This window comes from Lolium rigidum, chromosome 7 (assembly GCF_022539505.1).
Source record: "Lolium rigidum isolate FL_2022 chromosome 7, APGP_CSIRO_Lrig_0.1, whole genome shotgun sequence".
NCBI classification, from domain to species: Eukaryota; Viridiplantae; Streptophyta; class Magnoliopsida; order Poales; family Poaceae; genus Lolium; species Lolium rigidum.
Window position 1 is genome coordinate 74943935 of NC_061514.1, and position 70380 is coordinate 75014314.

The 70380-nt window shown below is 45.6% G+C and overlaps 5 protein-coding genes across 5 annotated transcripts; 2 read left to right on the plus strand and 3 right to left on the minus strand.

Annotated features, from left to right (window-relative positions):
* Nucleotides 1-611: 611 nt before the first annotated feature.
* On the plus strand, nucleotides 612-4116 carry LOC124669393 (E3 ubiquitin-protein ligase RMA1H1-like). The gene is made up of 2 exons (XM_047206014.1): nucleotides 612-673; nucleotides 2888-4116. Exon 2 carries the CDS (start codon nucleotides 2941-2943, stop codon nucleotides 3730-3732), a length of 792 nt encoding a protein of 263 aa, XP_047061970.1. The 5' UTR covers nucleotides 612-673; nucleotides 2888-2940; the 3' UTR covers nucleotides 3733-4116.
* Nucleotides 4117-4502: 386 nt separating this feature from the next.
* LOC124669392 (syntaxin-81-like) lies at nucleotides 4503-10655 on the minus strand. Its single transcript, XM_047206012.1, has 7 exons — nucleotides 10505-10655; nucleotides 10274-10357; nucleotides 10039-10143; nucleotides 9188-9337; nucleotides 8424-8681; nucleotides 6103-6234; nucleotides 4503-4806 (listed from the first exon to the last, which is right to left on the minus strand). The coding sequence occupies exons 1-7, from the start codon at nucleotides 10580-10582 to the stop codon at nucleotides 4660-4662; spliced, it is 954 nt and encodes a 317-aa protein (XP_047061968.1). The 5' UTR covers nucleotides 10583-10655; the 3' UTR covers nucleotides 4503-4659.
* On the plus strand, nucleotides 10651-17605 carry LOC124671542 (vicilin-like seed storage protein At2g18540). Its single transcript, XM_047207906.1, has 9 exons — nucleotides 10651-10745; nucleotides 11097-11588; nucleotides 12750-12795; nucleotides 13696-13745; nucleotides 13834-13875; nucleotides 13966-14082; nucleotides 14382-14460; nucleotides 17011-17082; nucleotides 17162-17605. The coding sequence occupies exons 1-9, from the start codon at nucleotides 10651-10653 to the stop codon at nucleotides 17210-17212; spliced, it is 1044 nt and encodes a 347-aa protein (XP_047063862.1). The 3' UTR covers nucleotides 17213-17605.
* Nucleotides 17606-18067: 462 nt separating this feature from the next.
* Nucleotides 18068-18424, minus strand: LOC124676904. Its single transcript, XM_047212916.1, has one exon. The coding sequence runs from the start codon at nucleotides 18357-18359 to the stop codon at nucleotides 18231-18233; it is 129 nt and encodes a 42-aa protein (XP_047068872.1). The 5' UTR covers nucleotides 18360-18424; the 3' UTR covers nucleotides 18068-18230.
* A 12553-nt stretch (nucleotides 18425-30977) lies between these two features.
* LOC124677234 (sphingolipid delta(4)-desaturase DES1-like) lies at nucleotides 30978-33579 on the minus strand. Its single transcript, XM_047213230.1, has 2 exons — nucleotides 33412-33579; nucleotides 30978-32023 (listed from the first exon to the last, which is right to left on the minus strand). The coding sequence occupies exons 1-2, from the start codon at nucleotides 33577-33579 to the stop codon at nucleotides 31202-31204; spliced, it is 990 nt and encodes a 329-aa protein (XP_047069186.1). The 3' UTR covers nucleotides 30978-31201.
* Between the last annotated feature and the right edge of the window lie 36801 nt (nucleotides 33580-70380).

A 70380-nucleotide genomic window follows, 5' to 3' on the forward strand; every position in this document is an offset into this window, starting at 1 on the left:
ACCATATCGGTTATCGGTTTTCTCTACATCATCTGTACTGGAGTAGTAGTTACTAGATTTTGTTTCCCCGATAAATATCAGATATACTATGTTAATATAAGTGTCACCGACTCGTTTACATTGGAAGACTGTTTGAGGACACATCTTTGATGTCTCTTTCCTCAAAAAAATAAGTAAAGTCACTTGTAAATAAACTGGCTTCTAGAATCGCGGACCATATCCTTTTGCAGTAGCTCGCACCAATGCCGCCGTCCTGGCGCGCTCCTCTTATCCCGCATTGAAAAATCAACAGGAAGCTTCCAAGCACCGAAAGCAACACGGCGAAACCGCGGCGGCCGTCCGATCGAGCAAACCGACGGCGCCCGCCCGTCCAATCAAGACCGTCCGCGCGCGATCCAACGGCACGGGCCCGCGCTGCCACCCCGTTCTCCGGCTCTATATATTTTTATCCCGTCGCTGGCTGGCTAGCCCCCTCCGCAAGTGACGTCGTCGCCTAATCTCATCCCAACCTCCTTCCCTCCCTCTTCTTCTTCCTCCCCCCGCCGCAGCGGCAACAGCATCCCCGCAATCTCCCGATCGTTCCTCGCCCCCCCTCGCCGGATTCTCGGGATCCGGGAGAGCCAGCGGCGCGCGCCCGCGAGCGCTCCTACGGATTGGATTTCTGTCTCCCAAGGTCGGCTTAATAAACCTCATCTTTCCCCCCTTCTTCCTGTATTTTGTTCTTGTGAATGTTTTGTAGATTGCGTTTCTCTGTCTAGATTCTAGCGCCGTGTTATTTCATGGGATTGGTTCTCATGGCTGTTTCCATTGGCTTGGGTTAGCTCCGTAAGTTTTGTTTTGCTTCGCTGCCGCCACCGCTGCCCGTGGCATGGCACCAGCTGCTACTCGGCTTCCCCATGAACAGGACCTACCCTTGTAGGTGTTCCTTTCTTTCCTAATTTGTTCAATTCGACGCGGTAATGGCTTCTCCTCGCTACAGAAAGAGGCATCCTCTTCATTTCCTTCAAGAGTTCTGGGACCGCAACCCAACCGCATCCCATATCTGCTTCCCGGGGACGCGGGGCACCATATCTGCTCTTGCCAAATGTTCTTCATCACTTGATCAACTATACAATGTGCACAATGCCAGTTGAACCATCGAATTCGTTTGGCCGTAGGAAGATTTCGTTATGTGCTGTCAAATACTAGTAGTAATTCATGGCGTGCATAATTTTAGTGGCAGGCGGTACAATCAAAAGCAGCAGATCTGTGTGCGCCCCTGGATTACCAGCTTGTTTCTGAAGAACCAAATCAGTTTCAGTTGTTGGGTGGTCACATATTTTGCTATCGGTTCGTACTGTGTATTATGCCCTTGTGAGAACTCCTATTACCCTCGAAACTAAGCTTGCGTGTAGGGAACTGTTCTGTTTTGAGCCTCATATACGTTTGACTTGGTATAAGTAATTAAGGATGTGCGTTTTAACTTAGAAAAGATTTAACTGAACTCCACTTGCACAAAATATACGGATTGAGCTTGGGTGACTTTGTCAGGGTGACTTTGCCCTGACTTTGAGCCACTGACATGTGGCCCCTTCATTATTTAAGTTCCACTTGACCCTACTTGTAAGTGACTCAAAGTCACTGACTTTGGGAGGTGGCAAAGTCACTGAAGCACTGTCCAAAATATACTGGGGCCGTACTAGTGAAGATATTTCCACCAAGTGGTTGAGCCATTAATTCCTTGTTTCCCGATCCTAATACAGTATAATCTCTTGGTTTATTCTTCTTTTTTATGATCACTAGATGTGTTAAATGATGATCTTTTTGGTGTAGTTGTCTCCCATCGAATATGCCAAGACCATTAGCTGATCCATCATTGTTTGCGGTCCACATCACTATCCCCACCCACATTGTTGTTTTTCAGTGATTCGATTGTGATAGGAACTCCATAACCACATAAAAATATCGATGTGCCATGGGACCTTAGGTTGGGGATTAGGACGGGGCGTCTTAGCCTCTCCAACCACTTCTTGGTTTACTCAATTCGGCTACGTTCCCTGAATATTCAATTAGCTGGGATCCAGATTTAATCTACTTAGGACCTGCCTCCGAGTCCACCATGCACGCTGCGGCTACATATTATAGAATGCAAACTATCTTCCATGGATTTCTTCCCAATGTATCGACCTGCCAATCATGACTCCTGCCTTTCAACATGGGGTAGTCAAATACCGCGGCTTTACATAGTGAACAGTCGTGGTTTCATTTCTTAGGTCATTCATGTTTCCCATGTATACTTAGATAAGCCTTGGTGTGTCAGTACATCTAAAGTAGTTTAGGGATAAGAATAACAAAGAGGATAAAGACAGCCCCAGTCCCTAGTGTAATCACTAAAAGTATTCGAGCATCAGAGCTGTTTAATCGGCTTTTTGAGAAAGATGATGGGCTCTTCCATAGTGTGTCTATTGCTCACTAAAAGGGTAATTTGAGTGCTTAGTTATTCGCTGCCACATTGGCATGGAATTTAGGAACATCACCTAACATCCAGTCCACTTTTCTCACTTGTTGATGTAAAAGTGGATAGACTTCCCGGGACAGGATGATGTGGCGTGGTCCTTAATTCTGGCTGTTAGCTGAACCCCTTTGTTGTTTTCTGTGTCTGTATGCCCAACTTTAGGATATACATTAAGTACTGCATGAATACACCCGTGTTGTTTGCTCTGTTCCTTCCAATTATTCTTTCTTGGTATTAATCTAGTCCTTAGACACACATGTACATAATTCACACCTTATGAACATTTTAAACGCCTTTGACTGTTTCATTGTTAGTCCCACTTTTCGACTAATCCTTTCGTTTCATATACACCTCCCGTATGCTGACCTCTCTTCTACTTTTATTTGATTGCAGTGCCGTGAGTTCTTCAACAAGAACAGTTTGCAACAGATAGTATACTGATTGCCATGGAAGGTGGGAGAATGGATCAGGGTTGCATGGCTGCTATCACCAACAATCCAATAGTGTCTGATACTAAGCCGATGAAGAACATTAGTGGGGAGATGCCTGCAACTGCAACTGCTGGAAGTGGTTCCTTTGACTGCAACATCTGCCTGGACTTCGCTGCAGATCCAGTTGTTACCCTCTGTGGCCATCTCTACTGCTGGCCTTGCATCTACGAGTGGCTGCGCCCAACGGTGGGATCAGCTTCCACTGACAACAGGACTGCGGCCAGGCAGCAGTGTCCTGTGTGCAAGGCGGCACTATCTGCCGACAGCCTTGTGCCACTATATGGCCGTGGCGGTAGCTCCAAGAAATCGCTGGATGGCAAGGCCATTCCACGACGGCCAATGGTGCACCGGGAGAATGTCGAGCACCAGCATGCACAAAGCGCCGTCGACCACCGGCACCATCAGAACATGGTGGAGCCCATCCCTCCACTCCGGCCATTGCGGCATGCGCACCACCACCATTCCGGTGCCACCGAATTCGACTTTGTCTACCCTCATTCGCCAATGGGGCGAGGCCTGATCCACTCGACGGCTGGAGGGGTGCTCGGAGGGATGGCAGAGGCGGTGCTTCCATGGGCATTCCGAGGCCAGATGCCACCGAGCATGTACTACACAAGTCCTTACTCTGTCGCAGATAATACCTTGGGTCCCCGGCTGAGGCGGCAGCAGATGGAGGTGGAGAGGTCTCTGCACCAGATCTGGTTCTTCCTCTTCGTGTTCGTGGTGTTGTGTCTGCTCTTGTTCTGAAGCAAGAGGCTCTTGTGTTCTGAAGAGGCAGTATACAAGCTTGTGTATATAGTGAAAGGCGAGATACTGCTTCTGGAGGGGAACAAAAAGGAAAGGCAAGATACTAGATCTTATATAGTGAAGAGGGTGAGGTTTAATGCTGTTAACGGTTCTCGATCGATAAGCATGTGCCTTGAACCATGCTGATATAGAGTTTGTAATGTGACGAGATTTGGAGGTGAAATGCAGATTCCATTCTCGTCTTACCCAAAATGTACCAGGAAGGACTCCCATCACCTGAACGGTATGGCTTGTTTGGGTTTGCCTATATCTGTTACTGCCATGTAATGCATCAATGAGCACCGTTTTTGTAAAGAAAATCTGCATTGGTTGTGGTTTGGTGCTGACAGCGTCATTGAAGATACATTTTCAAATCTCGTGTTCGTTGTGTATGTGTACATATAACAAATAACATTAATCTCGTCTTTTTAGTCACTTTTTGAGCAAGCATCTTTGGCCAGATAACAAATTTGCTTCAGTGTGACCACCCATGGCCTGAAGCATAGTGCACATCACATAAAAAGATTCCTTTGAGATATTTAGCAATCAATAGTTGTACCTTTACTTCTTTTACTATTGTACAGTATATTAAATGAAAATGGTTTGTCGTACTGCACTTTCGTGGGCACGCATCGGCGCTCAAAGCCACGTGCGTCTTGCTTGTCATAAGGACATCAGTATTATAGTCACCCTTGGTCCTTCTCCATGTGCCCGGTGTGGTACTGATTATATTTGGCAAAATCTCAGAATTTACGTGTAACAGTAAACAATGTGCATAACACATAACACATGAAACAGCACGTAAGTTTGCTCAGCCTAAAAAGATGAGGCGGCGTCAACAGCTTGATCCATTTGCATGATCAAAAGAACAGATTACATGTGCTACATTTAGTTTTTGTACCAGTCGAGAAACAAAACAGAGAAAGTAAGAACAAAGAAGAAAAGCAGGAGGAAGGTTCTGCTGCTGCTGTTCCGCTGGATCGCCTGGGATAGCTCCTTGTTCCCACGCTCCACATTATTTGTAGCTTCCACTGCCTGAGTCAATGCACAAAATTTATAGTAAGAGCAGAAGTACATAGTGGATGCAAACCTATCACTAATCTTTTAGAGCTTCTGCAGGCAAAGATGATGACTTTCTGTGCCGTTGGACTGGCGGATTTATCAAAGAGATTTAGGGCTTCTTTGATTCGTAGGATAGGAAAATCATAGGATTGAAGTGTCGCATACTGGAATTCTATGGGAAGATGGAGTGTGTTTGATTGTAGAAAAGGAATTTTGCACTACAAGATTTCTATAGGTTATGGGCTACAATAAAATACCAAAGTTTTAAAACCGTGGTATTCCAAAAACTGAGGCCCCATTTGGCATCAAACTAATCTTGAAGTAGTCAGGGAATACTTCAGTTTCTAGAAATACTGAAGTATTAAATACTTTAAGGTGTTTGGATCCGATAAATATTGTGGTTTTAGAACTGAAGTATTCTCTAAAACTGTGGTTTTTTGAAATATTGAATAAAGAGGTGTGAGCCTCTTTTTTCTAAAACTGAGAAAGGAGAAAAACTGAAGTATTGCTCTGCCAGATACTAAAATACTATGGTATTGATATAGTTCAATTTTAGAAAAAACTTTGTTGCCAAACTAGGCCTGAGTTATTTTCACGCTATAATAGAAAGAGGTCTGGACCTCTTTTTTCCCCCCAAAACTGTGGTTTTGTGAGAACTGTAGTATGCCATGCCCAGGCGCTGGTATACCATGTTTTTTGGATACTTTGGTTTTGCAAAAACCAAGCTGCCAACCAGAGTGTATTGGATGGATCATGATGATGGTGTAGCTCTTGTCAAGCTTCATGCACTAGCCAACGTAACCAAAAGTCTGAACTGATGGAAAGAGCTAGTACAATTTACTTATACATTTCAACACCCTCACTCACGTGTGACGGGGAAGACAAGTCAACACATGTAAAGACTTAGAGGTATAGCTCAAGAGGCATATACGTGGACCGGTGACTCATAGGTATAGCTCAAGAGGCATATACGTGGACACCAAAGGGGTAACAACAATTTTAGGATAAATTACGAAAGCCATGACTCGAACTCGAGACCTTAGGCTGTGATAGAACTGATGGAGAGAGTTAGTACAATCTACTTATACACTTCACAACAAATGCTATTATTAGTTATCTGTCTATAGAATCTAGTTTGTCTCTGAATTTTTCATGGTACAACTGAGTGTTTTTCTATAAACATGATTTTTCAGGAAACTGCACAATTTTCAAAACTAGCATTACAGACAAAACAAGATATTGGCATAAGCTGTGGCACAGATCTCTTACCTGGTCGTATAAATACTGAATCTGTTGAGCTTGTTGTAGAACATGTGTTGACATAAGATGATTAAGCGCCGACATCTCAATCATCTTTGTCTCCGTTTCTTGGACAGTGTCAAGAAGATTGGTCAGCTCCACCTGAGACAAGAGTTACAGCCAAGTAAATAACCTGACTTATACTAACACATAATATATAGCAAAACTATGTGAGGCAACATTATTTTGTGCCAATTGCTTAGCAATACATGAACACCAATTCATTCGCCCCGTTACAAAAATTGGGTAAGTTGCCAGAACATATCAGACGGGAGGGAATACAGGTAAAAAGTCAATTTTGCCCTTTGGCTCAGGACATGGCCTAACCTCTTTCGCATTGCTCTGTGTATCCTTTTCTTTATTTTGCACCATGCACTATATTTAGCCATGTTCTAACTTATCTGTTTAACCATTTGTTTCAAATTCGTTATAAGAAAATTCACCAGCTCACGTCCTACACAGATCAGAAGCAGTCGAGCACACATATACCACAACCCATATCACCTACCTAGCTGGTGTAGTTTAAGATCATTTCACGGTCAAACTTATCGCAGGCACACTTATCACAAGCACACATTATCTTAATCGACCGAGACAGCTTGGTTCAATCAAGCAAGGAACAGAATTGACACTTTGAAATGTTCTATCCCCCTGTGGTCTTCGGCATCACAATTCTATGTATGTGGACGACGTGGTCACCTGGCTTCATCAAGCCGGGAATATTAGATATTCTCGGTTGCGCGGCCGTTGTGAAGGATTTTGGGAAGGTTTCGCGGCAGCTCAACTCCATCCCATGGTGGACGATGCAGTGAGCCGGTTGCAACTGTGGTGTGCCAAATTGCTCAACCGTGGCGGCCGGACGATCCTTGTACAGACCACCCTGTGCGCCATTCCTGTGCACATCATGATGTCTTTGGACATCCCACCCAAAACCATGCAGGCACTGTTGAAAATTTGCGGTGGCTTCATGTGGAAGGCTAGACATGATGTGAAGACGGGTCACAGCTTGGTTGCTTGGGACAAGGTGACCTCGCCTAAGTGCAATGGCAGCCTTGGGTTACCCAATCTACACCTCATGAACCTTGCGCTAAGATGCCGATGGGCATGGGCTGAATTTAACCTTCAACTTGCCCGTGAGTCACTTCCCTCATTCGAATATGCTACGGTGGTGGTGTTGGGCAATGGCAAACGTGCCCTCTTCTGGAAAGACTGGTGGCTCAATGGGGTGAGGGTGCTGGATTTGGCGCCTAATCTAGTGGCCAAGGTGGCGCCTCGGCGAGCTAATGCACGTACAGTAAAGGCTGGCCTGGCTGGTGAGTGGCTTAGGGACTGTGGGCCGGACCTGGGCTAGGCTGCGTGGCGGAATTCTTCCATCCATGGCACGTGCTAGCCGGTGTCCAGCTGATCCCCAGGCAAGAGGATGCCATTGTCTGGCGGTGGACCAACAATGGGGTGTTCTCGGCCAAGTCGGTGTACTCCGCCTTCTTTGCCGGGACAATGACGGAGCCAGCAGTTACCCAGATCTGGCACTCTTCGCGTGGTTAGTGACTACGAATCGATGTTGGACTGCCAACAGATTGCAGCGACGTGGCCTCCGACACCCTCTTTGCGACCAAGAGCCTGAGACGATTCAACATGTGCTTTTTGGTTGTGTGGTGGCCCGGAAGTTTGGACATGGGTTCTTGGGAGGTGGAAGAAGCCGATTTGGGGGCCGGCAGCAGACACGCACTTGATCCAGTGGTGGACGTCCAGGCCTTGCTCAAGGGTGCTACAGCGAGACCTTTGGACCTCGATCATCCTGGTCTTCTGGTGCTTGTGGTGGCACAGGAATGATGTGGTCTTCAACAGGGCCAGCCCGGTGGTGGGAGTAATGAAGACCGGGATCAAGGAGGAGTACGGGCGGTGGAGATTAGCTAGGTTGTTCCGGTCAGGTGAGTTTGGCTTTCTGGGGCAGGTGCTGTTGCAGTGACAAGTAGGAGAGTAGGCTTACAAAGTGGCGGGGAGCTGTCACCCTTTGTTAACAGTAGGATCTGCCTAACAGTGTTGTACAGATCTTCTGGCTCTTTTCTTCTACATGACTAATACAACTTCCAGGGTGTATTCTCGAAAAAAATGTTCTATCTCCACCTATCTCAAGAAATTTTATTTTAGTGATGACAGTGTGTTCTAGCATATTATCCTGTTTTTCTAATGGTACTAGGCATTAACGCTTTTGTAACATGTAGAAATTAACACAAGATGACGGTATCCCACGGCCAATTTTGCATAATATACATCCATCCAAACATTACCTGGAGAGCTCGCGTTTCATCATCCAAAAGTTGTTCTTGAACTCTTAAGGGTGCAGTAGATACTTCCTGATCTCCAGATTTTGAGACATCAGATTGTAATACAAGGTTTGACTTGGGTGTTTCAGCAAGCTTTGTTTCTGGTTTCTTCTTGAACTTCTTTCTTGGCATCGCCCTATTAATAGCTTCTTGAAAACGCATGGACCGAAGGCGATCAAATTGTGCAGTTACTGAGTGGAGACGCTCGCTCAAAATCAAAACCTGGTAAAATTATACAAAGGAAAAGGGGAGCTAAATTTGCTCGTCTGTAGAAGGAAATAATTTGCTCATCGTAAAAAAATTAGTATACCCCAGGATTTGTTTAGTCTAATCCATTAAAAATGCACGGAGATCAGCTCAACATTCATGTATAATGATTAGCTAAATTTCTAAACCTGGAAAGAGAAATAAGCAACGATATGCATAACTTCCCGAAAAACAGAAGGAAAAGGGGAGTAATAGCATTCTTCTGTATATTTTTGTGTAGTAGGAAAAATTGTCAACTTTACTTTAAAAGTATCTTTTTGTGATATTATAATATCTTAAATAGTAAATTAATCTGAAAGACAATAAAACATTCAAAATGGGTAAAATCATGGCAGTAAGACTTTGCTACTAGATTGTACCTACGAGGTTGCATACACTAAAATGGTAGTACCACAGAAATGCAGTGTTTCGCTGTTAATATTTCGCAGTAAACGACACAGTGGAAAACATAATAGGCATACCACACCATGCTGGTGAGCTATCAAGTCCAACCGGGAACTCTCATCGCTTGTGCCAAGCCATGTCTTTGCCCTTTTGTTCCTCTCATCTTCGTGGATCCTGTTCTTTAGGATATCTATCTGTTCCTTGCATGCTTTAACAAAAACACCAACCTGATATATTTCCAGTAATTAGATAGATAAGAAATGGAGAAAATATCTTGAGCAACAGCCTAAAATTTACAAGAATACACGTTCGTTAACCTGTGAATACATGTTGTCAACTCAATAGTCGAGGCAGTATACCAATGATATATGCACAAGCTAGCAAGCTGCATGTATTTACAGCTAGACAACAATGAGGATAATTTTTTTTTGCTTTTCTATGCTCTTCTAACAAATTTAATCCCGGATTTCTGTAGTTATCGCAGACAGGGATGGAGCTGCTTGAGAGGCGCTGGGTTCAGCTGACCCCAGTGAAAACAAGCAAAACCTTCACTATTTGACACCAGCTAAGCATTATTTGCAGAAGATGACACCAGTCAAATAGAGTAAATATGTGCATGACCCCAGTGACATTTTTTTCTAGCTTCGTCCCTGATCACAGAAGAATTGAGAAAGAAGTATAACAATGGAAAAGTAACACTTGGTGATACATACATCGTCAGAAATCATTCTGTTGCATACTACCATAAGAATTGCAAGGTAAAACAAACCCGAACCTCAAACATTCTAAAATATGCGTCATGCAGCAATCTACTGTCTTAACAAAGAAGTACCTAGCAAGTCGCTCAGTTTATAGAGTAAAAAACATCAATCCACATACAAGAAAAGGTAAGACACAAAGAGCGCAGAGTAGTAGGGTTGGAGCTCACTTCATGCTCAATGGTGTCCCTCTCTTGCTCCGTAGTGCGATGCATGTCCACATAGTCCTTCCTATGCTTCACTATGAACTTCTCGAGTTCCCTTATACTCTCAAGCTACACAGACAGAACCCAGCGATTAGACGAACACATACCCCACACATTCTGTCAGGACCCTAAGGCTTCGGCTATCGCTTCCGGTTCCAGCCAGCGTTCGAAACAGGATAGCCAAGGAACAGATTCCTACCGTCTTGACTGCAGCATTTGTGAACGGCGATCTGGGCGACGGTTTCCGGATGATGAATGACGACATGAGCGCTGCCAATTGCGACTGCAAAAAGGAATAGGTCAGTCGTTGGACCATACAGGGAGAGACTGCTCTTGAGGCGATAGCTCTGATGATAGGTTGCTGCAGTGCAGGGGGGGAAAGGCAGACGGGGGTGGGAGGTTGCCAAGCTTGGCTGGCATGTGAGCTCACCTCCGTGTAGCCGTGGGAGAGCGCGGCGACGCGGACGGAGTCCTTGTAGTCCTCCGTCCTGTCCCGGACCCTCGACATCGCGAAGGCAATGGCGCCCGCGGGCTCCTCCTATCAGATCCGCGTGCACTGATTCGGGAGCCGGCGAGATGTGCCGATCCTTCGCCCGCGAGCTGGTAGGGCGGGGTGGTCGGGCTTACGGGATCCGCCGTCACGAATCGGCGGCGCTCGAGAACAGCGGCAGGTCGCCGGCGCGTCGGATCGGGCGGCGCGGTGGGAGTTCGGTTGTCTGGAGAGGTAGACGGGCGCAAGGAGAGAGTCGCGAGTTTTTTTTTCTGAGACAAATACAGGAAGAAGTTAAGTGGCCCACCTGTCAGCGGCGCATCGGCCCACTGGGCCACTGGGCCCGGTGGGAAAAAAATAGGTGCTGTGCTATCTCGTTCTCACACTCGCCGATCCGCCACCTCGCTGCCGCTCTCGATTGCTCGCGAGACGGCGGAACCCTAGCCCGGCGGCGGCGAGGCATGGCCAAGGACCACAGCGGCTCGGCCCCAGATGGCGCCGGCAAGGAGGAGGGGGAGGTGGCGGCGCGCAGCCGCAGCCGCAGCCGCAGCAAATCCCTAGAGGACGAGGAGGAGCGTCCGAGGGACAGGGGCCACCGTGGCAAGTCGAGGAGGCGTGAGGAGGGGAGTGAGAGCTCCGGCGAGTACTCGGCCGAGAGGCGGAAGCGGCGGAGGAAGGAGAAGGAGCGGCGGCGGCGGCGGCGGAGCAGGAGGAGCCGCAGCGAGAGCTCGGGCTCGTCGGAATCGGAGTCCGAGTCGTCGTACTCGGGTTCCAGCGCCGAGTCGGAGAGCGAGCCGGACTCGGAGGAGGACAGGCGGAGGAGAAGGCGGCGGAGGAGGAAGGAGAAGGAAGAGGAGGAGAGGAGGCGGAGGAGGAAGGACAAGGAGAAGAGGAAGAGGAAGGAGAAGGAGAGGGAGAGGGAGAAGGGTAAGAAGAAGAAGAAGGAGAAGAAGGATTTGGGGAAGAAGACTGCGGTGACCAACTCGTGGGGCAAGTATGGCATCATCCGTGAGGTTGATATGTGGTGAGGATCTTGGCTTCTTTGATTGTTTTTATATCACTGTTCCTTAGTTGGCCTGTTGATTCACATACCTAGATGTAGAAAATTATGAACTTATATATTTGTGCGCTAGAATTGCCTGTTGATTATTGATGCATATGGAAGGAACACTCTACCTGATTATGTAGCAATACGAGTGGTAGACTGGTAGTTACTGATAAATGTTTGACACGGTAGGGGAAGCCGTGTTTGCTGCACTGCTCATCGAACATTTCTGTAGGCTATGCCGCAGCCTGCAGCCGCACCGTCTTTGCCACACCTTTGACCTACGTGAGCCAACGAAGAACACCTCTGTGCAGACTAATCCAAACCAGATTAACTCCTGACTGATTGTCTCCACAGCTGTAACTGACTGATGTGTACAGTGTAATGTCACCAGTTCATCAGTCATCAGAGGTGGTCACCTAGTTTGTTAACTGCCACACGTGCACATTGATATTGCAGGAATCAACAGTTCATCAAAACATAGAGTGCAGACTGTGTTAAACAGAAAGATGTTCACAACAACAATATGTATATCATGCATCTCACTATGCAGAAAATTAACAGTAACCAGTTCTTGTAGCAATATAAAGTCATAGAAATGCAAAGACATATGGGAATGGGGATGCAAAGACACAATAAGGAATGATGGGAATATGGGCTACCTCTACCGCTTGTGGGCTGTGCAGATATGCACACAAGAAGCCACCTAACATAATCAGCCCCAACAAACAACCTGTTGGCTTTCATATTTGGATGGGGCTCGCAGGCACGCCACCACCACTTTCATTCATACTTATTATTCAAATTATTCTGTAGGAGTGGCAATCACAGTTTAAAGGTAACAGTTCATTGGTGGGGGGGGGGGGAACGATAATGAAAGACGTTTCACCTTGTCAGTTGTTTTAGTAGTGTTAAATCTTAAATGTGAAATTGTGAATTTTAGTATGTAAATGGCCTCCCCTGACTAACGCAAATCGGAAGTGGAGATTAGATCATTCTGGAATCATTTATTTGGCGTGCTAAATGATTTAAGTGATGAATCCCTGTGGTTAAAATTGTGAGTTTAGACTTTAGACTACATACAATCATTTTCTATTCTACTGCATTCTGATGAACTATACCATGTAACGTGTTCTGTAGGAACAAGCGACCAGAGTTCACTGCATGGTTGTTAGAAGTCAAGCAGGTATATTTTCTTTCTTTCATTCTATTGATATCTTTTTCTTTATGAGATATGGTCAATTTATCTGCATGCAAAAAAAGAGTGAGATCAACAAGATGTCGCGGTGCATCTTACTGTATGCAGATAAAAACTGGCAAATTATATTGATGTTGCCTTCTTTAGGAAATATGGATAATTTATATGCATGCAAAAAAGGGTGAGATCAACAAGTTGTGAGGCGCATCTCATTTCTTCAGATAAAAACTAGCAATCGAATGTACCTTTTTAAAACTGTTTTTCTTAATCTAAGCTGTCTGAGATTTTTTTCTTGTCTATCTAAGTTGATGCCTTGTGACATCCGATGTCTCAGACTTAGGGTTGGGGGAAATCAAGATTAGATCAGAAGGCTAGACCCATTGACTTACAGATAAGAAAATCACAGTCAACTATTTGAGAATTCAGTTAGTACGAGTGGGGTACATACATTTATCTAGATGCTAGGATCACGTTTCTTTTCTCAGTACAAAATATAATATTTTGTATGTTGCTATTATTTGAGAATTAATACCTGAGCATATTAATATCTATTCAGCATAAGTTCTGTTTTCATAAAGTTAGTTGATTGTTGGAAGATCTCAATATTTGACTTAATTAGACCGGACCTAAAAAACAAAGGAAAAAAAACGGTATTTGTTCTGTCCTTTTCTTTCAATATTTCCAGTTCAGTGTTTCCGCCCAACTTTCTGTCCCCTATCAACTTGTATTTTGATTAAGGTCAAATTCGTTCTGGTTCTGCTATCAATAGAGTAGGATTGGTTTACTTCAGTATCAAGCTATCCATGTCATTTGCTCTCAGTCTTCTTTACTTTTTTTTAGTTTATGGTATCAATGTGCTAAGTTTTTTTTTTTGTGATGTGCCCACAGGTTAATTTGGAGGCATTGTCTAATTGGGAAGAGAAACAGATGTTTAAGGAGTATGTTACTGTAATACCATGAAATAATTATCAGTCTGGAATTATTTATATTCATGGGTATTTAACATACATTTTTCATGCATCTCAGATTCATGGAAGACCACAATACAGCCACATTTCCATCAAAAAAGTAATACGCATTTCTTTTCCTAGATAGTTATTGTATATATTCATATTTGCTAGTGGAACTTATGCTTTCTCTCCCTTGTTGTCTTATTAGATATTACGACTTAGATGCTTACCATCGCCGAATGATGGAGAAAGAGCAAAAGAATGGTTTAAAGAATGCTAGCGTGGTAGCAGTACGAACAGTATTTAATGATGAGGAACAACGACGGTATGTGGACATATGCATGATATTAGTTATTGTGTACCTGCAATAGCATAGTATGGGACACTATGAAATGTTTTAGTGTAGATTGCTGAAGTCTACTTGTAGACATTTGGTAATTAACATTTTTCCTATGTTCCACTCATTTTGGGTAATATCATTGTTTTTGGAACCCGTTGCTCTGTGACAGTCACTTTAATTTGTGACCCTGCTACGGAAATGTTATTTATTAACCGGGTTTAGGGTTTAGGTGGACATATGGACTGGCTGTTTTCTTACAGTTTTCTTTGAAAATTGTCATGCAGGCTAGAACTGTTAAAAGAACGTGAACGTCGAAAGGAGGAAGAAATCACAGCTCTAAAGTGCTCAATGCAAACTGGAATGGTTAGTCTACATTTTTTTTCAGCTCCTATTCTCATCCGTAATTAATATATTCTCTAATTTTGCATGGAATTTGAGACTGCTTATTGGCAGTGCCTTGTTTTCTCCAATTTTACACTAAATAGTTTGTTTGTCTTGTTTTCTCCAATTCCAGTATCTAACTAAATTTTGTGTTTGCCTTGTTTTCTCCAATATCTACATAAAATAGTCTACTGCTTTATTCCTTTTAAGATGTTGACCAGCATTAAGCAACTTTGGCATCTACTTATCTTTTAGTGCCATAAGCTGCACTCCCTCCAGTGCATATAAGCTCCAATCTGCCTTCAATAATGGCCCACTAAGGCAATATTGGCCGAGTAGGACCCATATGAAACTCTAGCCTGCCCAGCTCAATCAGAACCATCAATGTTCTATAATCTTCACCGTCCATTTACTCTCTTCAGTCACTTTCTCTTACCAGCTCCTTTCCAGGCACGCGCTGACAGTCAAAATGTCCTTGCTGCAACTCCTCTTCCATGGATTCTCTGCCTCTGTCCGTCCCTCCCCGCCTTGGGCCCTTCCTTCTCTGCTCCATTACCTTGACCAGATTCTAGCACAAGCACACTAGATCGCGCTTCCTCTCTCCCCTCTTGCGTAATTCAACGTTCATGCCAAAAACTAAGCTCAAGGCTGCCACTCAGTTCGCCTAGGTGTGCGCTTTTTTTAACCATGAGCTTTGGTCAAACTTGTAAACATCTGACCACCGACACTTCAAAATTATTTTGATCAAATGTGTGAAAATCATATGCTTAGATTTACCGTGAAAAGTACGTACGTAATATAAAAAGTTATAGGTCGTATTATTATATTGGAGACTATCGATTCCCAAAATGACATCCTTTAGGGTGTGATTGGTTGAGGTCATCAAGTAGAATGTAATGAAACGGTTCCAGTCTTTAGGGTGATTCCAGTTGATTAGTAGAATGAAATGTGGTGGTTCCTTAAAATTTGAATATTCCCTCTAAATTCGGACCGAGTGATACCTCTGAATTGTCCGGACCAACTGATTCTCTGTGGAATCATTTTGCACGTGAGGGCATGTTACCTGCTAATCCCACCACATCGTACCCAAACATAACTAGCTCTCACCTTGTCTCTCTCTCCTGTGGCGGTGCCACTCGTGGCTGCTGCGGCGGCATGAGAACAAGAGCAGTTGGTGGCACTGGCTCAAGCAGGCAAGCAGGGTGACGGAGGGTGGCTACCAGGCGGCGGCATGAACATAAGCTTGCAGATTTACCCGGGGACTAGTGCTGTGGGCGAGCTGCTGGGCACGTAAGATGGCGCTGCTCGAAGATGAGCAAAGCAACTGGTGCAGAAGTGTTAATCGCTTCCAAATTGTTGATTGTTAGGTTGGATCACTAATTTTGAGTTCCTCTCTTTTCGGCCCAAAACAGTGGTTGCTAATCTTGTACATAGCTATTTGGATGCTGATTACTAATCGCTACAAACTAATTGCATATACTAATAGTTCATAATAAGCATACTTGCTAATTGAAATATATGATAAGTATACGTTATGAGCACTCTATGTCGATAATTTGTTGAAATTTATACATATGCATATGACGAAGGTAGCCTCAACCTTCCTATGCAAAAGATGATTTTGAACAATATGTGTGTCATTCCATTCCTCCAACCAAACATTGAGATGGGACCATTCCATTCCATGGCTTTTCCTCCAACCAGTCATAGAGATGGAACCATTCCATTCTAGTGGAATGGAACCATGACATTCCATTCTACTTGGTTCTTTAACCAAGCGCACTCTTGGAGACTGGAGGGAGTACTTAAGAGAACAGCTATATTGTTAGGCTACTTGCAGATCATGGGAAGTAACCTGCAGTGAGCTTTTTATTGCATCGAAACATCTTTATGACAACACTTCCTATGAACAAGGCGTGACCGTTGTTGCTCACAACTGTTTCTTGATGTAACCAAGTTTGACAGCGCAGGCTTCCCAGTTGGGGTGTTTTCAGTCTTTTAGTTATTTCATGTAAGCCTAGATGTTTTCAGTCTTGCATGAAAGAAACAAAGCTGTGAGTTCTGCCTTGGATCCTGTGCCTGGGGGGCTACTTTGCCAAGTGCTTCAGTTTATGTGCATATGTATGTTGTTGTAAATAAGATGAATGCGGGCTTAGGGTCTTGGAGCTATGAGGCTATGAACTTGACAATTAAAGCCATGTGCTCTTGCCAATTAGGTTACAGGTGCCCCTTACTGTTTTTGGAAGTTTCCTTATAAAATAATTGGGAATCTCGGAGTTCCAGGGGTGCTGCTTTGTATAGCTTATTTAATCCAGGTCTTGTTTGTTAGGTGCATGATATTGAATACCTGTATGATTGTGATTGTACCCGTACTTAATTCGTCTTAAGGTGTTCTTGATAGGCTGTACACTGTCTTCTGATGATAGTACCAGTAATAGATTGTCACGCAAACACCAAGCATAAGTACGTGTTTAGGTAAAAGATCACTTTTTTCTGTCAATTAACCTATTATGCTTGCTTTCCCCATTTTAGGCTCAAGCGATGAAGCAGCAGTCCCTTCTACGCGAGGAAATGATGTTACAGTACAAGTTGGGAAATTTTGAGGTAATGCCCTCATTTATAATCCTGACATTGAACTAGATGGAGAACAGATTTTAATTATGCCGAGCTTGTTCTTTATCAGGCTGCAGCTGCAATCCAGAAAAGGCTGGACCCTGATGCTCCCCCGCAATAGATGACTTGTGGACAGTCCAATCCCCTGGAGTTCATTACTTGAACATCTTCATGAACACTGCAGAATGAGCAAAATACCGCTGTTCGTTTGCACACAAAAAATATATTGCGCCAGCTTGCAAAATGCTTGGACTGTACCTGTATAATTTTTGAATTTTTTGCTCGGTTGTTTCACATGGTGCTAGCTGTATCCATCAGTTTAGTATGATTAGCTGCAATACTTTTGAAAGTTCTCCAACTGTTGTTCTATAGATGTCTTAATGTATGTGGATCGCTGTGTCAACCTGTACTCGCGAGCTGTTGGCTGAGGCCTGATAGCAGCTCTGCTACCACCGTTCAGCCCGGAATTTTGTAAGCAAACAAATTTTAAACAATGCACTGCTCATGTTTGTCGTGCGGGCATGCTGTCTTTGGGTGCCGCAGCAGCCCATTTTAACATTGTGTAGTCGGTAGGATGAGTTTCTTGCGATGCAAACAAGCAGACCGGTAGCTACAGCCTATCTTAGACTGGACGGTAGCAACATGTGAGGTACTTCCATGAGAGCAACAATTCACAATTATCAAATCACTGGTAAAGGTATCGGAGTAGATTTGTGGAGCGATTGATAAACCTAGGGGGAACTTTTCAGCACCTATAGAAAGCCAAATCCCAGATACGCATACAGGTCTCCTTGAAGACCGCTTGAACTTTTCAGAAGAGCTGGAAACAGTTAGCTGCATGTTAGGCGAGAAGAGACCAGCAGATCAATCAGCGATCCGCCTACTACGGAAGAAAGACAAGAACCAGAGTGAAACAGCTCTAGCACGCACACGGATTGCAGAGTTAAATCAAGTAAAGATAATGATATACACAGAGTCAAACCAAACCAACAGGCGAGAAGGCACTTCAAACAGATCCAACAAAACCAATATTACAAGCACCGCCGAAGAAAATCATGCAAGCCTATCTATCTAGCATACGGATCAAGACACACGGCTCGATTGATCGATCGGATGGGATGGGATGAATCATGGACGGATCAGCGCTTGATGGTCTTGACCTTCCTCCACGTCTTCTTGCCGAAGTCGCCGACGACCTTGACGCCCTTGAGCACGGCCACCTTCACCTCCATGGTCCGCTGCTTCACCTGCCGCTCGAACCCTCCCATCTCTTTTCTTCTCTTCCTGATCGGGCGAAGGAAGACGATGCTGACTGGCGACTTGTGGTGCGGCTGGAGGGGGAGGATGGTGGTGTGGTGGGCTAGGACTAGGACCAGGATATATAGCCAGCCAGCCAGCGTGTATGCGTGTGGACCAAAAAAAAAAAAACCAGCAGCTGAGCTGTAAAGCTCGAGGTGTGGTGTACGTGCGTTGGCGTCCAAGGAGGCTCGGAGAAGTTTGAACGACAAGTCACCGACAGATAGGTCCAGGAGCTGTAGAGTGCTGGAGGGGGCACCGCATTGTGACATGTGGCCCTGACGCATGGGTGTAGCTCATGGGGTCCGCCTGTCAGGGAGTGTTTCCGGTTTGCTTCGTTGTGAAGTTCATTTGGTCCAGCTGTCAGGCAATGCCCTCTGGTACTCGGGTAGGTTTCGTTGTTTCCATTAAAAGGAAGCGCGTACAACGAGGGTGGCCATGGAAACTTTGGCTAGATCTGGTCCATGTCCATGTGTGCTCCGGCATTGGCTGAGATCTTTTCCCCGAAGATTGTTTGTGTTGTTTTTTCGGCGAGAAAGACAAACCATCGGTTTGGGTAGTTGGGCGCCTGACTTTGACCTGGATCGTTGTACTGGCTCCGCACGCTGTTTTCTAAAGGAGAGTAGCTGCGCCCGCAGACAACCAGCAGATTAGCGATAGTTGCTCCAAACTCTCCATTTGTCATTATCCATGATCAAACCCTGCTAGCCGCTATGAGTGCAATCACACGGTCATGCCACCGCACCGGCAGCTGTGAGATAGCGTCCAAACAAGGGGATAGTAGCGGCGCGCGCTACGGCACGGGCGGCGACAACCTGGGCGGGCCGACCCCTCGGCATCGGCAAGGCTGTAGCAAACGACCAGGCCACTGATCCGCTATAGAGTATAGACGAGTGCTGCCCACGTCAGTAAGTCAGTAACCTCGACGGAAAGGATAAGAAAACGATGGGTTCAGTGCTCAGCGCCCACGCATTTGGTCAGTAGCCACCAGCAGCCGGCGTTGTACTTGTAGGAGCAACTCCACGTCGTCCGCTGTGGCACGCGACAGCGAGCCAGGCTTTCCAGAGCACTTGTAGCGGAAGCCATTGGTTTTAGACGTATGGGGCCGTTTGGTAGTCTTGGCTCGCAGGGGTGTAATTTTTTGGTTCATTTGATTTTCTGGGCTCCTCCGCGGTGTCGTACTGCACGGTTTTTAAAGCATCCTCGGGTCATATGTCCTGGAGGAACCTCGGATCGGCCGTTTCCAGCGAGCCACCCTTGTCTCCGCACAAATCGACAACGCTGCGTTCCCGCAGAGCCACCGAGGGGAGATGGCGCGAGCTCGCGCTGAACGGCGAAAAATCGGCAGGATGAAGTCCGTCACCACGCTCCAAATTTCGCCACCGTATACATAGGTGGCTCTCTCACCACCAAATCCTAATCCCCCCCCTCATTTCGACCTCATCCACCCTTCCTAATCTAGCGACATGGTCGGCTCTTCCTCACCCACACGGTCGGCGAGGCTGGCGGCGGCGCGTTGGTTGTGGCAGCGGCTACTAGCCGCGGCTTGTCGTCTTCTTCCTCTGCGTCGATCACTTCGGTTTTGTAAGTTTTAGCACCGAGCCTTAGATCTAGATCTAGATCTTTTGGGTACACATAGGGGATCTGATAGAATCTATTGTAGGCCATTCATTCGTCACCGGTCATGGTTGTATCTGACTCTACTACAGGGACGGTTGTCAAGGTTGCTTCTGAATCTACCACGGGGACGGTTATCGCCGTTGCATCTGAATCTTCCACGGGAACGATTGTCAAGGTTGCTTCCTGAATCTACCACGGAGACGGTTGTCGCCGTTGCATCTGACTCTTCCACGGGGATGGTTGTGTTGCCTGCATCTTCGCTAGGGTCCCCTGCTTTCCCGACATCGGTGCTGCATGTGGCTCCTCTGACTGTAAGACCGCTCTTTCTTTTTTGGTAGTTCATTGATGTGGTAGTGGTAGTTCATTGATGTGCTAATGCTCAAGGATATGGTAGTTCTTGTTTATTGATGTGCTAATGCTTAAGATTGTGGATGTGGTAGTGGTAGTTTATTGATGTGCTAACGATTAGCTACATTCTTCTGATATTTGTCGTAGACGATCATACCATTGGGCTCCCCTAATCTTTCTGCTTCAACTGTCAATTTTCATCGTTGTCTGTTTGCAAACATAAGTTTCATGGTTTGGCAACCTAAGATTTTAGAGTTTGTGATGAACTGGTTGGTTGAGCTCATCCATAGCGACATCTGTTTTAACCTTGGATTCAAAGAGGCGCACATGAAGAAAGTATATGCTGATGTTTTTGCATTCGTTGGCATACATGTGAGCACTCTTTAGATCTACAACCACATCAGAAAGTGGAGGACCAAGTGGAGCGTCATAAGCAAGATCAAATCCGATTGCACCCTCGACCGGAGCGAAGATAGTTGTTGCTTCTATGTTGCTAATGAAGAGAGGATGCATGAGTACATTAAGGTAGTAAGCTTCATTGAATTCGTTCATGCATATGAAAGTATGTCATTGTCATCCGCACTACCACTTGTTTCTTTTGGATTCAGCACTACCCAAGGCATCGTGAGTACGTCGGGACCCCGATCACGAACTATGCTCAGATGAAGATGATCTTCATGTCTCGGTTTGTCTGCAAGGCGCAGCTGTACCAACCTAACTTGGCTGGCCAGGGCAATCAACTCCATTGCAGACAACGAAGAAGAGTATGCCGAGTACCATCAGCTCTAGCCATTGGAGAGGGCGACCTGGCTTAGGACCTGGCTACGCAACCAGTTTCCTGCTTAGTGCTTCCATTAGCTAGGACTTGCTTGAGCCTGATCACCGGCCTGTAATGATGAACTTGTTTGAGGTGGTATATACCAACCCCTTGTGTGATGAACCTGTGATCCATCATGAAATATAGTTGCTTTACTCATGATGCATCGCCAAGTAGGGTAACTACTTGTTGTGTATTACCAGCAACTTTTAATAAACTGGATGTAGCTGAATGTGTTGTTATTTGGTGGCAGTACTAGGTAATCTCACCACTCAAAGGGAAGAGGTTACCCCAGCACGCTCATGTCTGCAACCAAATAAGATGTAATGCACGACTAGAGTAAAAAAACGTCTGTGCAGGCACCCAAGCAATAGGAGCTGGCTTCCCTCTCTGGTGCAGAAAATATCTTCGCGAGCAACCAAACAACACGTCTTTTATGGCCCATGGACCATTTGCAACACACAGGTACTGTTATCACCAGATTTTGGCTAAATCAGGAGGTGGGCCGTAAGGGAGATGGGCTTGGAAGATTACACGTGGAAGATCTCTGAAGCGGCCTTGCACGAAGAGTTTGGGCTAGATTGCCCGTGTATCTTTAATTATAGTAGATTGCATCTTAGATAGAGTTTTACCCGTGCACGGTTAGGTGCACGCCTAAATTAGAAAGTCCCCTGGACTATAAATATGTATCTAGGGTTTATGGAATAAACAACAACCAACGTTCAACCAACAAATCAATCTCGGCGCATCGCCAACTCCTTCGTCTCGAGGGTTTCTACCGGTAAGCATCATGTCGCCTAGATCGCATCTTGCGATCTAGGCAGCATAAGCTTTATGTTGTTCATGCGTTGCTCGTATCGAAGCCTTTTTGATGGCGAGCAACGTAGTTATCATAGATGTGTTAGGGTTAGCATAGTTCTTCGTATAACATGCTATCGTAGTGCAACCCTTGCATATCTAGCCGCCCTTACACCTATCTTAGGTGTAGGGGCGGCACCCCGCTTGATCATTATTTAGTAGATCCGATCCGTTACGGTTGCTTCTTGTTCTTCAAGGATTAGTTTAATATCTGCAATAGTTAGGCCTTACAAAGGGTTGGAGGATCCAGCGGCACGTAGGGTGTCGTTTGCTAGTCCTAGACGGGATGTTCCGGGGATCAACCTCGTGTTGGTTTTTAGGCCCTATCTAGGATCGGCTTACGATCACCGTGCGTGGCCGCGAGGCCCAATCGTGAGTAGGATGATCCGATTATGCGGTGAAAACCCTAAATCGTCGTAGATCGTTTTAGCTTTATCTTGATCAAGCGGGACCACCATATATTCGTGCACCTCGTACGAATCATGGGTGGATCGGCTCCTTGAGCCGATTCACGGGATAACTCGAGAGCCGATCGAGGCTCGTATTTAATGTTTACGTGTATGCCATGCAGGAAACTAAGCGAGGCATCTCCATCACCTTCCCGACCGGGTATAGGTCGGGTGGCACGCCCTGCATCGGCATCGGACGTGTGTACCGGAGGCTTTGCGGGCCGTCGCTCGGAGGGACCGGGGCCAGCCGCAGCCCTAAGTTGTTCCCGGCTCTCTTGTGTTGCCCGTCGCTGTCCGCCGGTGGGTTTTGACCGCAACACATTCTGGCACGCCCGGTGGGACAAGCTTCGACATCAACCACATCGCCATCTACATCTGAGATGGCGGACGGCACTCCAGTCACGTACGAGGATCTGACCGACGAGCTCAAGAAGAAGTATGGCGAGGTCAAAGCCATCCTCGAAGCCGACCTCATCGGCTCTTTTCACAGAACCCGTTCACATGGCATCAGGTGGAAGGGGTTCTCGCTGATGGTGCACTCGATGGGATAGACCTCTGCGCCCGTCGGAAGAACGCACTAGGTCCCCGCGGCGGGAGATCAACTACTTGGTGGCTCACTCGCTACACCGCCACTCGAGAACCCGGTAAACACGTTGGAGCGTGTCGCTCTTCGGGTGATCCAGGAGATCATGAGGCACCGATACTCGCCGTCAGGACCAGCTCTCGGGACGCATCAAGGAGAGTTGCCACTCCAGTCCCGTCCACCGCTGCCATTTGCGTTGGCAGCACCAGAAGTGCCGACTTCACCGGCATTCGTCGTCTACAAGATCGGTGGTGACCCTAGTGACTGCCAGTTCTTGCATGAGGCGCCTAAGGAGATCCCTCACGGGTACATGTGCACGTATGTGCCAGATTGCGGTAACTGGGCGCTCACGAACCAGGCCACAACATCAGGGACTTCTGGGAAAACAGGAGGAACGTCAGCGACAGATCTCGAGAAGCAGACGTGGCTAACTAAGTACGCCACCCCGACGAACCTCCAGAGCTCAGCTCCTGCAGTTGGCTCGGAGCTGGAAAAGCAAGCATGGCTGGCTAAGTACGCCACCCCGGCGAATCTTCGGAGTTCAACTCCTGCGGCCGGCACGGCCGAATCGGATCGAGTACCATACGAGAGACCGGTTCGGCATGGTGCCGAAAAGGAGGGCAATCGGCTATTCCAAGCCGTACCCCGATGAGTACGAGATGATCCCGTTACCACCCAAATATCGGCTCCCTGATTTCTCCAAATTCAGCGGATCAGATGGCTCCAGCTCCATCGAGCATGTGAGCCGATATTTGGCACAGCTAGGAACGGCCTCAGTGTCGGATCCACTACGCGTGAGGTTCTTCTCACAGTCCCTCACGGGATCGGCTTTCGGGTGGTACACCTCGTTGCCACCAGACTCAATCCGGACTTGGAAGCAGTTGGAAGAACAGTTCCATATGCAGTACCATTCAGAGGCTTCCGAGTCTGACCTTGCCGATCTAGCACAAATGCGTCAGAAGCGTGGAGAAACTGTGACAGAATACATCCCGCGCTTCAGGAATCTTAGGAACCGATGTTATTCGGTTCGTGTGACTGAAAAGGAAGCAGTCGAGTTGGCAGTGGCGGGCCTCGCAACACCGCTCAAGGACATGGCCTCCCAAGCAGACTACCCCTCACTGGCGCACATGGTTCGAAACCGTCGGCATATGAACAGCGCCACCGGACTCGTACCGGGACAAATTCAAGCGTGCGGTAGTCCCGGTCGAGGCGAGAGGAAGACGAAGTTTCGCGGGAGATCAAGAGGTAGCGAGTGGCTGAATGGACTCGGGGGCAACCCCCGTGTCCCGCAAATGGGTAAAGCCACCGGGCCCGCCCGGGGGATTTGATTTTGACGTGACCAAAGCCGAGCAAATCTTCGACCTCCCGCTCAAGGAGAAGCGATTGACGATTCCCGAAGGTCTCAAATTCCCCACGGTACGAGAGCTGAACGGAAAGCCATACCGCAAATGGCATAACTCGTTCTCCCATGCCACCAACGACCGCAGGGTGTGGCGTCGGCAGATCCAAATGGCGATAGAACAAGGACGTCTGATTTTCAACCAGTACGCCATGAAGGTCGACACCCAACCCTTCCCCGCCGTTAACATGGTGGAATGCACTTACCCTGAAGGTTGCCAGCCAGGATTCTCGTTCAGCATCAACATGGCAGGACACCACGCTGGCAAGGATGGAGACGAGGGCAGCTGCTCTCGTAGCAAGGACACAGAGGAGGCCGCTCCACGCGATCGGCTCCGTCATGATGGCAAGCGCTACGTCACAGAGGGAGAAGCGAAGAACATAAGATATCGGCGACCCCTCTCCGATCACCTCCTCAACAAGTATGTGAGTCGGTATGACCAACGCCGACGATCCGGCGATGATGATGAAAGAGATCGTCCGGCTAGAGAAGCCAGAAGACATCGTCGGCACGATCGCGATGAGGAGGAGTACGAGCGCCGTGCCAAAGGAAAATCAAGGGAGCAAGACGACAACGATAGGCACCGGGACTGCCCCTTCTTCGGACACCTGCCGGGATTCGGGAATGAGCCGATTGCCCACAATCGGCAATTGCCCAGAATGCAACCAGAAGAAGAAGGAGGTAGCCAACGTGTCCGTGTTCAAGCGCCTAGGGCCTCTCCCACCACAAAGCAAACGCGCTGAGTCCCCTCGGCTGGAAGATCTCGAGGATTCAGAAGACGAGGGACAAGAAGAAGAAGAAGACAGGTACCACCGGCCAAGGTGGTGCCCTGATGGGCTCAGCCGGTCACAAAAGCGCAGGGTTCAGCGATTGCGCGGCCTGGAGGAAGCCGAAAGGTTATACTTGCATACGCTGAGTAAGGCACGACCTGATCTGGCTGCGAAAGTTCAGCGAACCTTGGATGAAGAGGGTCGTCCACGGAAAATGGAGTGGCGCCCCAAGCAGAGGAAGGCCGATGACGAAACATCGGCTGGCACAAACATGGTGTTCATCCTTCCTTCGGAGTTCAGTGCTCCGGGATTAGACGAGGCACCTGTGGCACAACTTGACTGCGGCCCACGGCCGGTTATTTTTGAGAAGCCACGAGAAAGAAGCTATAGACATCTGAAGGCCCTGTACTTGCGAGGTTACATCGATGGGAGGCCTGTCAATAAGATGCTGGTGGACACCGGAGCGGCAGTCAACATCATGCCATACTCTATGCTACGTCGGCTGGGACGCTCTAGCTCGGATCTGATCAAGACCAACGTGACATTAAGTGATTTCAACGGCCAAGCATCTGACGCACAAGGTGTCCTGAACGTGGATCTGACTGTAGGAAGGAAAACTATCCCTACGACGTTCTTCATCGTCGATAGCAAGAGCACCTATGCTGTTCTGCTAGGAAGAGATTGGATCCACGCCAACTGTTGCATTCCCTCCACGATGCACCAATGCATAATACAGTGGGATGGAGATGAGGTAGAGGTCGTCCAGGCCGATGACTCAGCCGAGATTTCGACGGCTGGCATGAACGCGTGGGAAGCAGCAGGCCAAGAGCCACTCTCAGGTATCAATTTGGACGACTGCGAGCGCATCGACGTGACGAAGGGAAGGGTTAAGCTGGTTTTATCCACTGGCCTGACCATGTAGCTGAAACACAGCAATGAGCAAAGGTGGCGAGGCTGATCCTTGTGATTGGCCCCAAAAATCTATGAAGGGGCATTGCAGAACCTTCAGTCAGCGCTTCAATCGATATGGAGGCCGATTCCAGCAATCGGCCAAAATTATCTTCACCACATGTTCTGCTTGTGTTCAACATCGATCTACTGGGCGGCGGTCACGTCGGCGGATGAAAGTCAACACGAATCCTCGCGGAGCCGACGTGCAAGTACAGTGCCTTGGCTAACCACAAAGCCGATATCTGCAGTCACCTGGCAGATTCGGCTCGGGGGGCATATAGTCAGATGAACATGTGTCAGATGAACATGTGCAGATAAACATGTGTAATCACGTGTGCAGTGAAACATTGGGGCCGATAGGAAAAAATCGGCCAGTAAAAAAAAAAATTTACATGACACAGCCGATGCAAGGGCATCGACTTTAGAACTAAGAAACGAAGCCGATGCGCAGCCATCGACTCTAGTACAGTTATACAAGACCTACCAGTTATGAGCTCAAGGCCCAGATTTTCGCCAAGATGGTTTTCAGTTTGGTGTTTCATCTACAACATCGGCGTCCAGTGGAAGAAAGCTGATCAATGACCTGTGCATCCTTGTGTCCTCGCCGGTATTCTCGCCTTGATTAAGGCTCGGGGGGCAGCTAACTTGGTAGATGCTCTGTTTGGGGAGCCGATTGGAGTTGCATCGGCTGACCTTGCATCGTGGTCTTCTCTGAAAGCAGTGAGGTGTTGCAGAGGAAGACTGCTAAAGTTACGAAGAGAAGCCAGAAAAGGAGGCCGTCGACTTTCACAGGTTTTGGACCGTCCTGCTGCTGCAAGAAAGGAAAGGGACTGGATTCTCAAAATAGCCGATGAATAGTCATCGGCTATGGGATTGCGAAAATTTATGGTCAGAGGTCAAATCGCAGTCTGAATTTGGGAAGTGCTTGATTGATGGTCTAATCGATATTTGAGTCCGGCTTCATGGGCGTCTAAAGGAAAAGGAATCCGATACGTTGCTATCGGTCTTGGTGTGGCAAGCGGAAGGAGTGAAATTGGATTAATTGAAAGATGAATTGAAAGAACAATTTTCATTAATTCGAAGGAGCGGCTTTACAAGAAAGAGCCGATGGTTCTCAAAAGAAGGATCTGGTGCCTAGTGCACTGCTACTACTAGTCCTACTCTACTAGTCGTCGCTGTCCTCATCGTCGCCGTCGTCGATGTCGTCGGCGCTGCTCCCAGGAAGCTCCTCGTCGCTGCTACCCCAGCCCTTGGCCGGAGCTTCGTCTTCCTCGTCATCATCATCGTCCTCGCTGTCCGCCCAGGAGCGGAAGCGCTTGGTCGGCGGATACCCGATGGAGGAGGAGGATGAATCCTCCTCCTCTTCCTCCTCGTCATCATCATCGTCTTCGCTGTCCGCCCAAGCGCGGAATCGCTTGGTCGGCGAAGCTTAGCGGGGGAAGAGGGGCCGCCCTCCTCTTTTTCTTCTTCTTCCTCTACTTCTTCCCCCTTCCCGTCGGGGGAGGTGGGTTTCGCCCAGGGATGGAGGTCGTCTTCACTGTCGCTTATCAGCTCCCCATCGATGAGGAACTTGAGGTCCTCTTCCCCATCGGTCAGAGGCAGGTCGCCCTCTGGCGCGTGATCGGAGTTCCACTCCGGCTCGCTCGAAGAGAAAGATTGGAGGGAGAGGTCGGAGGAGACAGAGGAAGAGGAAGACATTGCTACAGGGGAAGAGGGTTTTTTGGTGCCGATAGCTGGAACAGAGGAAGGGGATGAAGTGGGCTAATCAATCGGCACGGTTAAATAATAAGGAGCCTAGTGGAAATTTATTGCTCAAGCAGTTTCCGAGGGGATGGAGCCAAAATTGTCAAATCGTGCAGAGAAGTTGAGAAGGCAGGTTATCATGATGAAGAATACTGCGACAGTGCCGCTTCCGCCACGACATGACCCTTCGAAGGAAAAACAGAGTGGTTTTGAAATTATCATTGCCAAAACCAGGGGGGCATGTGTTATCACCAGATTTTGGCTAAATCAGGAGGTGGGCCGTAAGGGAGATGGGCTTGGAAGATTACACGTGGAAGATCTCTGAAGCGGCCTTGCACGAAGAGTTTGGGCTAGATTGCCCGTGTATCTTTAATTATAGTAGATTGCATCTTAGATAGAGTTTTACCCGTGCACGGTTAGGTGCACGCCTAAATTAGAAAGTCCCCTGGACTATAAATATGTATCTAGGGTTTATAGAATAAACAACAACCAACGTTCAACCAACAAATCAATCTCGGCGCATCGCCAACTCCTTCGTCTCGAGGGTTTCTACCGGTAAGCATCATGTTGCCTAGATCGCATCTTGCGATCTAGGCAGCATAAGCTTTATGTTGTTCATGCGTTGCTCGTACTGAAGCCTTTTTGATGGCGAGCAACGTAGTTATCATAGATGTGTTAGGGTTAGCATAGTTCTTCGTATAACATGCTATCGTAGTGCAACCCTTGCATATCTAGCCGCCCTTACACCTATCTTAGGTGTAGGGGCGGCACCCCGCTTGATCATTATTTAGTAGATCCGATCCGTTACGGTTGCTCCTTGTTCTTCAAGGATTAGTTTAATATCTCGCAATAGTTAGGCCTTACAAAGGGTTGGAGGATCCGGCGGCACGTAGGGTGTCGTTTGCTAGTCCTAGACAGGATGTTCCGGGGATCAACCTCGTGTTGGTTTTTAGGCCCTATCTAGGATCGGCTTACGATCACCGTGCGTGGCCGCGAGGCCCAATTGTGAGTAGGATGATCCGATTATGCGGTGAAAACCCTAAATCGTCGTAGATCGTTTTAGCTTTATCTTGATCAAGCAGGACCACCATATATTCGTGCACCTCGTACGAATCATGGGTGGATCGGCTCCTTGAGCCGATTCACAGGATAACCTGAGAGCCGATCGAGGCTCGTATTTAATGTTTACGTGTATGCCATGCGAGAAACTAAGCGAGGCATCTCCATCACCTTCCCGACCGGGTATAGGTCGGGTGGCACGCCCTTGCATCAGCATCGGACGTGTGTACCAGAGGCTTTGCGGGCCGTCGCTCGGAGGGACCAGGGCCAGCCGCAGCCCTAAGTTGTTCCCGGCTCTACTGTGTTGCCCGTCGCTGCCCGCCGGTGGGTTTTGACCGCAACAGGTACTCACATCTCCCTGCGCCCCAAATCGAGTCCACGCTACCAAACAGGCCCATGGGAACCTGGCTCTGGCCAAGCTACGTGGACCGTAAAACACCAAGTTCATGTTCTGTTACTGGGTTGGTTGCTAACATTTTTTTTTCTCTGCATCATGGCAGAAGCCAAGCCTCAAATGTTTGGTTGCCTGGAATTTGCATTTCGACTAAATGCCAGCCGCTTTGTTACATGCAGATAGCGTTACCTTCCGGGCTATGTGGTGAGCTCACCAGCATAGACAACAAAATGTGTTTCGGATAATTACAATTGAAGAAACAACTAATATAGTAGCAGCGGGCAATCTAAACAATCACGATGGTAGTGATGCATCACGAGTTCAGGAACAACTGATCATGATACAACACGCGTTCATCAACCGAGGGTCAGTAAATACCACCTCGTAAATTATACATGACATCAGTTTTCATCAAGCCTAACTACTCTAAAATATACATCATCACCGCCAACACCACCACCAACACCACTTATAAGCCGCCTCCTCATAGGTAATGCTTCCTCAGGAAGGTCGTAAACCAACTCATCCTGTGGTCAGGAGTCATCGCAAGATACTTACTAGCCTGTGCTTTGCGTTCCATGAGCTGGCTAAGAGCACAGTGTATCACAGTTGGAGAGATGAGCATTGTGGGTATACGACTAGCGTAGATGAACTTCATCTCAGCATCCTTTTCAGTGGGCTTGTTGATAATTCCAATGTCCTAGAAAAGGTGCAAATTAACCTTGATGTGTTGAAAGAAGAGCTCGTCGTCCATCATAATTGTTGCAGTCTCCTCCACCTCCCAGCGGAAATCCTTAAACCTTTTGAGGTTGAGAACCTTCGGCTCGATCCATCGAGACTCACTTCTTGATAAATTGACACACCCTCTATTGAGGACGAAGGTGGTGGGCAGATCATGATCTTCTTTCCAACTGGGCAGTACCTATCGTCAAGCATCAGCACATATCGAATCGACAACACTGAGTTTGCTAACATATCGGGTTGAGTTATCCTTCTCCTACATAACAAATCGAAAAACTAGAGTAGAAGAATGATGGTAAGCATGAACTTACAATTGTCACTCACGCTAAGCAACAAGTCACCACTTCTAACATGCTAACAAACTGCTAACAAAGCCACCACATGTAACATTCAGACAAGCATTGTGAAGAAGAACGATGCAGTATTGTCAAGCCGATACAAGAAGAACGGTTGGATGTTACTCATATCGATGTGACCATCGGACGACGAAGACGACATCTCGGTGAAGCGGAGGAACAAGACTTCACACGGCAAAGCTCCACCGACTAGAGTAGATAGCATCGCTTATAACTCAAATGGGGGAAATGGTGGTGAGACGGTGCAATGTAAATAGGCGGTGACCCAATTTCTCCGCCATCTCACCCCCGCACGAGTTCCGTGCAGCATTTCCCCATCAAGCACAAGAAGAGGTTGGCTACTTTAAGAAGGGTGTGATGCAAGGAAGCATTTTTCATCGGCAACCAAACGACCGTTGTTTTTGGCCCACTAGATCAATGAAACAAGCAACCAAAGCAACCAAACACGCCCTAAAAGAGGCAGGAAAATACAATCAGGGACTGCGAAAGTAAATGGATAAATTTCTACTCAACATATGTATGAATTCTGAGTGTCCACAGTGGAAATTACACAGCATAGTACACATATGATCAATCCTACAAGTTGGTACAGGTGCCGGTTCGTAAGCATACAAACCAAATGCCTTCAACTTAACCACTCAGTGAGACAGTAGCCGAACGCCCAGGCAAAACATAATCTGAAACAGCTATCTCTGGCAAAAAACTAAACTACAGGTAGAAGTTCTCCTAAGTGTCTTTCTTGGGCGCCTTCCTCTTCATCCGGCTGAAAGGCCCGACCGTCTGGTCCATCACGTACATGTATATCACCTGGCTCCAGGACCTGTAAGATTTCAGGCTGTTGTAGTACTCAGGCGCGATCTCCTTCACCTTGTGAAGCTTGGTGCCTGGGATCCTGGGGAAATCGTGGTGCTCGTTGTGGTATCCGACGTGCCACGTCATCAGGTTCAGAGGCCCGTAGTACGAGTAGGTCTCCTGCTCCGGGCTGAACACGTAGTGCTCCGAGATGAAGTGGCCGGCCATTGGGTGCATGCCGCCGCCGAGGAACGTCGACAGGATGAGGTAGGCGAGCGATTTCCAGCCATAGAGGTACACCATGGTGGCGTCAAGCGCGAGCTGGATGGTGAGGTTGGTGAACTCCCACAATCCTGGAGGCTTCGGCTTCAGGAAGAGCGGCCTAAGCGCGTAGAAGAAGAGCTGGAGCACGACCCACACGGATTTGCTAATGGTGTTCTTGACTACATGTGCCTCTGTTTGGCTGGGGATGTCCATGTCGATTCCATCCACGCCTTGGAAGCGATGGTGTTCCAGGTGGTATTTTTGGAATGTTACCGACATTGGGACACCGATTGGGAGGTTTGCAAAGATACCTAGCCAGCGATTTAGAGATGGTGTTGTGAACGCAAGGTTGTGGCTGAGTTCGTGGATTGCGAGGAAGAGATTGTGATTCAGAAAGGAACCAAAGAAGTAAGCAATTGTCACCATCTTCAACCAGCTAGCGTCGCGCAGAAGCGTGGCGGTCCATAGCTGAAGTGAAACAACAGCAGCAATCTGCAACCAAAGTTGAGATGGATGTAAAAATAGAGCGATAACAAAATAGAAAGTATGCTGTTATTAAGGTGTTATTTTCACACAGAAACATGATGGAGAAGTTTTCCATATTCAGATTCTCCAGTGAATTCCAACGGGATCAAATCACTAGTTATGCAATTACGAACAACAGCATCCAACAAACCAAAAACAAGCCCATAAAAATACAGTCCGAAGACAGGATGATGAGTTTACTATATTCCCTATATGGGTCATGGGATCTAAGTTTAGCATGAGACTATTTGGTCTTTTCAGCTTGCCAGCATGCCATGCCAAGGTGCACTGCAAATTGAGAAGTTCAAAGACCAATGTAGTAAGTGTTGGTCACAGGAAAAGAAGGCACAAATTTTGCATATGAAGCCGAAGTCTCATAGTGGCAAAGACATAGAAAAAGTATCTAGTTGGTGCAGAGGAGCAGTCGTGCAGAACAGTCTAACCATTTCAGGCATGAAAAGCATGGCCAGAATGGATTCAGTACCTGCAAGAAAGATTGTGCAGAACTCAGAGAAACAGACTGCCAGATTGTGATAGCAAATCAGACTACTGTAACATTAAAAGTTAGGAGACTATTGTGCTCGGTATGGATGGTCAAAACAATTCAATAGATGGAACTCCTAATTGTTACTGTTCTTAGTGATGATTTTCTCCTTCCCACCATAATGCCCAAGTTTGTAGCTGTCTTAATTCAGTATAGGAAATTGCCAGATCGCAATCAATAAGAAGCATAAATTTTCGTCTGCTTAAACTCATAAACTTGGAATTAAAAAGAGCAACATCAATACGGAACTGGATGTGGCCCTCATGATCCATGATCTAGATGAGGACATGTAACAAACAAGCTTTTCTCAAGTTCAGGAACGTTTTCATTAAACTGCGTCCAAACAAAATGCTACTCCGTGTACAAAAGGCCCTAAACTAAAGAAGGAAGTAGGAAACTGCACCGGGTAACAATCCAATTCAGTGCACACTAAAAAAAAGCAGGTATAGGACTATAGCAGCATATATGATGCATCATGTGAAGCTACACAGCATGAATTTGATTGCTCCTACAATAAAAGTGTAACCACTTGAGATGCATCGACTGGGGTGGCAAATAACCAGTTTCTTCAAGTAAAAACTTAAAAGGGTAGTAGTTACAATTTTATTTTATTTTGACAAAGTTCAAACATGTCACTGCAATCAAAGGTCAACCTTACGAATCTAATTGCTTGACAGCAGTACACTTAAAATAAGACGGCCGCCAGCAATCAAAGAACTCAATGCACGAAATATCTCAACTTCGAGTTGGAGGATCTAAAAGGAGAATAAACAACGGTATAAAAAGGAGAATGAGAACCAGATCACGGCACCTTGAGGAAGGCGAGAGGATCCGGGCCGAAGAGCTCCTTGATCTGGGGGTACTTGGCCAGGATCTCCCGGCGGCGCGACGCGTGCGGCTCGTCCGTGTACGACCAGAAGAAGTCCGTCGCCATCACGCCTTCCTCCTTCTCGTCGGCGCCCGCGCGTGTCGCCCCCATAGCTTCCCCTCCCCTTAAGATTCCGGCAATGGCGGAAGAGACGGGGACGGCCGGAGCGTGGCTGGGGGGGGGGGATTGCGTGGTTTGCTCGCCGGACTGATTGATGAACCCCAGACTATGGAGTTGGTCGGCGCGCTCGCTATTTCTGGGAGTCCAGGCGAATTTCTGTATCTATACGTCAACACGAGATTGAATAGGCGATTTTTGAGTTGGCACGCACTGTCAGTGGCCATGTTGGGGTAATTTGGACATGAGCGCAGGTGGTCCCGGCCCGATCGGCAGCGGTTTAGAGGACGATAGCTCTATTTGAAAATCATATTTTAAAGGTTTTAAAAAAATTCGAAAATAAATCTAGATGTAGTTGGAGATATATACCACGAGTGTGTAAAATTTCAGTACGAAACCCATATGCTCTGGTCTATAAAAATGATAAAAATGAAATCTAAAAATAGTGAACAGTACATATTTTAAAATCTTCTAATAGTTTGTTATTTTTTGTGCAGCCCAGTGTACAATGAGTTTTAGCTTGAAACTTTACATGGTTGTGGATACATACTTACCTATAGCCATATTTGTTTTTGGATATTTTAAAAACTTTGAAATATCGATTTTGATTTTGCTTTTAAAACAAGCTATGTGTAGCCCGAGTTGCAAAGCAAGTTTCCGCATGCAAAGACGCCTAAAATGGTCTACGGTCCTCGCGTAAGTTCTCCAATATGGCGTCATGTCGTCCTCTAAGAGCATTCCACCGGTACCTCCAAACATTGCCCGACAACTACACTGGAAGAGCCATTTCGGGGCGCTAGCATAAACTAATGCCCGTTTAGGGTAAGGCTGCCCGCAGCGAATCCTCCCAAAAAGAGCCCCCAAACACATTTGTAATTCAAAATTGATAATTTAAACAAATGAAATGGGATGTCTTCCTTTGATGGACGCAATTGTAAAATGCAATGCATATGTGCATTGTGTTAGTAAGAGATGAGGCATTGCGAACCAACCTGAGGTTGGGTGGCTAGGAGGATGGTTGTACCCCTATCCCACTAGAGTTCAAACCCAGGTTTGACATTTGTGTGTCTCATAAAGGCGGAATATTCATTCAGTGAGAGACGATGTTTCCGTCGACAGCGAGGCGCTTGTGGTGACTTCGTCAATTTCAAGATCCAATCCACCAGCTCAGTCTTCCGGGGATACTCATAGGGGTAAGGTATGCATGTGTGCCTTCATAGGGGTGAGTGTATGCACGTGTATGTGACCGTCTACGTTTGTACTGTGTTTCTCAAAAAAAAAAGTAAGAGATGAGGCATTACTGTATGCTGACAACCCAGTTTCTAGTGAGTTATCACATAAAGTAATATCAGATCACTAACACACAACAAACGGAGCCATCACATCTTAAATTTGCTAGCAACACTTGTTGGCATGGTATTTTTTGTTTGAATTATGCACAAATGTGTTTGGTTTGTCTGACATATCAATGAAGATTGTCCCAGAATAGTTTTCATAGCACATAGTCTCACACATAGATATTTTACAACTACTATTAATTATTTTCTTAGCACACTCAATATAGAAATCTCGCTCGTCACAAATTTAATGGATTTCAACTGATCCTTGTTTGCATCCCAGCTTCTAGAAGATCAAACAAGGTGTATTTCAACTTCTTTTTCTCCTTTTTTAGTTTTTTTTATCCTCACATATCTACTTCTTCTCTAGCAGCAAATATCTCCCCTTCTTCATTATGTGCAACTCGGCGTTCAATCTATACCTTGTTCAATTTGCATAGTTTTTCTCCAACGTACGCTTTACAGCAGCAACCATCCAATGATTCACATCCCTCATTAAATAGGAATGGTTTTCTTCCACATTGGTTTTTCTCTTCAACCATATACGCATACATTCCCCACAAAGAGGTCAGCAAACGTTGGCATGGAAAAGACATTTGTTGATCAGCCAAACCCACAAACCCATAGTTGATACCATTCTACAAATATGAACTTTGAAAGAATTTGAGCTCTTTATCTCCCAACTAAATAAAAATAATGTAGCACACAACTGATGCATGTAAGATGCATACATGAACTTTGTTCTTTATGATATTAAATTCCTACATACTAGCAACATATATGATGATAATACCATGTTTTACATTGATTTATGAGGATTTACCAATAATCCCTTTTATTTGATTTATAACTCTGCAGAACAGGAAAATCATATATGTGTATTATTCTCTTTCAGAGACTTATACTGAGTCAAATTGACCTGAAATTTTTGGAGCGTTATTTTTTCATCGGGAGAAGCACCCTGGGACCTGGAAGAACACATGGATGGGCCTGAGGCCCAAAATATACCAGATGGCGCGCCCAAACATGTAGGACGCGTCACATATGCTCTTTCGGCTGTCGACCGTCCAAATCGCATGATCTTTTTGCCCACCGACGTATTTTTACATAAAAATCACTATATATATGGCCCCGAAGAGTTCTCGAGAGGAGAGTGCTGCAGAAAGACAGAAACATGAAAACAGAGGCTGCAACAGAGAAGATTGGAGGTGGAAACTCAGCTGGGATCACCGCCGGAGGGATCTCCAACATCTTAAGGATCATCACCATGAACAAGCGAGAGTAGTCTACCTCTAGACTACGGGTTTGTGGCAGTAGCTTGATCTATTTCTCTCATGTTCTTCATAGTTATTAGTGCCATATGAGCTGCCTCACATGATTATGGCCATATTTGTAATACTTATGTGGTGGATCCGTTTCTATGATATTGTGCTATAAAATTTGATCGTATTATGTGTAAGATGTATTAATAGATGCATATTATGTACCCCGTTCTTAAGTATTTGTTCTGATCCAACATCTATGTAAAAGCGTGTGTGGGATGATGTGTGTATTAGATGGAGTAGCATGGTTTTAGTGATTAAATAGTGATAACAAATTCATGATTTATTATGGATTTGTCTTTTCTTTTGCTACGTCACTAGAGATAAAGTGAGTGCATGTTCTATGTTCGCCACGTGGCAAAAGTGATAATCTTGTTTGATCAAGGTAGCATATTTGATATTCAAATAGCATGTCAAAGTACCTATGGCTATACTATGTTAATTCTTAATACAAGATTTCATGGAGTTTTCCCATTCTTGTGGAGTATAAGAGAGATGTGTTGCATCATCTCTATGTTAGGATGTGATACCTATATGAATGCTATGTTACTCATGTTATTGTTTTACATCCTCATATCTCATTGATGAATTACTATTTGTCCACTAAAACTTAAAAGAGAGAATAGTCAAGTGAACCCATAAACCCCGGTCCACTTTTTATCATAAGAAACATATTTATTTTGCTTTTATCTTGTTTTCTACTTGCAGCATTATTTAAATCCGAAAATAAAAAAATATTTACTTTTCTTATTTGCATCCAAATCACCAAAAACAATCACCCCATTTACAGTTTTTACTTAGCTACTTTATTTTATCTAGTTTTACTCGCTTTATTTTGACTTGTTTTTTATTTACTTACACGAAACCTTGTGCTTGACAATCACACGGTGGAGTTGTGGACACGAGGCTTTTATTTTACTTGCAGGATTGCTAGAAGAAGAGAGATGGGAATACTCTTTGTCTAGGTCCCTGAGAGTTCGATATAAACCCTCGAGTCACCCTTGTGGGGAAAATACTCTGCTGACACAACGCTCTGCACTTGGAGTCCCAACGTCATCAACAACTACTTACAATATTCCTCGAACACACATAGAATCGGCGTTTTGTGTTCGTGCCTTCGAAAGCAACGATCTTTCTCGAGCAAAAATTTGTGCGTACGACAATGCGGGTCCGACTCGGGATTGGCAAGGCTGATCCATGCCGAGTCGCCAATCATCTCCGGCACATAGATAGTCCATGTCGGGGTACAACACATCAATGAGAATTGGCACAATTTTAAGCTATGAACACAATTGTTGATTTCTCTAAATTGACAAGATCGTTGAAACTCTAAACCTGAAATCACATCGCCGATGTAGGAGAGGGGCAAGAGGGGAGGGAGGACTCACATCACCGAGCCAGGAATCATTTAGAGGTATCCCAGTCATTCTAGCTCAGCATTCTTCAGGAGTCTTCAGTAGCCATGACCCAATGACGGAGAGGTTGCTACGGTGGGTCGTGTGACATTGTGGCGGCTCCAACAGTCGGTGATGCGACATGTGTTGGTTATGTTGTTCCATTACAATCGACTGATCACCCGGTGCGTCGGATTAGTGTACGATGGTGACGGCTATTTGGAGGCGGCGAGGGGGCCTCCCTCCACCCCCCCCCCCCGCGTTCGAATCCCACGGTAGGAAGCCGGCACCGAAGTGCCAGTTGATACGTCTCCAACGTATATATAATTTCCTATGTTCCATGCTAGTTTTATGCCAATAGCTACATGTTTTATATGCACTTTATATCATATTATGGCATTTATTGGACTAACCTATTAACAAGATGCCACAGTGCCGCGTTCGTTTATTATGTCCGTTTATTGCGTAAAAGGCCCAAAAACCAAAGTGCTCGGAAAAATCCAGAAAAATTACAGAAATTCTATTTCGCCAGAAGACCCACGGAGCCAGAAGGGCCAAGCCAGAGGAGGCCCACGGCCTCCTCCCCGTCCACTGGTGCGGCCAGGAGGGAGGCGGCGCCGCCCTATGGGGTGGGCCCCTCGGGCACCCCCTCGCGCCGCCCTTTCGCCTATATTAAGCTCCTGCCCTGAAACCCCTAAGGAGATCGGCGATTTCTCCAGAAGAGTTCTATAGCTCCGCCACCACCAAAAACCCTAATTCGGGGGGACAGAAGTCTCTGTTTCGGCACCCTGCCGGGACGGGGAATTGCCCCCGGAGCCATCTCCATCGACTCCATCGCCATCTTCATCGCCGTTGCTGTCTCCCATGATGAGGAGGGAGTAGTTCTCCCCCGAGGCTGAGGGCTCTACCGGTAGCTATGTGGTTCATCTCTCTCTCCCATGGTGTGATCTTTATGTGATCATGAGCTTTGTAATCTAGTTGTTGTCTATTATGCACTCTAGAGGTTACTTTAATATGAACTCCGGAGTCACTCTCCACGGTGTGATGGTGACAGTGTGTGCATCGTGTGTGATTCCTTTATGACGTTGTGGAGCTTGTTTACTCCGGCTTGAGGTGTGCTTTTACAGCCCTACACAATGAATGGTGTTTGTTATCCAACAAAAGAGTGTTTGAGAGTAGCATTTATTTATTAAATTATGTGATCATTGTTGAGAGTGTCCACTAGTGAAAGTATGATCCCTAGGCCTTGTTTCTAAGCATTGAAACACTGTTTCCAACAAGTACTGCTACATGTTCGCTTACTGCCATTTTATTTCAGATTGCAATTACTACTTATAATCATCCATATTACTTGTATTTCACTATCTCTTTGCCGAACTAGTGCACCTATACATCTGACAAGTGTATTAGATGTGTTGGGGACACAAGAGACTTCTTATATCTTAATTGCAGGGTTGCTTGAGAGGGATATCTTTGACCTCTACCTCCCTGAGTTCGATAAATCTTGGGTGATTCACTTAAGGGAAACTTGCTGTTGTTCTACAAACCTCTGCTCGTGGAGGCCCAACACTGTCTACAGGAACAGAAGCGTGCGTAGACATCAAGCTATTTTCTGGCACCGTTGCCAGGGAGGTAAGGTAAAAGGTATTCACATCCTCCGACTACTAAGCTATTTCCTAGCACTGTTGCCGGTGTGTGAATGCTCGAAGCTATTTTCTTTAGATTCTGCAATTATATCTTTTTGTTTCTTGTTTTTATTTCACTAGTTAAGCTTAATGGAAAACAACAACAAAAATTAGAGATCTTTATGAAATTTATATTGAATTAGGACATGATGCTTTTGAAGAGAAAATTAAAAAACCTATGGAAGTTTTTCTGCATAATAGTGGTAGTAATGTTATTAGTATAAATTTTTTGGACACCATTATTTTTAATGATATGGAAAAACCCAAGCTTGGGGAAGATAGTTTACATAAAAATAATCTTTTTTGCTCCTCAGCTTTGGATGAAGTATTTTGCCTTGATAATGCTTTGTCTCCAATATGTGGTAATTCGAATGATGCTTGTGATATTTTCAGTCCATCTAATATTGAGGATAAAATTCATTATGATTATTCTATGCCTCCAATTTATGATGATTATAATGATGAATGTGATAGTTTTACTCCCACTATTACTAATAAAATTGATTAAGCTTGTGTGGAGAGTAATGATACTTTTATGCATGTGGATCATGATAAGAATGCTTTATGCGATAGCTATATTGTTGAGTTTATCAATGATACCACTGAAAATTATTATGAGAGAAGGAGACATGGTTTTATATATCTCAATAATATGAAGTCACCTCTCTTTTTGTTGAAAATCTTGAAGTTGCACTTGCTTTGTCTTTCTATGATAGTAGCTTCATGCTTCAATAATTTGTTTTCTTACAAGATTTGTTTGCATAGAAAGTGGGTTAGATTTAAATGTGTTTGGTATTTGCTTTTTGATGCTCTCTTATATTCAACTCTCATCTTTATAAGAGCATCATGAAAATTATCATGCCTAGCTGAAAGGCTTTAAAGATAAGCGCTCTTGGGAGACAACCCATTGTTTTATTTCTGCAATTTTTTTTTTATTTTTGAGTCAAGGTATTGCCTACTTATGTATCAATATCTTTGTATCTTTATTTTCTTGCATTGTTGTGCCAAGTAAAGTCTTTGATAGAAAGTTGATACTAGATTTGGATTTCTGCGCAGAAATAGGTTTTTAGCTGTCACGGTTTTGAGTTTTTCTCTCTGTAGAAAAATATGAAAATTCTGAAAAAATTCATGAGTAATCCTCAGATATGTACGCAACTTTCATTCAACTGGAGCTTTTCCATCTGAGCATGTTAAGTGCCTCGAAAAAATTCGTCTTTACGGACTGTTCTGTTTTTGACAGATTCTGCCTTTTATTTCGCATTGCCTCTTTTACTGTGTTTGAGTGGATTTCTTTGCTCCATTAAATTTCAGTAGCCTTGGGTAATGTCCAGAAGTGTTGGGAATGATTGTGTTCTTGCTGAACATGTGAATTTTTGACTATGCACTAACCCTCTAATGAGATTGCTTTGAGTTTGGTGTGAAGGAAGTTTTCAAGGATCAAGAGAGGAGGATGATACAATATGATCAAGAAGAGTGAAAAGCCTAAGCTTGGGGATGCCCCCGTAGTTCATCCCTGCATATTTCGAGAAGACTCAAGCGTCTAAGCTTGGGGATGCCCAAGGCATCCCCTTCTTCATCAACAACTTATCAGGTCACCTCTAGTGAAACTATATTTTAATTCCGTCACATCTTATGTGCTTTACTTGGAGTCTCTGTGTGCTTTTATTTTCGTTTTGTTATTTTCATTCTCTGAATAAATCGAATCCTAGCATGCTTGTGTGGGAGAGAGGCATGCTCCGCTTTTTCATTTGAACACTTGTGTTTTTCGTTTTACTTTTAATGTTCATGGCGAAAGCTGAAAGCCGCAGCACTTATTGTTATTTGGTTGGAAACAGAAAATGCTGCATGTGGTAGTTGGTGACATAGGCATCCCCAATGGGCCTGCCGAAGATAGTACCCTGGGTTTACTGAAGGCCCACGACCCGAAGAATATGAAGATTCGGAAGCCCAAGTTGATATTAAGGAAAGTTAGAATTGTAATAGAAGTGGTGTTTGTAATCTTGCGGGATGAGTTGTAAACCTTCCCGGACTTTGTAACTTGTACAACACGAATCCCTCGGCTCCACCTCCTATATAAGGGGGAGTCGAGGGACAAAGAAAGCATCGAATCATTGTCTCTCAAACCCTCGTTTTCATAATCGTCGAGTACTTTTCGGCTGAAACCTTCGAGATCTACTTGCCCTCTACTTCCAACGAAATCCTAGTCTACAACCCGTAGGCATTGACAAGTTAATCCCTTGTCAATTGGCGCCGTCTGTGGGAATTAGAGGCGTCAAGGATCTGGTCTCGATGACACGTTCAAGATCGTCGACTTCGTCAACTGCAAGATCATCGACTTCGTCAACTGCAAGCAACGCAATGGATCGAGGTAAACGGATCGCAACCGGTCTTGTCGATTTTGTGCCTCACCCACCCTCCCGTTTGGATGCATATGCGTACACGGCGGAGCCTATGGAGATAACGTTCGGAAGATTCCACTTTCGAGTCGAGAAAGAGGGAACGTATCGTCTCGAAGTTCCGATCTCGTCGGGATTTTCGGCGGTCGATTCCGATTTTTCAAGCTCAACATCATCGATCGAGTCAGGAGAGGAAGAAACTTCGTCGTCACGCTTCGTCAGCACTAGGGCAAGAGAAAAGCTCGCCAAGATCTTCAACGACATGTCGCTTGAGTCATCGGCGGACTCCTATATAAGCGATGGCTCGAGCAGTGTCGACAGCTTCAACTTCATCGACAAATCCACTACAGTGGGCAAGGTCTTCACCAATCTTCATGATGGTGTCACCAAACCCAAGCATAGATCTGAATGCAAAATATCATCAGATTTATGTCATCGGAGAGCCAAGCCATGATCAGGAGGAAACATCGGAGGCTTTCGACGATTTGGGAAATCCATACGTTGATCCCTCTGATTTGCGACGTGGCCTAGGCAACAAATATATCGGGTCACAGCCGCGAGATAGAGTTCAACTTCCACAAGTAGCATGGGATAGAGCCGCAAGAGCTATGGATGGTTCAGAACCAATGGCCACCACAGCTACGCCAGAAGAGTTACAAGCATATCAATATAGGCTCGCACGAGCTGCAAGGGAATTGGAAAAACAGACAATTGCTTTAAACAGAAGAAGGGAGGCAGCCTCCGCATCAAGTAGGCGAAGGGCAGAGCTGAGTCGACAATCTAGAACTTCGGGTGATAGCCACAGGGAAGCTCGGAACAGAGCAAGATCAAGGTTACAAAACGTACCAGAAGGAGAAAGTGAGCACTTGGTTCAAAACCTCGACATGTCTTTTATGTCGATAGACACGAGAGGGAACATCATCCCTAAGACACCAGAAGCTGGGTATATGGCGACACAAGCCATCATCCTTGCATCCAGGCCACCCCCAGGAGATCCAAGGGAGGCATTGTATAACATGGCAATGGCAGGAGTTGGAGCCATGGGAACGGCGTTTGCATCAACACCTCCCAAAGGAGCAGCAAGGCAAAATAGTCCACGACCTGCGGCAGCAACAACAGCAGCTCCCGAAGGACCAAGTGGAGCAAGGGACACGGCAGCACAAGCAAGGTTCGATAGAGCGCAACAAAGCAGAAGGGAACATCAGCATTCCCCAGAGCTAAACGATGAGGATATGTGCGGTCTGCCATGCTTCACGAGAAGAGTCCGAAAAACTCGAGTCCCTTCGGGATTCAAGTTGCCTGATAACTTCAAGAAATTCGACGGCCTTCAAGATCCAGAGGATTGGCTAGTTGATTATCTCGAGACAGTGAAACTCACAAGAGGAACCAGAGCAACAGCTATGCAAAGCATCCAGGTGCATTTAAGTGGAGCCGCGCGATCTTGGATAAAGAAACTTCCTCCAGGATCTATCGACAGCTGGGATAGCTTCGAGGACGTGTTCGTCAAGAACTTCCGGTCCACATGCAAAAAACCTGCGTCATTAGAGGAACTGAGGGCGTGCCGACAAAAGCCAGACGAGCCAATGAGAAAGTATATCCAAAGGTGGAATATCATCAAAAACTCGGCAGAAAACATATCTGACGAGAGAGCAATAGATGCGTTCGTCGCAGGAATCAGGCGTGGAGATTTTGTCGAGGACTTGGGGAGGACCAATCCAAAGACAGTATCCGCACTAATGGAAATAGCAAACAGATGGGCAGATGGAGAAGATGCTGTTCACAACAAACGGCATAGGTCGCCAGAGGAAGACCGCGGTCGAAATTAGCAATGAAGGCGACGATTTCCTCGACAGTACTCGAGCTATGATGCTCCAGGACAAATCTCGGCTGGCTTCCGAGCAAGCGCCGGAGGAAACAACAGAGGTGATTATCAAAGAAGCAATGAGCAGCGAGGCGACAATAGAGATGACTCTCGAAATAATAGGCAAAATAGCGGGCCAAGGTTCCACAGGCCTTTCGTATCTCCCGAAGAGATGATGAACGGGCTGTGTCAGATGCATTTTTTCCTCGATAGCAACGGAAAGAGACAGTCGGGATATCTGCAGAAGGATTGTTGAAATTTCCAGGTGACAAGGTATCAACTTGTCAATGCCTACGGATTGTAGACTAGGGTTTAGTTGGAAGTAGAGGGCAAGTAGATCTCGAAGGTTTCAGCCGAAAAGTACTCGACGATTATGAAACTAGGGTTTGTAAACAATGATTCGATGATTTCTTCGTCCCTCTACTCCCCCTTATATAGGAGGCGGAGCCGAGGGATTCGTGCCGTACAAGTTACAGAGTCCGGGAAGGTTTCTAACTCATCCCGTAAGATTACAAATAACACTTCATATTACAACTCTAGTCTTCCTTAATAATATCTTGGGCTCCCGAATCTTCTTATTCTTCGGGTAATGGGCCTTCGATAAACCCCCGGTACTATCTTCGGCAGGCCCATTTGGGATGCCTATGTCAGTAGCCCCGAGATTTTGCTTGAATCGCAGAGTTAAGGAAAATCTCCACTGTTTATTTTTATTTGACAACTTCAACTTTTCTATATTTCTTCTCATAAACTTCTATATTGTACAGGGATAATGGTAGTTGGGGCCAGTTCATCTGACGGATCAGGTACTAGTTAACTGCTCTAGTGGCAATCCGCAAAAACCTACTTCAAGATCACGTCCCTGGACATGATCTCGGGATACTGGTGCAAACTTCGACAGGTGCCGCTTAAGGTCTTACCATTCCGTCGAGTCCCGGTAAAATTTATCGGGTACCTAACGCGTCCGTTAGGATTTTTCTTCGTATCCGTTGATACGGATAAAAGTAGCGTAGCGCAGTCTTCGGCGATGCCACGCCCAGCAGAACGGATCCGGGGTCTTACCTTCGCAAATTTGCGGCATTCAGAAATTGATCGCAACTTTGGCGTTCTGAGAATATATTGTCGAGTGCTTTTTCGGATGTTGGAATGGCACATTTTATCGAGTCAAAGATGACTTATATTGCTCTCCCGATGGGAGTATATGCAGAGTTATTTATAACTCGAAATATACTTTTTTGCTCTGCTATTTTTCTTTTTCTTTTTTCTTTCTTCTCTCTCTCTTTTTTTTTATGATTTTATCGGGCACGCGAACAGCGTTCCCGATGGGAGTAGCCCCCGAGGCTACAGCCAAGGACTTGTACTTGGGTGTAGGCTCCACTCCTTATGCCGCTATATTTTCTTTTATCTCCCGAAGTTTTATAATTTCTCGGGTGCACGAACAGCGCTCCCGATGGGAGTAGCCCCCGAGGCTATGAACAAATATTTGTATTTGGTCATAGGCTCACGCCATTTCTATCTTGTCCTTCTGGATCTTTTCCTTTTTTCCAAAGTAGCCCCCGAGCATTTGATCAAAAACTTGTATTTGATCAAAGGCTCAGCATTATTTTCCATGTCGCCTTTATGAAATTGTAGAGTCGAATTTTTTCCTCTGCCAAGGTGACGTTATTGCTGACGATAGCCACGATTGCGAACCCAAAATCGCGAGAAGCCTTCTCCCACTGCCTTGCGGGCCCAATTGATCCACTATCTTGACACGTCGTGCAAGTGGGGGACACACGTCCTCCGCTTTTTCTGGCGCACGTACCGTAATTTCTCCAATGCTGAATTACTTTTTTACCCCCGTTTCCACGTGGCTACCATCTGCCACACATTTTCCTTATCCAACGGTTCGTCGTTTCACCGCACCCCTATATAAGATCGTCTTCTTCCTCCTTGAGCACTTCCGCTCGCGCCGTCCTCCTGCTCTCATCTGCAAATTTCCTCCTGCGACCCACAGCCACCTTAGCTCCTCGTCTCCAAGCTACAAACCCTGCGCCATTGTTGATGCCACCGCGTCGATTGACAAGGCACAGCACACCGGAATCCTCCATGGCCGCCGTGGATCTGGGGGCGGCGGAGTGGGAAAGATCGAAGATTTCCACTCAAGACATCAACATGCTGAAGAAGCTGGGGATCAGCAAGAAACCCAAGGCACTGTGCTTCCCCAGTGAGGAGAGCTACCCAACCCCTCCAATGGGGTACCGGGTAAGTTTTGTCGACCACCTCATCCGCGGTCTTTCCGCCCCCATTCATCCTTTTCTCCGCGGACTGCTTTTTATCTACGGTCTGCAACTCCACCACCTCACGCCAAATTCAATCCTCCATATCTCCATTTTCATCACTTGGCGTCCAGCCTAACTGGGCGCTATGGAAGCGCATTTTCTTCTGCCGCCGTAATGGCTCGCCCAATGTCGCCTATAATATAGGCGGCGTTGTAATTTCTGTTCGGCCCACTGTCGACTACTTCGACGTCAAACTCCCTGACTCTGTTCAAGGGTGGCGCAAGAAGTGGTTGTACATTCAGGAGGAGAACCATGGATGTGCTGAAGACAATATCCCTCCTTTTGATGGCGCCGAGAAAATCTTTCGCCGCCGCTCCTGGGACGCAGAAGCTACCGAAGAAGAAAAGGCGTCGACAGAAACCTTGATGGCTCGCATCCACGAGTTGCAAAATACTCGCGGCAAAGAGCTATCGGGTATCCAAATCACTGCATACTTTCTTAAGACTAGAGTGCAGTCGCTTCAGGCTCGCAAATATCCTCTTTGGAAATATGCTGGCGACAAGGACGCAGATCGGCTGTCGGTGGATTTGGAGGTCAAGGACTTAGAAAAACTTGTCCGAAAAATCTCGTCTCTCAGCAAAAAAGATCCTGTCCCTTCTTCTTGTCGTGTAAAACCATTTAGCGCCGCCAATCCACTTCCCAAGGTAATCTTTTGTCGATTGTCTTGTTATTGCTTTGCTGTCTTTATTGTAACTCCTTTTCTGATATCTTCCCCTGTTTTATTTTTATTTTGTACGTAACCACCCAGACCTTGTCTCGCTTCCTCCTCTTCCTGAAGGTGGAGAAGTCGAAGAAAGGGCCATTGTCACTGATGACAACCAAGAGGTTCCTTCTTTTGTGAATGAACCCGTGGATTCTCTAAAATCTGCGGGATCTTCTGAAAAAGACGGTGCTTCCGAAGGTACTGCATCAGCGCAATCTCCTCCTCCTGCTGTTTCTCCAAGGAACAAAAGGAAGAGGAATGATGTCGAAGATTCCGGCACCTCCAAAGCCGAAGAAGTTGATCCTTCACGTCAGAAGGCAACTTATGATCCCTATCTTGAATCCCTCGTCAGCTCGTAAGTCACTTTCATTTCCCCTCATTTCTATACTCGAAGATTTTTGTCTCATCTTGCTTTTTATGTTGTCGATCTTTAATCACAGTGATGATGAGGAAGAAGTACCAACTCTTGACGTGGCTCCTCGGACGAGCACGTCACATACTTTAATTGTTTCGGAGACGCTAGTTGAGGGAGAAGAATCCTCGCCTCCTCAACAAAACGTCGTCACCACCACTCCTCCTTCAAGCCCCCTTGCTCCTTCACCAAAAAGGGCAAGGGTTGAAACAATCGTTGAGCCTGCCCCTCAATTGGGTAGCTCTTCTAATCCGCTCTTAGATGATGTAAGTTTTTTAATTTTCTTGCCAGTATCTGCATTTCCTCTGTTTGCTTCTTTATGCCTTCACATTTTTCTCATACCGATGTTTTCTTTCTCTGTTTTTTTTTTGACAGCCCATGATCAAAGAGCTTGTTCGCATTGGATCCCAATTCATTGGGTACCGTGAATATGCCAGCAGGACTGAAGGTAACAACTTTTTTTTTGCTGCCATTGTTTCTAATCTTCTTGCTCCTATTCTTGTCGCAATTTTGACTGTTCTTTTCTATTTTGACAGAGAAACTTGCAGAGGCCAACAAGCTTGCCGAAACTCTTGCTCAGAAACTGGAGCAAAGTGAAACGGCTCACAAGAAAGCCGAACTTGATGCTAGCCAAGCCAAAGCAGAGGCTGATGAGGCCAAGGCAAAAGCTGCTAGTGTCGAAGAACTGCAGAAGAAACTTGAGGATGCTGAAGCTGCTTTAAACGAGCACAAAGCCGCACAGGCTACTCGTGAAAAGGGAATCCTCAAGCGCTTGAACACACAAAATCGTCGCTTCCTTGGTAACTTTGTCGATCCCTTCTACTTTTCTTAGGACTTACTTTCTTTTGTTTTTACTTGCTGTTGACTAACATATATTTTCTATGGCAGGTCAAACAAGCCAAGACTTTGATCTTGAGAATCCCACCAATGATCCTCTGCTTGACGCGCTTTCTTATCTGGAGTTTCATGGCCAAGAAATTCGCGAAGGCGTGGTGAATGCTGACGCAGGATTGTCGAAGCTGTTCCCCTACTTCTTTCCGAAGAAAGAGGAGCCTAAAACTTTCCTTGCCCTTGCCAAGAACTTCAATCCACCGGAGGATCTTGGGCTGAAAATGCGCCAGGAGAACATGAAAGTTGCTGTCGAGAACACTGCTGGCGTGTAGTTGACGTGGGAGTCAGAGATCTTTGTGATGTAATTTTTCTTCAGATCCCCGGCAACGGCGCCAGAAAAAGTGCTTGATACGCGTACAGCACGCGTCCGTTGGGAACCCCAAGAGGAAGGTGTGATGCGTACAGCGGCAAGTTTTCCCTCGATATGAAACCAAGGTTTAATCGAACCGATGAGGAGCCAAGAAGCACGTTGAAGGTTGATGGCGGCGAGATGTAGTGCGGCGCAACACCGGGGATTCCGGCGCCAACGTGGAACCTGCACAACACAAACCAAGTACTTTGCCCCAACGAAACAGCGAGGTTGTCAATCTCACCGGCTTGTCTGTAACAAAGGATTAGATGTATAGTGTGGATGATGATTGTTTGCGAGAAAACAGTAGAACAAGTATTGCGATGAGATTGTATTTCGAGTATAGAGAATTGGACCGGGGTCCACAGTTCACTAGAGGTGTCTCTCCCATAAGATAAACAAGCATGTTGGGTGAACAAATTACGGTTGGGCAATTGACAAATAAAGAGGGCATGACCATGCACATACATATTATGATGAGTATTGTGAGATTTAATTGGGCATTACGACAAAGTACATAGACCGCTATCCAAGCATGCATCTATGCCTAAAAGTCCACCTTCAGAGTTATCATCCGAACCCCTCCAAGTATTAAGTTGCTAACAACAGACAATTGCATTAAGTATTGCGCGTAATGTAATCAGTAACTACATCCTCGAACATAGCACCAATGTTTTATCCCTAGTGGCAACATCACATCCATAATCTTAGAGATTTCTTTCACTTCCCTGCATTCACGGAGACATGAACCCACTATCGAGCATAAATACTCCCTCTTGGAGTTACAAGCATCTACTTGGCCAGAGCATCTACTAGTAACGGAGAGCATGCAAGATCATAAACAACACATAGACATGAATTGATAATCAACATAACATAGTATTCTCTATTCATCGGATCCCAACAAACGCAACATATAGAATTACGGATAGATGATCTTGATCATGTTCGGCAGCTCACAAGACCCGACAATTAAGCACAATGGGGAGAAGATAACCATCTAGCTACTGCTATGGATCCATAGTCCAGGGGTAGACTACTCACACATCACTCCGGAGGCGACCATGGCGGCGTAGAGTCCTCCGGGAGATGATTCCCCTCTTCGGCAGGGTGCCGGAGGCGATCTCCCGAATCCCCGAGATGGGATTGGCGGCGGCGGCGTCTCTGGAAGGTTTTCCGTATCGTGGCTCTCGGTACTGGGGGTTTCGCGACGGAGGCTTTAAGTAGGCGGAAGGGCAGGTCAGGGGGCCACACGAGGGCCCCACACTACAGGTCGGCGCGGCCAGGGCTTGGGCCGCGCCGCCCTAGGGTGTGGCCACCTCGTGGCCCCACTTCGTCTCCTCTTCGGTCTTCTGGAAGCTTCGTGGCAAAATAGGACCCTGGGCGTTGATTTCGTCCAATTCCGAGAATATTTATTTACAAGGATTTCTGAAACCAAAAACAGCAGAAAACAGCAACTGGCACTTCGGCATCTTGTTAATAGGTTAGTTCCAGAAAATGCACGAATATGACATAAAGTGTGCATAAAACATGTAGATAATATCAATAATGTGGCATGGAACACAAGAAATTATCGATACGTCGGAGACGTATCAGCATCCCCAAGCTTAGTTCCTGCTCGTCCCGAGCAGGTAAACGATAAACAAAGATAATTTCTGGAGTGACATGCCATCATAACCTTGATCATACTATTGTAAAGCATATGTAGTGAATGCAGCGATCAAAACAATGTATATGACATGAGTAAACAAGTGAATCATATAGCAAAGACTTTTCATGAATAGTACTTCAAGACAAGCATCAATAAGTCTTGCATAAGAGTTGACTCATAAAGCAATAATTCAAAGTAAAAGCATTGAAGCAACACAAAGGAAGATTAAGTTTCAGCGGTTGCTTTCAACTTGTAACATGTATATCTCATGGATATTGTCAACATAGAGTAATATAACAAGTGCAATATGCAAGTATGAAGGAATCAATGCACAGTTCACACAAGTGTTTGCTTCTTGAGATGGAGAGAAATAGGTGAACCGACTCAACAATAAAAGTAAAAGAATGGTCCTTCAAAGAGGAAAGCATCGATTGCTATATTTGTGCTAGAGCTTTGATTTTGAAAACAAGAAACAATTTTGTCAACGGTAGTAATAAAGCATATGTATCATGTAAATTATATCTTACAAGTTGCAAGCCTCATGCATAGTATACTAATAGTGCCCGCACCTTGTCCTAATTAGCTTGGACTACCGGATCATCGCAATACACATGTTTTAACCAAGTGTCACAATGGGGTACCTCCATGCCGCCTGTACAAAGGTCTAAGGAGAAAGCTCGCATCGGATTTCTCGCTATTGATTATTCTCAACTTAGACATCCATACCGGGACAACATAGACAACAGATAATGGACTCCTCTTTTATGCATAAGCATGTAACAACAATTAATTTTCTCATTTGAGATTGAGGATATTGTCCAAAACTGAAACTTCCACCATGGATCATGGCTTTAGTTAGCGGCCCAATGTTCTTCTCTAACAATATGCATGCTTAACCATAAGGTGGTTGATCTCTCTTACTTCAGACAAGACGGACATGCATAGCAACTCACATGATATTCAACAAAGAATAGTTGATGGCGTCCCCAGAAACATGGTTATCGCACAACAAGCAACTTAATAAGAGATAAAGTGCATAAGTACATATTCAATACCACAATAGTTTTTAAGCTATTTGTCCCATGAGCTATATATTGTAAATGTGGAGAATAGAAATTTAAAGGTAGCACTCAAGCAATTTACTTTGGAATGGAGGAGAAATACCATGTAGTAGGTAGGTGTGGTGGACACAAATGGCATAGTGGTTGGCTCAAGTATTTTGGATGCATGAGAAGTAATCCCTCTCGATACAAGGTTTAGGCTAGCAAGGTTATTTGAAACAAACACAAGGATGAACGGTGCAGCAAAACTCACATAAAAGACATATTGTAAACATTATAAAACTCTACACCGTCTTCCTTGTTGTTCAAACTCAATACTAGAAATTATCTAGACCTTAGAGAGACCAAATATGCAAACCAAATTTTAGCATGCTCTATGTATTTCTTCATTAATGGGTGCAAAGTATATGATGCAAGAGCTTAAACATGAGCACAACAATTGCCAAGTATCACATTATCCAAGACATTTTAGCAATTTACTACATGTATCATTTTCCAATTCCAACCATATAACAATTTAACGAAGAAGAAACTTCGCCATGAATACTATGAGTAGAGCCTAAGGACATACTTGTCCATATGCTACAGCGGAGCGTGTCTCTCTCCCACAAAGTGAATGCTAGGATCCATTTTATTCAAACAAAACAAAAACAAAAACAAACCGACACTCCAAGAAAAGCACATAAGATGTGATGGAATAAAAATATAGTTTCAGGGGAGGAACCTGATAATGTTGTCGATGAAGAAGGGGATGCCTTGGGCATCCCCAAGCTTAGACGCTTGAGTCTTCTTAGAATATGCAGGGGTGAACCACCGGGGCATCCCCAAGCTTAGAGCTTTCACTCTCCTTGATCATATTGCATCATACTCCTCTCTTGATCCTTGAAAACTTCCTCCACACCAAACTTAGAACAACTCATTAGAGGGGTAGTGCACAATCAAAATATACATGTTCAGAGGTGACATAATCATTCTTAACACTTCTGGACATTGCACAAAGCTACTGAAAGTCAATGGAATCGAAATATCCATCGAACATAACAAAACTGGCAATGCGAAATAAAAGGCAAAATATGTCAAAACAGAACAGTTCGTATTGACGAATTATATCGAGGCACCAGACTTGCTCAAATGAAAATGCTCAAATTGAATGAAAGTTGCGTACATATCTGAGGATCACTCACGTAAATTGGCATAATTTTCTGAGTTACCTACAGAGAAAAAATTAAGGAGAGGTTGACACTAAACTAAGATAAGGAGAGGTTGCTACAGTAGTAAACAACTTCCAAGACACAAAATAAAAACAAAGTACTATAGTAAAAACCATGGGTTGTCTCCCATAAGCGCTTTTCTTTAACGCCTTTCAGCTAGGCGCAGAAAGTGTGTATCAAGTGTTATCAAGAGACGAAGTGTCAACATCATAATTTGTTCTAATAATAGAATCAAAAGGTAACTTCATTCTCTTTCTAGGGAAGTGTTCCATACCTTTCTTGAGAGGAAATTGATATTTAATATTACCTTCCTTCATATCAATGATAGCACCAACGGTTCGAAGAAAAGGTCTTCCCAATATAATGGGACAAGATGCATTGCATTCAATATCCAAGACAACAAAATCAACGGGGACAAGGTTATTGTTAACCATAATATGAACATTATCAACTCTCCCCAAAGGTTTCTTTTTAGCATTATCAACGAGATTAACATCCAAATAACAATTTTTCAATGGTGGCAAGTCAAGCATATTATAGATTTTCTTAGGCATAACGGAAATACTTGCACCAAGATCACATAAAGCATTGCAATCAAAATCTTTAACCTTCATCTTAATGATGGGCTCCCAACCATCCTCTAGCTTTCTAGGAATAGAGGCTTCGCGCTCTAGTTTCTCTTCTCTAGCTTTTATGAGAGCATTTGTAATATGTTGCGTGAAAGCCAAATTTATAGCACTAACATTAGGACTTTTAGCAAGTTTTTGTAAGAACTTTATAACTTCAGAGATGTGGCAATCATCAAAATTTAAACCATTATAATCTAAAGCAATGGGATCATCATCCCCAATGTTGGAAAAAATTTCAGCAGTTTTATCACGAGCGGTTTCAAGCAGCTTTAGCAGTTTAGGCAGTTCTCGCGCTTTGCATTAGAAGTGGAAACATTGCTAACACCAATTCTTTTATTATTAATAGTAGGAGGTGCAGCAACATGTGTAGCATTAGCATTACTAGTCGTGGTAATAGTCCAAACTTTAGCTATATTATCTTCTTTAGCTAGTTTTTCATTTTCTTCTCTATCCCACCTAGCACGCAATTCAGCCATTAATCTTATATTCTCATTAATTCTAACTTGGATGGCATTTGTGATGTCTACGCCCCCCTCCTTTTCCTGTAGACAGTGTTGGGCCTCCAAGAGCAGAGGTTTGTAGAACAGCAGCAAGTTTTCCCTTAAGTGGATCACCCAAGGTTTATCGAACTCAGGGAGGAAGAGGTCAAAGATATCCCTCTCATGCAACCCTGCAACCACAAAGCAAGAAGTCTCTTGTGTCCCCAACACACCTAATAGGTGCACTAGTTCGGCGAAGAGATAGTGAAATACAGGTGGTATAAATAAGTATGAGCAGTAGCAACGGCACCAGAAAAGTGCTTTGCCCAGGACAGTAAACAAGTAGTAGTAACGCAGCAGTAGTAACACAGTAAAACAGTAAACAAGCAGCGATAGCAGTATTTAGGAACAAGGCCTAGGGATCATACTTTCACTAGTGGACACTCTCAACATTGATCACATAACAGAATAGATAAATGCATACTCTACACTCTTGTTGGATAATGAACACCATTGCGTAGGATTACACGAACCCTCAATGCCGGAGTTAACAAGCTCCACAATTCAATGTTCATATTTAAATAACCTTAGAGTGCATGAAAGATCAACACGACTAAACCAAGTACTAACATAGCATGCACCAGTGTCACCTTCACACTATGTAGGAGGAATAGATCACATCAATACCATCATAGCAATAGTTAACTTCATAATCTACAAGAGATCATAATCATAGCATACGCCAAGTACTAACACGGATGCACACACTGTCACCATTACACCGTGCAGGAGGAATAAACTACTTTAATAACATCACTAGAGTAGCACATAGATAAATTGTGATACAAAACACATTGCAATCATAAAGAGATATAAATAAGCACTTCACTATGCCATTCATAACAGTGAATAAGTATTCTGTGAAATATAGCCTAAGAGACCCACACGGTGCACACACTCGTCACCTTTACACACGTGGGACAAGGAGTCTCCGGAGATCACATAAGTAAAATTCACTTGACTAGCATAACGACATCTAGATTACAAGCATCATCATATGAATCTCAATCATGTAAGGCAGCTCATGAGATTATTGTATTGAAGTACATAGGAGAGAGATGAACCACATAGCTACCGGTACAGCCCCGAGCCTCGATGGAGAACTACTCCCTCCTCATGGGAGACAACAGCGTTGATGAAGATGGCGGTGGTGTCGATGGAGGAGCCTTCCGGGGGCACTTCCCCGTCCCGGCGGCGTGCCGGAACGGAGACTCCTGTCCCCCAGATCTTGGCTTCGCGATGGCGGCGGCTCTGGAAGGTTTTTCTCTGGTTTCGTCGAACGTATCAGGGTTTTCGCGACGGAGGCTGTAAATAGGCGGAAGGGCAAGGTCGGTGGACTTCGGGGGCCCACACTATAGGGGGCGCGGGCCCCCCCTGGCCGCGCCGGCCTAGGGTTTGGTGGCCCTGTGCCCCCTCTCCGGCGGTTCTCGTGTGTTCCGGATGCTTCCGGCAAAATAGGAACCTGGGCGTTGATTTCGTCCGATTCCGAGAATATTTCGTTACTAGGATTTCTGAAACCAAAAACAGCAGAAAACAGGAACTGGCACTTCGGCATCTTGTTAATAGGTTAGTTCCAGAAAATGCATAAATATGACATAAAATGTGCATATAACATGTAGAAATCATCAATAATGTGGCATGGAACATAAGAAATTATCGATACGTCGGAGACGTATCAATTTGCTGTAGTAGTAATTTTATTATCTATATCCTCAGGTTTAGCAGCCATTTTATTAATTAAAGAAGATTGTGATGCAGACATATATGAGATTCGGTTTTCAGCATTCGCAAGTTTAGTTTGCAACCCAGAGATTTCCATATTCAGATTTTCAAGTTGATTTCCTATATTCTTCAACAAGGTAGATTGTTCATTTATAGTTTTAGTAAACAATTTATTTTGCTCATATTGTGATTGCATAAAGCTCTTGGTGGATCTTTCAATTTCTAACATCTTTTCCTCATTAGGAGAAGCGTATCTACCATAAGAGTTACCATTAGCAGGATATGGCATAGAGTTATTGTAATTGTTATTCTTAATGAAATTCACATCAACATAATCTTTTTGAGCAGCCAACGAAGCTAACGGAACATTATTAAGATCAACATTAGTCCTACCATTCACAAGCATAGACATAATAGCATCAATCTTATCACTCAAGGAAGAGGTTTCTTCGACGAATTTACCTTCTTACCTTGTGGAGCTCTTTCCGTGTGCCATTCGGAGTAATTGATCATCATATTATCAAGAAGCTTTGTTGCTTCACCAAGAGTGATGGACATAAAGGTACCTCCAGCAGCTGAATCCAATAAATTCCGCGAAGAAAAATTTAGTCCTGCATAGAAGGTTTGGATGATCATCCAAGTAGTCGATCCATGTGTTGGGCAATTTTTAACCAAAGATTTCATTCTTTCCCATGCTTGTGCAACATGTTCAGTATCTAATTGTTTAAAATTCATTATGCTACTCCTCAAAGATATAATTTTAGCAGGGGGATAATATCTACCAATAAAAGCATCCTTGCATTTAGTCCAGGAATCAATACTATTCTTAGGCGGAGATAGCAACCAATCTTTAGCTCTTCCTCTTAATGAGAAAGGGAACAATTTTAATTTTATAATGTCACCATCTACATCTTTATACTTTTGTATTTCACATAGTTCAACAAAATTATTAAGATGGGCAGCAGCATCATCAGAACTAATACCAGAAAATTGCTCTCGCATAACAAGATTCAGTAAAGCAGGTTTAATTTCAAAGAATTCTGCTGTAGTAGCAGGTGGAGCAATAGGTGTGCATAAGAAATCATTATTATTTGTGGTTGTGAAGTCACACAACTTAATATTTTCAGGAGTACCCATTTTAGCAACAGTAAATAAAGCAAACTAGATAAAGTAAATGCAAGTAACTAATTTTTGTGTGTTTTTGATATAGCAAACGAGATAGCAAATAAAGTAAAACTAGCAACTATTTTTTTTGTATTTTGATATAGTACAGCAAACAAAGTAGTAAATAAAACTAAGCAAGACAAAAACAAAGTAAAGAGATTGGGATGTGGAGACTCCCCTTGCAGCGTGTCTTGATCTCCCCGGCAACGGCGCCAGAAAAAGTGCTGCTGGCGTGTAGTTGACGTGGGAGTCAGAGATCTTTGTGATGTAATTTTTCTTCAGATCCCCGGCAACGACGCCAGAAAAAGTGCTTGATACGCGTACAGCACGCGTCCATTGGGAACCCCAAGAGGAAGGTGTGATGCGTACAGCGGCAAGTTTTCCCTCAGTATGAAACCAAGGTTTAATCGAACCAGTAGGAGCCAAGAAGCACGTTGAAGGTTGATGGCGGCGAGATGTAGTGCGGCGCAACACCGGGGATTCCGGTGCCAACGTGGAACCCGCACAACACAAACCAAGTACTTTGCCCCAACGAAACAGCGAGGTTGTCAATCTCACCGGCTTGCTGTAACAAAGGATTAGATGTATAGTGTGGATGATGATTGTTTGCGTGAAAACAGTAGAACAATATTGCGAGTAGATTGTATTTCAAGTATAGAGAATTGGACCGGGGTCCACAGTTCACTAGAGGTGTCTCTCCCATAAGATAAACGAGCATGTTGGGTGAACAAATTACGGTTGGGCAATTGACAAATAAAGAGGGCATGACCATGCACATACATATTATGATGAGTATTGTGAGATTTAATTGGGCATTACGACAAAGTACATAGACCGCTATCCGAGCATGCATCTATGCCTAAAAAGTCCACCTTCGAGTTATCATCCGAACCCCTCCAGTATTAAGTTGCTAACAACAGACAATTGCATTAAGTATTGCGCGTAATGTAATCAGTAACTACATCCTCGAACATAGCACCAATGTTTTATCCCTAGTGGCAACATCACATCCATAATCTTAGAGATTTCTGTCACTTCCCCGCATTCACGGAGACATGAACCCACTATCGAGCATAAATACTCCCTCTTGGAGTTACAAGCATCTACTTGGCCAGAGCATCTACTAGTAACGGAGAGCATGCAAGATCATAAACAACACATAGACATGAATTGATAATCAACATAACATAGTATTCTCTTTTCATCGGATCCCAACAAACGCAACATATAGAATTACAGATAGATGATCTTGATCATGTTAGGCAGCTCACAAGACCCGACAATTAAGCACAATGGGGAGAAGACAACCATCTAGCTACTCGCTATGGACCCATAGTCCGGGGGTAGACTACTCACACATCACTCCGGAGGCGACCATGGCGGCGTAGAGTCCTCCGGGAGATGATTCCCCTCTCCGGCAGGGGTGCCGGAGGCGATCTCCCGAATCCCCCGAGATGGGATTGGCGGCGGCGGCGTCTCCGGAAGGTTTTCCGTATCGTGGCTCTCGATGCTGGGGGTTTCGCGACGGAGGCTTTAAGTAGGCGGAAGGGCGAGGTCGGGGGCCACACGAGGGCCCCACACTACAGGTCGGCGCGGCCAGGGCTTGGGCTGCGCCGCCCTAGGGTGTGGCCACCTCGTGGCCCCACTTCGTCTCCTATTCGGTCTTCTGGAAGCTTCGTGGCAAAATAGAACCCTGGGCGTTGATTTCGTCCAATTCCGAGAATATTTCTTTACTAGGATTTCCGAAACCAAAAACAGCAGAACATGACAAGCGGCACTTCGGCATCTTGTTAATAGGTTAGTTCCAGAAAATGCACGAATATGACATAAAGTGTGCATAAAACATGTAGATAACATCAATAATGTGGCATGGAACACAAGAAATTATCGATACGTCGGAGACGTATCAAACACTGTTGCCTTGGTCGCTGATAGCCAACAAACTGTTGACTGGATGAAGGTTGGCGACACCGAGCAGATAGAGCAAACAAAATGGCGGTCGTTGATCAAGGCAGCCAAGCCCAACACGAAGAAAATCCTGGCCTATCTCGGGATCAAGCCATCTGCAACTCCTAGCTCATCAAGGCCGGAGGTCTAGTTGAATGCCTTTTCTTTTTCTTTCCTTTGCTTTCTCTATTTCTTTTGCTGTTGTCGCCATTTTAGCTTTGGCGACAATTATCCTGTTAGTCCCTTTGGAGAACTTTCTTTGTAATGTCCATGTAAACTTTCCAGAAATCAATGAAATTCCTCTTGGCACTATCATTGATCCTGGGACTTTCTTTTCCAGTTAATATTTGATAACTATTCAACCAACCCTTGCTCTGCCGATGCTTCACCTGCTTCTTCCTTCTCGAAGAAAATGCTAGTCGATGATAGTCCCCTCGAAGGTTCTTCAAGCAAACATTTGTCGGAAGATTTGCAAGAACTTCGACAACAACTTCAATCCATGAAGAAACAAACTCTGGCAATGATGGAACAATCTCGTAAAGCATCTGAAAAAGAGAAACTTGCTCTCCAACAAGCCAAAGAAGCTATGGCTGCCAAGGATGCTGCTGTGCTGGAAGCTAAGGCAGCCGCTGCTCGAGAAAATAGCATGCTTGAGCTGATGTCTAAAGCTAGCACAGATATGTTAGGTATGTTTTCCAACCTCGTACTGCCTCTTTTTTGCTTTACTGTGCCTCCCCTTAAATTTCTTGCCTTGTCGCTTAATAGGCTCAGTTCTTGATGCTGCCGCCGAAGACCAAAGAGTGAACGAGAGAACGAATCTTCTCGTCAATCTTTCCCTTAACCATGGGTGTACGTTCCGGGCCACTCCTGAACGGACCCAACAAATTGTCAGGTTCCAAGATCGTGCTTGCCAGGTGCGCGAATTTCTCAGTTTTTGCACGACAACGTTAACCCTTGTTTACAAGACTTTGTTTCCTCGAAATGAGGTTCCCAAAACTCTTCCTGAATTGCTGGAGATATTCAGAGATGCTCCCCGCATTCATAATTTTGTGCGAGCTCAATTGACTGCTGGAGCAAGGTTCGCCATGATTATGATAAATATTTGCCATCCAAAGTTAGACCTGACGAAGATTGTTGATGATTGCCTGGCCAAGAAATCGCGGCGAAAAAATGATATTGACACAATCAATGAGATGGTAACTCCTGTGGCCGAGTCGATGATAGATGAGCTTCTTCGGATGGACTCAGAATTCTTCGTCAAGGGGTCCTATGCTGAACACAAGACAACCAGAGGCTTGTCCATAGATAGTATTTTAGGCTTTGACTGAGTTGTACTATATTGCAAAACATTGTGTCTGTATCTTTTTTGATTTCTTTTTTATTTCCAAAGAAATTTATTGTATATTGTAAAGTGCTCTATATTGTTGGAGCCCCCGAGCCTCTGGCTAGAGTTTGTACTGCTTTTGCTGTCTCGAAGATTTTTCCTCTTGTCGTAAGAAAATGTCTTTATTTTTTCCCATTGATGGGTTGCAAGCCCCCGAGTATCTTAGTGTCGAAGTTCTATATTTTTTGTTGCGAGGTTCTTGGACCAAAGCAATAAGATTTTGACGCGTACACTATATTTATAATTGTTAGCTTCCGATGTTTATATTTGGCGAGGTATTAGTGTACCAAGGCGAAATATTTCGGTAAGTCTAGTTTGTCTATATTGTACGTATTTTGAGACTTGAAGGCGTTGAGCCCCCGAGCGTGTCGAAGAATAAGAAGTATATCTCCACTATCTTTATTATATTGCAGCACCGCGAGCCCGCCTCATTAAAAACCTTTCCGGCCCCACTCGGTGCCCCGAAAAGGAAAAGAGTGCGTCTGAAAACTCGCGGGCGTTTCAGTACATTGTATTTTTACAGAGGAGGACTATATTTCAACTCTAGGCGTAGAACCGCCTGAGCTGCGCCACGTTCCAGGGGTTTTTCTCGGGAGCCCCTGTCTTCTTGTCCTTGATCATGTATGCTCCTCCGTCGATGACTTCCGTGACAACGTAAGGCCCCAACCATGGTGATTCGAGCTTCTCAGTACTTTTTTGATTTAACCGCAAGACCAAATCCCCGACCTGAAAAGATCTTGGCCTTAACCGTCGACTGTGGTAGTTTTTGAGGTCTTGCTGGTATTTGGTGACTCGTGAAAGTACTTCATCTCGAGCTTCGTCGAGTGCGTCCATATCATCCTCCCGAGCTTTTTGTGATGTTTCTTCGTCATACTCTGTTACTCTTGGAGAATCATGCTCTATTTCAATTGGTAATACTGCTTCGGCTCCGTGGACGAGAAAAAACGGAGTTTCTTGTGTCGCCGTATTTGGTGTTGTTCGGATGCTCCACAAAACACTTGGCAATTCCTCTGGCCAAGTATGTCGAGCTTTTTCAAGCGGTCCTAGCAGGCGCTTTTTGAGGCCGTTGCAGATGATTCCATTGGCTTTCTCGACTTGGCCATTGGTTTGTGGGTGCCCAACTGACGCAAAGTGCAATTTAATGCCTACTTCTGCGCAGTATTCCTTGAATTCCTTGGACGTAAAGTTTGAACCATTATCTGTAACAATGCTATGAGGCACTCCAAACCGAAAAACGAGGCCTTTCACGAACTTTATTGCTGACGCTGCATCTGGTGAATTTATTGGCTTCGCTTCTACCCACTTGGTGAATTTGTCGACAGCGACCAGCAGGTACTCATATCCTCCTGGCGAAGCTTTGTGCAACTTGCCCACCATATCAAGTCCCCATTGGGCAAAGGGCCACGACAATGGTATTGGTGTTAATTCTGCCGCTGGAGAGTGAGGTTTTGCGGCAAATCTTTGACACGCGTCGCAGGTTCGTACTATTTCCTTGGCATCCTCGATTGCTGTCAACCAATAGAATCCTGCCCGAAAAACCTTGGCTGCAATAGCTCGACTACTTGCGTGGTGGCCACATATTCCTTCGTGTACATCCTTCGGAATTGTTCTTCCTTCCTCGGGTGTGACACACCTTTGCAGGACGCCTGAAATACTTCGCTTGTATAACTCCCCCTTGATCACTGTGAAAGCTTTGGATCGTCGAATAATTCGCCTGGCCTCAACTGGATCGTCGGGTATTTCTTTCCTGAGGATATATGATATATACGCTTGCATCCAAGGAACTTCTACCATCATCACAAGTTCTTGGTCCTCTTCATCCTCCGTGGTTTCTTTGAGGGCGCCGAAGTTTTTTCTTCCTTTGCTTTTTCTGCACCTTTTTCGGCTTCGTGGATCTCTCCGCTATTTCTTCCCAAAATACTCCTGGCGGGATTGGGAGGCATTGCGACCCGATGTTTGCGAGAACGTCGGCTTCATCATTGCTCAATCTACTGATGTGATTTACCTCGCACCCATCAAACAGCTTCTCGAGCTCATTGTACACCTCCTTGTATGCCATCATGCTATCATTGACTGCGTCACATTGGTTCATAACTTGCTGAGCCACCAATTGTGAGTCGCCAAAGATTTTTAGTCGAGTTGCACCGCAAGCTTTCGCCATCTTCATCCCGTGTATGAGGGCTTCATATTCTGCTTCATTGTTGGATGCGTTAGGGAACGTCATCCGAAGGACGTATTTTAACTTGTCGCCTTCAGGTGATATAAGTACCACTCTGCGCCAGCTCCTTCTACTCTCTTGGACCCATCGAAGTTCATGGTCCAAGTTCTCGACAAATCCGGGGGTCCCGTGTTTTGCAGCTCCATCCACTCTGCAATGAAATGCGGCGAGAACTTGCGACTTGATTGCCTTTCTTTTTTCATACGTGATGTCCCGAGGGAAAGTTCTATTCCCCAAAGGGAGACACGCCTATAGCTTCCGGATTGTTCAGTATATTTGAAAGAGGTGCTTCGTTGACTACTATTATCGGGTGTGCCGAAAAATAGTGGCGCAACTTCCTTGCCGTTGCAATTACTCCATATGCTAGTTTACGGTACTGCGGGTACCGCTGTTTGGAAGGCGATAAAACTTCACTGATGAAATATACTGGCCTTTGCACTCCATGGAGTTTTCCTTCTTCTTCTCTTTCAACAACTAGCACCGTGCTAACCACTTGGGGCGTGGCTGCAATGTACAGCAGGAGAGGTTCCTTTTCCTTCGGCGCCACCAAGATTGGTGGTGTCGAGATTGTGCGCTTCAGATCCTCGAAAGCTCTGTCGGCCTCTTCGTTCCACTGGAATTTCTCCCCTTGCTTTATCAGAGCGTAAAATGGTAACGCTTTTTCTCCCAGCCTGGCGACGAATCTGCTCAAAGCTGCGACTCGCCCAGTTAGCTGTTGTATTTCTTTCAACTTTGTTGGCTTCCTCATTGTTACGATAGCTTGTATTTTGTCGGGATTTGCTTCAATCCCTCTTGCTGAAACTAGAAACCCCAGAAGTTCTCCTGCTGGGACGCCAAAAGAACACTTCGTCGGGTTCAGCTTGAGGCAGAATTTGTCGAGGTTGTCAAAGGTTTCCTTGAGATCCTCGATCAGCGTTGCCCCCTTTTTTGACGTTATGACGACATCGTCGATGTATACTTGCACGTTTTTCCCAATCTGTGTCGCCAAACACTTCTGCATCATCCTCTGATATGTTGCTCCCGCGTTTTTCAGACCAAAGGGCATTGTTCTGTAGCAAAACACGCCATAAGGTGTGATGAACGCTGTCTTTACTTCATCTTCTTCTTTCAATCTGATCTGGTTATAACCAGAATATGCGTCCAGGAAGGAAAGACGTTCACATCCAGCCGTGGAGTCGATAATTTGATCGATCCTCGGGAGGGGAAAGTGATCCTTTGGACAATGTTTATTGAGACACGTAAAGTCGACGCACATGCGAAGGACCTTAGTGTTTTTCTTCGGCACCAACACAGGATTTGCTACCCATGTGGCTTCGTGTGCAACTCCTTGATAAAACCAGCTTCTCGTAGTCGATCGATTTCTGACAGCATAGCCTTGCAGTTTGGTTCCGAAAAACGCCGCAAAGGTTGTTTGATTGGTCTCGCTAGTGGATCCAAGTTTAGGTGGTGCTCGGAAAGTTCCATGGGTACTCCTGGCATGTCAGCTGGACACCATGCGAAGATTTTCCAGTGCTCACGGAGGAACTCGATGAGCGCTCTTTCCTATGCGAGGTCCATGTCTTTTGCAATGGACGTCGTCTTTTTCGAGTCTGTCGGGTGAATCTTCACCTCCTTAGAATTTTTCTCGGTATTGAAAGTTGATTCTTTATTTGGCCTTCCAACGTCTGGCAGCACGTCGTAGTCAGTCATACTCCTTGACGCCAAATACTCAGCTTGCATCCCGAAAGTTTCTGATATCCGATGAAAATCCTTATCGCACTTATCGGCTAAGGCGAAGCTTCCTTTGACTGTGATTGGTCCCTTAGGTCCAGGCATCCTCCACAACAGGTATGTATAATGTGGTACCGCCATAAATCTAGCATATGCTGGTCGTCCCAACAGAGCGTGATACTGCGACGGAAAATCCACAACTTCAAACTCCAGCTTCTCGATTCTATAATTCTCTCGGGTTCCAAAGCCGAACGTCGAGATTGATCTTCCCCAATGGATAACTTGGTTTCTCCGGTGTGATACCATGGAACCTCGTGTCTGTTGGCTTCAAGTTTGCTAGGGATATGTTCATCTTCCTCAATGTATCTGCATACATAAGGTTTAAGCTGCTGCCGCCATCTATGAACACTCGAGAGACATCAAATCCCGCAATGACTGCTGGTAGGATAAGTGCTGACTGCCCTGGTCGAGGAACTTGCTGCGGATGATCTGCTATGGTGAAGCCAATATCTTGCCCTGACCAATTAAGATACTCGACTGTTGGTGGAGGCATTTTTTCTGCCATGAACACCTGTCGCGAGATTACTTTCTGAGCTCTATTGGATGGCCTTCCCTTCTGAATCATCGACACCGCTCCGTTGGAGTTAGGATCAACGTAAGGTGGTGGTGGAGGTGCTGCCGCTATTCTGAGCTGATGTCGATTGTCTTCTGTAATCGCGGGAGGAGGTGGCAAGTGAATCTCGCTCCTGGGTTCTCGAGGATTTCTCTGTGCTGCCCGAGCGTTAGCATGCTCTGCCCACCTTAACATTGCCTGGAAATTGCGACAATCTTTACGCAGATGTCCTGACTGTCTTTTTCCGTTCTCTGTCGAGGAAAAAGTGCATCTGACACGGCCCATTCATCATCTCTTCGGGAGACACGAAAGGCCTCGGGAACCTAGGCCCGCTATTTTGCCTGTTGTTTCGAGAATCGTCTCTATTATCGCCTCGCTGCTCATTGCTTCTCTGATAATCATCTCTGTTGTTTCCTCCTGTGTTTGCCCGAAAGCCTGCCGAAATTTGTCCTGGAGCATCATAGTTCGGGTACTGCCGAGGAAATCGTCGCCTCGGTTGATAATTTCGACCACGGTCCTCCTCTGGCGACCTGTGCCGTTTGTTGTGGACAGCATCTTCTCCATCTGCCCATCTGTTTGCTATTTCCATTAACGCGGATCTTGTCTTTGGGTTGGTCCTTCCCAAGTCCTCGACAAAATCTCCACGCCTGATTCCTGCGACAAACGCATCTATCGCTCTCTCGTCAGATATATTTTCTGCCGAGTTTTTGATGATGTTCCACCTTTGGATATATTTTCTCATTGGCTCGTCTGGCTTTTGTCGACATGCTCTCAACTCCTCTAACGACGCAGGTTTTTTGCACGTGGACCTGAAGTTCTTGACGAACACGTCCTCGAAGCTTTCCCAACTGTCGATAGATCCTGGAGGGAGTTTCTTTATCCAAGACCGTGCGGCTCCACTCAAATGCACCTGGATGCTTTGCATAGCTGTTGCTCTGGTTCCTCCTGTGAGTTTCACCGTCTCGAGATAATCAACTAGCCAATCTTCTGGATCTTGAAGGCCGTCGAATTTTTTGAAATTATCAGGCAACTTGAATCCCGAAGGTACTCGAGTTTTCCGCACTCTCCTCGTGAAGCACGGCAAGCCACACATATCCTCGTCGTTTAACTCTGGGGACTGCCGATGTTCTCTTCTGCTTTGTCGCGCTCTGTCGACCCTTGCTTGTGCTGCCGTATCTCTTGCTCCACTTGGTCCTTCAGGAGCTGCTGCTGCTGCTGCCGCAGGTCGTGGACTATTTTGCCTTGCTGTTCCTTCGGGAGGTGTTGATACAAACGCCGTCCCCATGGCTCCAACTCCTGCTATCGCCATGTTGTACAGTGTTTCCCTTGGATCTCCTGGAGGTGGTTTAGATGCGAGGATAAAAGCATGTGTCGCCATATACCCAGCCTCTGGTGTCTTAGGGATGATGTTTCCTCTTGTGTCTATCGACATAAAGGACATGTCGAGGTTTTGGACCAGGTGCTCTCTTTATGCTTCAGGTATGTGTTGTAACCTTGATCTTGCTCTGTTCCGAGCCTCCCTGTGGCTATCACCCGAAGTTCTAGATTGTCGACTCAGCTCTGCCCTTCTCCTGCTGGATGCAGAAGCTGCCTCCTTTCTTCTGTTTAACTCAGCTGTCTGTTTTTCCAATTCTCTTGCAGCTCGTGCGAGCCTATATTGATATGCTTGTAATTCCTCTGGCGTGGCTGTGGTAGCCATTGGTTCTGAGCCGTCCATAGCTCTCGCGGCTCTATCCCATGCTGCTTTGCGGGAGTCGAACTCTGTGTCGCGGCTGTGGCCCGACGTATTTATTGCCCAAGCCTCGTCGCAGATCGGAGGGATCGACGTATGGATTTCCCAGATCGTCGAAAGCCTCGGATGTTTCCTCTTGGTCATTGCTTGGCTCTCCAATGACATAAATCTGATGATATTTTGTATTCAGATCTATGTTGGGTTTGGTGACACCATCGTTGAGATTGGTGAAGACCTTGCCCATTGTAGTAGATTTGTCGATGAAGTCGTAACTGTCGACACTGCTTGAGCCATCGCTTATATATGAGTCCGCAGATGACTCAAACGACATGTCGCTGAAGATCTTGGCGAGTTTCTCTCTTGCCCTGGTGCTGATGTAGCGTGACGACGAAGTTTCTTCTTCTCCTGATTCGGTTGACGATGTATAGCTTGAAAAATCGGAATCGACCGCCGACGATCCCGACGAAATCGGAATTTCGACACGATACGATCCTTCCTTCTCGACGCGAAAGCGAAACCTTCCGAACGTCATCTCCATAGGCTCCGCCAGATACGCATATGCATCCAAACGGGAGGGTGGGTGAGGAACAAAATCGACGGGACCGGCAGCGATCTGTTTACCTCGATCCATTGCGTTGCTTGCGGTTGATGATGTCGAAGATCTTGAACGTGCCATCGAGATCGGATCCTTGACGCCTCTAGTTCCCACGAGACGGCGCCAATTGACAAGGTATCAACTTGTCAATGCCTATGGATTGTAGACTAGGGTTTAGTTGGAAGTAGAGGGCAAGTAGATCTCGAAGGTTTCAGCCGAAAAGTACTCGACGATTATGAAACTAGGGTTTGTAAACAATGATTCGATGATTTCTGCGTCCCTCGACTCCCCCTTATATAGGAGGCGGAGCCGAGGGATTCGTGCTGTACAAGTTACAAAGTCCGGGAAGGTTTCTAACTCATCCCGTAAGATTACAAATAAGACTTTCTATTACAACTCTAGCTTTCCTTAATAATATCTTGGGCTTCCGAATCTTCTTATTCTTCGGGTAATGGGCCTTCAGTAAACCCCGGGTACTATCTTCGGCAGGCCCATTTGGGATGCCTATGTCACCAGGCAATGCTAAGGTGGGCAGGGCATGCCAATGCTCAGGCAGCACATAGAAATCCTCGAGAACCCAGGAGTGAGATTCACCTACCACCCCCTCCCGCAATTACGGACGATAATCGACACCGGCTCGGAATTGTGGCAGCACCTGCACCACCGCCTTATGTAGATCCAAATTCCAATGGAGCGGTCTCGATGATTCGAAAGGTAGGCCATCCAATAGAGCTCGGAAAGTAATCTCGCGACAGGTGTTCATGGCGGAGAAGATGCCTCCACCAACGATCGAGTATCTTAATTGGTCAGGACAAGATATTGGCTTCACAATCGCGGATCATCCACAGCAAGTTCCTTGACCAGGGCAATCAGCACTCATCTTACCAGCAGTAATTGCAGGATTTGACGTATCTCGAGTGTTCATAGACGGTGGCAGTAGTTTAAACCTTATGTATGCAGATACATTAAGGAAGATGAACATATCCTTAGCAAACCTGAAACAACAGACACGAGGTTCCACGGTATCACACCAGAGAAGCCAAGTTACCCGTTGGGGAAGATTAATCTCGATGTTCAGTTTGGGACCCGAGAAAACTACAGAATCGAGAGGCTGGAGTTTGAAGTCGTAGATTTCCCATCACAGTATCACGCTTTGTTGGGACGACCAGCATACGCTAGGTTTATGGCGGTACCACATTATACGTACCTGTTGTGGAGAATGCCTGGACCTAAGGGACCAATCACAGTCAAAGGAAGCTTTGCACTAGCCGATAAGTGTGATAAGGATTTTCATCGACTGTCAGAAACTTTCGGGATGCAAGCAGAGTATATGGCGTCAAGACTCACGACTGACTACGACGTGCTACCAGATGTTGGAAGGCCAAATAAAGAATCGACCTTCAACACTGAGAAAAATTCTAAGGAGGTGCAGATTCACCCGACAGACCCGAAAAAGACGACATCCATCGCAAACGACATGGACCTCACATAGGAAAGCGCGCTCGTCGAGTTCCTCCGTGAGAACTGGAAAATCTTCGCATGGTGTCCAGCTGACATGCCAGGAGTACCCAGGGAACTTGCCGAGCACCACCTAAATTTGGATCCACTAGCGAGACCAATCAAACAACCTTTGCGGCGTTTTTCGGAGCCAAACCGCAAAGCTATGCTGTCAGAAATAGATCGACTACGAGAAGCTGGTTTTATAAAAGAGCTGCATACAGAGGCCACATGGGTAGCAAACCCGAGTGTTGGTGCCGAAGAAAAACACTAAAGTCCTTCGCATGTGCGTCGACTTTACGTGTCTCAACAAACATTGTCCAAAGGATCACTTTCCCCTCCCGAGGATCGACCAAATTATCGACTCCACGGTAGGATGTGAACGTCTTTCCTTCTTGGACGCATATTCTGGTTATAACCAGATCAGATTGAAAGAAGAAGATGAAGTCAAAACAGCGTTCATCACACCTTACGGCGTGTTTTGCTATAGAATAATGCCCTTTGGTCTGAAAAACGCGGGAGCAACTTACCAGAGGATGATGCAGAAGTGCTTGGCGACACAGATTGGGAAAAACGTACAAGTGTACATCGATGATGTCGTCATAACATCAAAGAAGGGGACAACGCTAATCGAGGATTTGAAGGAAACTTTCGACAACCTCGATAAATTCTGCCTCAAATTGAACCCAACGAAGTGTTCCTTCAGCGTCCCAGCAGGAGAACTTCTTGGATTTCTAGTTTCAGCAAGAGGGATTGAAGCAAATCCCAATAAAATACAAGCTATCGTAACAATGAGGAAGCCAACAAAGTTGAAAGAAATACAACAGTTAACGGGGCGAGTCGCAGCTCTAAGCAGATTTGTCGCCAGGCTAGGAGAAAAAGCATTACCGTTCTATGCTCTAATCAAGCAAGGGGAGAAATTCCAGTGGAACGAAGAGGCTGATAGAGCCTTCGAGGATTTGAAGCGTACAATTTTGACACCACCCATCCTGGTGGCGCCGAAAGAGAAGGAACCTCTCCTGCTATACATCGCAGCCACACCCCAGGTGGTTAGCACGGTGCTAGTCGTTGAAAGAGAAGAAGAAGGAAAACTTCATGGAGTGCAAAGGCCAGTATATTTTATTAGTGAAGTCTTATCTCCTTCAAAACAGCGGTACCCGCAGTACCAGAAATTAGCATATAGAGTATTCACGGCAGCAAGAAAATTGCGCCACTATTTTTTGGCACACCCGATCATAGTGGTCAATGAAGCACCTCTATCGCATATACTGAACAATCCAGAAGCCACAGGACGTGTCTCCCTTTGGGGAATAGAAATCTCTCCTCGGGACATCACGTATCAAAAAAGAAAAGCAATCAAGTCGCAAATTTTGCCAGATTTCGTTGCAGAGTGGATGGAACTACAAAATACAGGACCCCCAGATTTATCGAGAACCTGGACCATGAACTTCGATGGATCCAAGAGAGTAGAAGGAGCTGGTGCAGGGGTGATACTTATATCACCTGAAGGCGACAAATTAAAGTACGTCCTACGGATGACGTTCCCAAACGCATCTAACAATGAAGCAGAATATGAAGCCCTTATACACGGGATGAAGATGGCGAAAGCTTGCGGCGCAACTCGACTAAAGATCTTTGGCGACTCACAATTGGTAGCTCAGCAGGTTATGAACCAATGTGACGCAGTTAACGACAGTATGGTGGCATACAAGGAGGTATACAATGAACTCGAGAAGCTGTTTGATGGATGCGAAGTAAATCACATCAGCAGGCTAAGCAACGACGAAGCCGATGTTCTTGCAAACATCGGGTCGCAGTGCCTTGCAATACCACCAGGAGTGTTTTGGGAAGAAATAGCTGAGAGATCCACAAAGCCAAAGAAGGCGCAGAAGAAAACGAGGGAGGAGAAAATGTCGGCGCCTCTCAAAGAAGTTCCAGACGAAGAAGAGGACCAAGAGCTGGTGATGATGGTAGAAGTTCCATGGGATGCAAGCGTACATATCGTATATCCTAAGGAAAGAAATACCCGAAGATCCAGTTGAAGCAAGGCGAGTTATTCGACGATCCAAAGCCTTCACGGTGGTCAAAGGGGAACTATACAAGCGAAGTATTTCGGGCGTGTTGCAAAGATGCGTTACACCCGAAGAAGGAAGGAAAATCCTAAAGGACGTACACGAAGGAATATGCGGTCACCACGCAAGCAGTCGAGCTATCGCAGCTAAGGTGTTTCGGGCTGGATTTTACTGGTTGTCAACGATTGAGGACGCAAAAGAGATCGTACGAACCTGCGATGCGTGCCAAAGATTTGCCGCAAAACCCCACTCTCCGGCGCCAGAGCTGATGCCAATACCATTGTCTTGGCCGTTTGCCCAATGGGGACTCGATATGGTGGGAAAATTGCATAAAGCTTCGCCAGGAGGATACGAGTACATGTTGGTTGCTTGTCGATAAGTT

Bases quoted from the DNA above. Each gene is read 5' to 3' on its own strand.
- LOC124676904 (XM_047212916.1), bottom strand. From the start codon at position 18,359: ATGGGAGGGTTCGAGCGGCAGGTGAAGCAGCGGACCATGGAGGTGAAG.
- LOC124671542 (XM_047207906.1), top strand. From the start codon at position 10,651: ATGTGCCGATCCTTCGCCCGCGAGCTGGTAGGGCGGGGTGGTCGGGCT. The intron at 10,746-11,096 runs GTCGCCGGCGCG...GGCGGCGCGCAG, and splicing joins GCGCTCGAGAACAGCGGCAG to CCGCAGCCGCAGCCGCAGCA. The intron at 13,746-13,833 runs GTATGTTACTGT...CATGCATCTCAG, and splicing joins GAGAAACAGATGTTTAAGGA to ATTCATGGAAGACCACAATA.
- LOC124677234 (XM_047213230.1), bottom strand. From the start codon at position 33,579: ATGGGGGCGACACGCGCGGGCGCCGACGAGAAGGAGGAAGGCGTGATG. The intron at 32,024-33,411 runs GTGCCGTGATCT...CTTTGGTTGCAG, and splicing joins ATCCTCTCGCCTTCCTCAAG to ATTGCTGCTGTTGTTTCACT.
- LOC124669392 (XM_047206012.1), bottom strand. From the start codon at position 10,582: ATGTCGAGGGTCCGGGACAGGACGGAGGACTACAAGGACTCCGTCCGC. The intron at 9,338-10,038 runs GTGAGCTCCAAC...GAAATATATCAG, and splicing joins GGGACACCATTGAGCATGAA to GTTGGTGTTTTTGTTAAAGC. The intron at 8,682-9,187 runs GTATGCCTATTA...TAATTTTACCAG, and splicing joins TAGCTCACCAGCATGGTGTG to GTTTTGATTTTGAGCGAGCG.
- LOC124669393 (XM_047206014.1), top strand. From the start codon at position 2,941: ATGGAAGGTGGGAGAATGGATCAGGGTTGCATGGCTGCTATCACCAAC.